This window comes from Nerophis ophidion, linkage group LG23, assembly GCF_033978795.1.
Source record: "Nerophis ophidion isolate RoL-2023_Sa linkage group LG23, RoL_Noph_v1.0, whole genome shotgun sequence".
NCBI classification, from domain to species: domain Eukaryota; kingdom Metazoa; phylum Chordata; class Actinopteri; order Syngnathiformes; family Syngnathidae; genus Nerophis; species Nerophis ophidion.
In genome coordinates, this window is record NC_084633.1 from 24,431,785 (window position 1) to 24,503,873 (window position 72,089).

Consider the following 72,089-nt stretch of genomic DNA (forward strand, 5'->3'; position numbering starts at 1 on the left):
ATATATTTTAAAATATTTGGCTTTTTGGCTCTTTCAGCCAAAAAGGTTCCCGACCCCTGACATAGACAATATAATCACATATAAAACAACCCAATCCAACCATAATATACCCCATTCCAGGTTGTTTTTGGAGAACCTGCTAAAGCTATTTTTTTTAATCAAAAGTAGTTTCAGCAATTAGTCTTACCAGTCCCGGTCATCTCCAGACAGACAACCTTTACACATTAAGCAAACTTGCTTACCTTTAGATGCGCGCGTACAAACCTCTGTCTGCCTGAGAGAGAGACCGGGAGCGGATGTCGACCTGCAGCGTTCTAGACCATCCTACCGACAACGCCAATTTTATGTGGTGGAGGGTCCGAAACTTTAACAGCAAACAAAGTGAATTTAGTACAGAAGTTTTATTTACCCATAATCAAAAAGTACAAAGTTGGATTGAATTGCCCATGCAGACAGACAACGTCCTTCGGAGGACTTTGATGATCAAGAATCATGCAAATCACACATAGTATTGGTCTACTGGCCATTTATATGTTTCCCTCATGTGTCAAGGTCCCGTTGTTTTGAACCTGTTTGTTCTGCAACATCTTTGAATCCCTTAGTCATAATAGACAATCAAAATATTTTGTAGAATGGTCAGACCGACCAAAAATTCAACTTTAACCCACATATGCTCTTCCAGTGGTTCAGCATAGAAAAAAGAGAACGAGCAGACATTCCACTACTTTTGTGTCCTTCTTAATGCTTTTCGACCTCGCTCTCCTTCCGTACTTTGACAGACACAAAATATGGTACCAAAAGGTCAGAAAATCCACTACAGAACCACCTGCTCTCCATTTGGGTGAATGTTCAAGGTCCTGGGAAACCAAAAAAACCTATGTCATTAAAACGTTAAAAACAAGCCATAAATATTTGTTACAACTATAGATCAACTTCACATCCAGCGACAATGTTTTGCGTCCTATTCATCAAAGAAAATACTTTGTTTATGACAAAAGCACCACATGCAATATTTGCAATAAATTATGCTCAAAGTGGATTTTTTGATGTGAGGTTATTAGAACCTTAAGTAGGTAAAAAAAAATTCATAGACATTGCTCTGTTCATTAGTTTTTTGACTAAAATATTTTTACTTTCAATGGTTAAATTTCTAGATCAACTTTAGAACTATCTGTCAATTAGAAGTTTTTATTTTTGGATGCTTTCTTAGGTTTTATGCCATTTTTGTTGGAAGAAAACCTTGTTTAATTGATATGAATACACAAAATATGCCACATTTTCATCATAAAAGTGGAATATTTGATGTAAAATAATTGAATATGTCAATACAGACTAACATTGATTTTGATTTATTTTGTGAACAATGAGTAGACAGTCTTCATGGCAGCTTTGTGTTATTGCCAACATTTCTTGTTACATTATACATATTTTCACTTTTATTCCACTTTGTTTTTTTTGTAATATAATTTTTTTATGTACCGCGGTGTAAACCAAATTCTGTATCCCGGAAATATGTCGGAGCTCTGTTCCTTCTTCAGACTGCCATATTATTAGCGATGTCAGTGATAAAAAATGTGGATTATTACGATCATGCTTTGATTGTCAAAAATGTTGTTGGTGTAACATGTGACATTCCAACCCGAATAAATGCTTTCGATCATCTGTACATTAGTTGTTGTATTTGTATTCACATCGCTGCACAAGCTTCTTTATTATATAGAGAAATGTGGTTGACCAGCCTGCTACTTTCTGCAAATGACATAAATAACATCCTGTAATTTGGTTTATTTATTTCATCTTCAGATAGATTATGAAATAACACCAATATAATGGGAACAAACATTATGGAGTAGACTCAATTCCAATTCCAAAAAAAAAGTGACTTTATGCCAGAAAATACACTATATTGCCAAAAGTATTTGGCAACCTGCCTTGACTCACATATGCACTTGACGTGCCATCCCATTCCTAACCCATCCATCCATCCATCCATCCATCATCTTCCGCTTATCCGAGGTCGGGTCGCGGGGGCAACAGCCTAAGCAGGGAAACCCAGACTTCCCTCTCCCCAGCCACTTCGTCTAGCTCTTCCCGGGGGATCCCGAGGCGTTCCAAGGCCAGCCGGGAGACATAGTCTTCCCAACGTGTCCTGGGTCTTCCCCGTGGCCTCCTACCGGTTGGAGGTGCCCTAAACACCTCCCTAGGGAGGCGTTCGGGTGGCATCCTGACCAGATACCCGAACCACCTCATCTGGCTCCTCTCGATGTGAAGGAGCAGGGGCTTTACTTTGAGTCCCTCCCGGATGGCAGAGCTTCTCACCCTATCTCTAAGGGAGAGCCCCACCACACGGCGGAGGAAACTCATTTCGGCCGCTTGTACCCGTGATCTTATCCTTTCGGTCATGACCCAAAGCTCATGACCATAGGTGAGGATGGGAACGTAGATCGACCGGTAAATTGAGAGCTTTGCCTTCCGGCTCAGCTCCTTCTTCACCACAACGGATCGGTACAACGTCCGCATTACTGAAGACGCCGCACCGATCCGCCTGTCGATCTCACGATCCACTCTTCCCTCACTCGTGAACAAGACTCCTAGGTACTTGAACTCCTCCACTTGGGGCAGGGTCTCCTCCCCAACCCGGAGATGGCACTCCACCCTTTTCCGGGCGAGAACCATGGACTCGGATTTGGAGGTGCTGATTCTCATTCCGGTCGCTTCACACTCGGCTGCGAACCGATCCAGCGAGAGCTGAAGATCCCGGTCAGATGAAGCCATCAGGACCACATCATCTGCAAAAAGCAGAGACCTAATCCTGCGGTTACCAAACCGGAACCCCTCAACGCCTTGACTGCGCCTAGAAATTCTGTCCATAAAAGTTATGAACAGAATCGGTGACAAAGGACAGCCTTGGCGGAGTCCAACCCTCACTGGAAATGTGTTCGACTTACTGCCGGCAATGCGAACCAAGCTCTGGCACTGATCGTACAGGGAACGGACCGCCATAATAAGACAGTCCGATACCCCATACTCTCTGAGCACTCCCCACAGGACTTCCCGAGGGACACGGTCGAATGCCTTCTCCAAGTCCACAAAGCACATGTAGACTGGTTGGGCAAACTCCCATGCACCCTCAAGAACCCTGCCGAGAGTATAGAGCTGGTCCACAGTTCCACGACCAGGACGAAAACCACACTGTTCCTCCTGAATCCGAGGTTCGACTATCCGACGTAGCCTCCTCTCCAGTACACCTGAATAAACCTTACCGGGAAGGCTGAGGAGTGTGATCCCACGATAGTTGGAACACACCCTCCGGTCCCCCTTCTTAAAGAGAGGAACCACCACCCCGGTCTGCCAATCCAGAGGTACCGCCCCCGATGTCCACGCGATGCTGCAAAGTCTTGTCAACCAAGACAGCCCCACAGCATCCAGAGCCTTAAGGAACTCCGGGCGGATCTCATCCACCCTTGGGGCCTTGCCACCGAGGAGCTTTTTAACTACCTCAGCGACCTCAGCCCCAGAAATAAGAGAGTCCACCACAGATTCCCCAGGCACTGCTTCCTCATAGGAAGACGTGTTGGTGGGATTGAGGAGGTCTTCGAAGTATTCCTTCCACCTATCCACAACATCCGCAGTCGAGGTCAGCAGAACACCATCCGCACCATACACGGTGTTGATAGTGCACTGCTTCCCCTTCCTGAGGCGGCGGACGGTGGTCCAGAATCGCTTCGAAGCCGTCTGGAAGTCTTCCCATGTCCGAGTTTTTGCCTCCGCGACCGCTGAAGCTGCACACCGCTTGGCCTGTCGGTACCTGTCCACTGCCTCCGGAGTCCTATGAGCCAAAAGGACCCGATAGGACTCCTTCTTCAGCTTGACGGCATCCCTCACCGCTGGTGTCCACCAAGGGGTTTTAGGATTGCCGCCCCGACAGGCACCAACTACCTTGCGGCCACAGCTCCGATCTGTCGCCTCGACAATAGAGGTGCAGAATATGGTCCACTCGGTCTCAATGTCCAGCACCTCCCTCGTGACATGTTCAAAGTTCTTCCGGAGGTGGGAATTGAAACTTTGTCTGACAGGAGACTCTGCCAGACGTTCCCAGCAGACCCTCACAATGCGTTTGAGCCTCCCAGGTCTGTCCGGCATCCTCCCCCACCATCGCAGCCAACTCACCACCAGGTGGTGATCGGTAGAAAGCTCTGCCCCTCTCTTCACCCGAGTGTCCAGAACATGAGGCCGCAAATCCGATGACACAACTACAAAGTCGATCATGGAACTGCGGCCTAGGGTGTCCTGGTGCCAAGTGCACATATGGACACCCTTATGTTTGAACATGGTGTTTGTTATGGACAAACTGTGACGAGCACAAAAGTCCAATAACAAAACACCACTCGGGTTCAGATCCGGGCGGCCATTCTTCCCAATCACACCTCTCCAGGTTTCACTGTCGTTGCCAACGTGAGCGTTGAAGTCTCCCAGTGGGACAAGGGAATCACCCGGGGGAGCACTTTCCAGTACTCCCTCGAGTGTTCCCAAAAAGGGTGGGTACTCTGAACTGCTGTTTGGTGCACAAGCACAAACAACAATCAGGACCCGTCCCCCCACCCGAAGGCGGAGGGAGGCTACCCTTTCGTCCACCGGGTTGAACTCCAACGTACAGGCTTTGAGCCGGGGGGAAACAAGAATTGCCACCCCAGCCCGTCGCCTCTCACTGCCGGCAACGCCAGAGTGGAAGAGGGTCCAATCCCTCTCGAGAGAAGTGGTTCCAGAGCCCTTGCTGTGCGTCGAAGTGAGTCCGACTATATCCAGCCGGAATTTCTCGACTTCGCGCACTAGCTCAGGCTCTTTCCCCCCCAGTGACGTGACGTTCCACGTCCCAAGAGCTAGCTTCTGTAGCCGAGGATCGGACCGCCAAGTGCCCTGCCATTCCTAACCCATAGAATTCAATCTGATGTCGGTCCTCCTTTTGCCGCTATTACGGCTATCAACTCTTCTGGGGAAGGCTGTCCACAAGGTCGTGGAGTGTGTTTATAGAAATTTTCCACCATTCTTCCAAAAGCGCATTGGTGAGGTGACACACTGATGTTGTTCGAGAAGGCCTGGCTCTCAGTCTCCATTCTAATTCATCCCAAAGGTGTTCTATCGGGTTCAGATCAGGACTCTGTGCAGGCCAGTCAAGTTCATCCACACCCATCCATGTCTTTATGGACCTTGCTTTGTGCACTGGTGCACAGTCATGTTAGAAGAAGAAGGGGCCCAAACTGTTCCCTTAGGGTTTGGAGCAATGAATTGTCCAAAATGTTTTGGTATCCCGGTGCAATTAAAGTTACTTTCACTGCAACTAAGGGGCCAAGCCCAACTCCTGAAAAACAACCTCACACCATAATTCCTCCCCCACCAAATTTCACACTCGGCACAATGCAGTCCGAAATGTACCGTCCTTCTAGCAACCTCCAAACCCAGACTCGTCCATCAGATTGCCAGATGGAAAAGCGTGATTCATCACTCCAAAGAACTCGTTTCCACTGCTGTAGAGTCCAGTGGTGACGTGCTTTACACCACTGCCCGACGCTATGCTTTGTGATGTATGGCTTAGATGCAGCTGCTCGGCCATGGAAACCCATTCCATGAAGCTCTCTGCAGTTACTGTACGTGGGCTAATTGGAAGGTCACATGAAGTTTTGAGCTCTGTAGCAACTGACCGTGCAGAACGTCTTTGCACTATGCGCTTAAGCATTCGCTGACCCCCTCTCTGTCAGTTTACGCAGCCTACCATTTTGTGGGTGAGTTGCTGTTCTCAAACTCTTCCATTTTCTTATAATAAAGCCGACAGTTGAATTTGGAATATTTAGGAGAAAGGAAATTTCCAAACTGGATTTGTTGCACAGGTGGCACCCTATGACAGTTCCATGCTGTAAGTCACTGAGCTCCTAAGAGCGATCCATTCTTTCACAAATGTTTGTAGAAACAGTCTCCATGTGTAAGTGCTTGATTTTATACACCTGTGATTAGGACACCTGATTCTCATCATTTGGATGGGTGATCAAATACTTTTGGCAATATATTGTATGTGTCCCACGTGCGTCCCCAGTTTGTGCAAACATCATGTGGAATATAGACTTCAGACGGACTTGGCATTGTACAAAACTTGTGAATTTAGAGTCTAAATAAACAAGTCTTGTTGATGATGATGCTAAATATGTACAGAATAAAACACATGATGTTAGTACATCCATTGAGGAAAATGGAGGGGCTGCACATTTTATGGCAGCACAGAAATATGCTGAAATATTATGTATTCCTACTAACTTTTTTTGTAATTAATAAAATGAGTCTAAATTTTAGACTCACTTTATTACTAAATTTTCGACTCATTTTATTAATTACAAAAATATTTAGCATCAATCAACAAAACTTGTGAATTTGGACTCATGTTATAAACCACAAAACAAGTTAGTAGGGGATGAATAATATTTCTAATCATTGAAATCGCAAATGACGCGGAAGTGCTGCCGCTGTCTGAACAAGGCACAGGGCACCGCACCCACACTGAAAAAAGTGACTTTTTGGTGCTGTAAACTCTATTAGAGTAACTGTCATAATTTATACCTAATATTTTTAACATTCACTAAGAACTTGAGTTTCTTACGTAAAATTAAACATTTTATTAACGTAATACATGAAATATGAGGGAAGAGTACGTTTTACTTATGTTTCCTCATACTATTTAGATGTTTAATAGTTGTACGTACATAAACCTAAAAATATTACATAAACTTTACTCTGAAAATCTAGTGTTTCTAAACGCATGCACGACAACACATGCGCACAGCACAACAGGCTCTGGCCGACTGGCTCTGCTCTGGCCGTTAGGATCATTTCACGGAGCACTGCAAGATGGCATTATGGGTAATTGTTATCTTCCGTTTATAATGTGTTACAGAGCCGATGTTCTTCAGAAATGTGTTTGGTGTGGGTTCACAGAGTGTGACGCATATTGGTAAGAATGTTAAAGTTGTTTATATTACAACCGTCAGTGTAAAAGGTATGGCTGTTGACCAAGTATGCATTGAAATCTCATTTTGAAGCAGTGAAATGCATGCGTCCTTCCGTTATGTCGACAGCATGGTATGAAAGTGGGCGCCAACCACCAGCCAGTATAATTATTTATTAAAATTTTTTGTAGCACACTCAATTTTTGAATGGCATGGAGTTGCATGCCATTGATAAGCGCAGGAGTGAGAAGAGCTTTTAAATTATTTAGTACCCTGGCGGATATTCAAGGGTGTATAAAATGTACTTAATATTTCGACTAAAATGATGTTCCTGACGATGAAAAACAAGTAGACTTTACTTAATTTGTTTTAATAAATATATCTTAAAACTTGGATGTAATTAAGTAACTGTTACTTAATATCTTCACAACTGTTATGTTATATGGTAAGTAGAATTTACTTGACATTGCAGCATTAAATTTTACTTAAATCAGTGGTGTCGAACTCAAATACAGAGTGGGCCAACATTTCAAACTGAACGAAGCCGCGGGCCAAGGTTCAACAAATTAACCTTTTAAAAGGGACCCGGACAACTTTTGCATTGAACATTGAACAAGCAGGGTTACATAACTTTATAGTGACACGCAAAATCCAGTTTCAAATAATAATAATAAAATATCAATATTTATTGCTCAGTTTGCTACACTGAATTTGCTTTAACACTGAATATGGAACAAGCAACGCTTATATAACTTAATAGTGCAAAATCAACTTTCAAAAAACAAACGGAAAAAACATTAAAGGCATATTAAATACAATTTTAATAAAAAAATTAAATGCCTCTTTTCTATTTGCAGCCTTCTGAGTTAAAAATCAACATTAACTTTTTCCACAGGCTAATAAATTTGAAAATAAATGGGTGGGGTTGTTGGTAGCGGGGGGTTTATACTGTAGCGTCCCGGAAGAGTTATTGCTGCAAAGGATTCTGGGTATTTGTTCTGTTGTGTTTATGTTGTGTTTCTCCCGAAATGTGTTTGTGATTCTTTTTTGGTGTGGGTTCACATTGTGGCGCATATTTGTAACAGTGTTAAAGTTGTTTATACAGCCACCCTCAGTGTGTCCTGTATGGCTGTTGACCAAATATGCCTTGCGTTCACATACCTGTGTGTAGAAGTCGCATATATTGTGTGACTTGGCCGGCATGCTGTTTGTATGGAGGAAAAGCGGAAGTGACGACAGGTTGTAGAGTGCGCTAAAGGCAGTGCCTTTAAGGCACGCCCCCAATATTGTTGTCCGGGTGGAAATCGGAAGAATGTTTTTCGGGAGGGACAGTGAAATTCGGGAGGGTTGGCAAGTATGAGTTTTAGCGGTGAATGCTGTATATTTCCGGCGGGCCAGCTCTAATGTTAACTTGATATTGCCCCAAGGACCAAATGAAATTACACGGCGGGCCAAATTTGACTTAAATCATTTGTGTGCAAATATTTACAATAATTTTTTCAAGTAAATCTTATGAGTTATTTTTTTCAGTGTATGCACGCTCCCGCGGTAGGGGCGCGACACCTGCATTAATCAACTTTTTCCGTGCTTTTCGTTTCACTTCCGTGTTTTGGACACCTGTGCAACAACACGCTCATTATCTCCATGGAGTCGAAGCAGCATGTCTAACGTCGAGCCATTGCATTAAATCGACATTTCTGTCGAGTGCCAACATTTCTCGCCTTATTTCTGGCGAAATTACGTACCACTGAGCATGCGTACAAAAGCACTGGAATACGGAAATGTCATTACGCATTGACGGCCTCACGTGAGTACACTCGTTACTCTCAACGACCATCTATTTTCGCCGCTGTTTTGGAAAAAAAAAACAAAAAAATGATCATAATATACAATAATATACTTATTTTAACAATTTAATGACTGAGACCCTTTTGGGTCCCGGAACCTTTAACACCAACATTGAGGGAGGCCCCTAAAGGTAATGATATACATTGTATTGGCTATGAAAATGAAAATATGAAAATGGCCCTTACCTGCTTACATTTTTCAGTGTGTTTCGGCTGGGACCACTCTGTGGAAAAAGTTTGGACACCCTGGCCCAACGATATCCAAGGTGCGTACAAAAACAGATGTACCACTTTGAATTATACACTCTAGACCAGGGGTCGGGAACCTTTTTGGCTGAGAGAACCAAGAAGCAAAGTATTTTAAAATGTATTTCCGTAAGAGCCATATAACATTTTTGGTTACACTGAACACAACTAAAAACGTGAGTTTTTAAGTAAGACCAACATTTCTAGAGTATAATAGGTCTCTTATTCTTTGTAATTACATTGTTATTCTGAAGCTAACTGTGGAGAGGGCGTGGCCTGGGGGCCTGCAGCAAAGCAGGGTGTTGCCAGGACCGTCCTCGAAATCAGCGACAGGTGCATAGATGGCCCACCTGGGCCTTGTTATCTAATCACCTGTCGCTCTGTTATAAGCAGCAGCCAGGAGGAGAGACAGGGTTGGGGCTGGAGCCAGAGCGTGAGTGAGGACGAAAGTGAAAAAGACAATTGCTAGAAAGCAACTGAGAGACTTATTGAAAAATAAAACAATATTGTAACCCTAAAACAGGCTCTTATGCCGGTGCTTGGTGGTCTGAAGAACCCCCAGGAGGACAAGCCCCACACTAACCAATAATAATTACTTTTTACCATTAAAGCAACTTCTGGAACATAAAAAAGCATAAGAATGTTTTATATTTTAAACGTTATTTTTAACACTGTGATTACAAGTGGAATTATTAATTACTTATCGTGTTAAGCAATGTCAGCTCAGATTTATCTGAGAGCCAGATGCAGTCATCAAAAGAGCCACATCTGGCTCGCGAGCCATAAACCTATTTCTAGACGCTGCAGCTAATTTACACTTAAAACACAAGCAACGACACAGAAGAGGTGTGCTATTATTTGTGCCGTGGCGCAATCTTTTGGACAAGTTCGCTCATTGCAAGTGCTGTGGGGTGAACATGTGCAGTATTTCCTTCTGTCGAGTGCTTTCAACCGGAAGTAGAAGTGCCTCTCCGTCCTTTTGGTCGTCCATAGCGTTTCTACACGTATGAATTCTTCATTCATATCTCCAGGCGAGGTTTGTAAGTTTCACAATACAACTAAAACAATTCTGACTTACAAAACCGTCCCATGTTTGACGTCTGTAGGAGTGTTTTCATGCATATTTGTACTCGCTAGAGATGCGCGGTTTGCGGTCTCATCCGCGTTGCCCGCAGGTAAACCGCCGGTCAACCGCGGGTTGGGCGGTTGACATGATGAAAAAATAGATTTTAATTAGATTCGGGCGGGTGGCGGTTATACCATCCGGAGACACTTGATATACATGATTCTGGGAACGGTATCCTTTGCCATTCAAAGAGCCATTTAAGACCCGTGTCATAAAGCGAAGAAGTCAATAGGAGGCACAATTAGGAGGCACTCTTATTCTCGTATGACTGCCGGCAGTCATCCAGTTATTATATATTAGGGCGTGCTGTGAAGCCTTGGCTTTGACACCTCCTTCATTATACACGATCTGCTGGTCAGTCCAGCATTATGTTGTGTGTAGCTTCCGCGTTGACATGCACACGACTGCAAGGCATACTGGGTGACACAGAGTACACTAATGGTTGTGATATAAAAAATTTCAACACTCTTAGTAATATGCGCCACGCTTTGAAGCCACACCAATTAAGAACGACAAACACATTTCGGGAGAACATCCTCACAGAAACACAACATAAACGACGCAACTCAACAAATACCCATAAACCTTTGTATTCATGACAATTCCTGACTATTTTATGTACCCCAACCCCCCCCCACCCCGTGCGGCGGGGTTGGGGGCGCGGGGGTGCAAAATATATTCAGGATGTGTCATGAATACAAAGGATTATGGGTATTAGTTGTGTTGCGTTTATGTTGTGTTACTGTGAGCATGTTCTCCCGAAATGTGTTTGTCAATCTTGTATTGTGTGGCTTCATAGCGTGGCGCATATTAGTAAGTGTTAAAGTTGTTTATATCACAACCATTAGTGTACTCTGTATCACCCAGTATGCCTTTCAATCTCATACGCGTGATTGTGGAAGATGTACACAACATGTTGCTGGACTAACAATTGGCTCGGACATGTTGTTGAATGTGTCAAAGACTATGTCTCCACAGCACGCCCATATTCTTGTCATCAGGATGAATGCTATTGAATACTCACAAGTACGTTAGTGGCTGTAATTGACTACATCACTTTGTGAAACAGTTTTAAATAGCTCTTTGAGTGGTAAAGGTGGTCAACCTCTGATGTAATTCAGCGGGCAAATACGGTCCCGATTAAATGCTGATTAAATGTTGGTTCGGGTGGACGGCGGGTGGATGACGACTTTGTTGATGCGGATGATATAATTGCCTGTCCGCACATCTCTAGTACGCGCTATCATGATGTAATGACGCTAGCGTTGTTAGCATTAGCTAACGACGATGACATGTTTATGAATTTCTGTGTTAGTATTATCAACTTAAAATGGCATTCTTTTTGTATTGTTTCATTTTCACAATTCCTCAGTAAATTCACCAAAATGTCACTGTGGAGATATTGAGTCTGTTTAGCTGATTAGAGAGCTAGCGTCCGCCACTAGTTGGTCCATGACCATGACTTCTGTTTTGTTTGATCGTCCGTTTTATGCTGAGTTACAGACACCGTTTGGGAACGATGAAGGTATGTAAATAAATATTTCTGTGTAAATAACTCATTTCACAACGTATATATCTGCGACTTATCAGTGCGACTAATGTATGGGGGAAAAAATGTATTTTCTTCCAAAATGTAGTGGGAGTGGCTTGTGTCCGGTGCGCTCCATAGTCCTGAAAATACTGTAATATGTTTGTGGAGCAGTGAAGGGTTCTTTGCACACAATGTTGTGTGTTTCTATGGCAGCAATAATTGTGACTTTGTGTAGAAGTCTTTAATGGAATACACAAGTCAAATCATGCTGTAATTATTATGTACACTTGCAGAATCCTTTTGAGTTTGCATATGAAGGATGAGAACATGCTCAGTGCTCAAATATACTTGACATGGACTATGTCTGTGAAAAAAGTTTTGGCACATCAACAAAAGCATGGAAGTGTTTTGCTCCCGTGGCACCAAAGCGATACGCAGCAACAGCATCTAGAAGTATAGTATTTTTCATTTCATGTCTTTTACAGTAGAAATGCTTTGGAAGTAATGGTTCAGCTTTGACCCGCTGCCCCTAAGATTGCTAAGAAGTATGACTCATGTTCTTCATGACTCAAGCTCCAACTGGAGCTGCTTGATGACAGGCCGAGCGGTTCCGCCCTGTCGTCCCAAATGAGGGGTTTACCTCAGTGCCACGGTTTTCCCTTTTTTATTTTTATAGCAGCCCTCTCCTGCCACTTCCTTTGAGTCGGGATTGTAATTTGGCGGTTGGACTTGTCGACGCCAGAATCCCCGGCTTGCGGCTAAACGCCTGGGGTTCTCGCGGAGACAAAAGCAGGGGGTGCGTCCAGCTGTGTCAACGACCTTTGACCTCCACGCACCTCTTCTTCATCATCTGTCTCCTGGATAGGGCCTCTGATTGGACCCGGGGGGGTCAAACCCCTTCAATGGCTGACAGCTCTCAGCTGTTTAGTCCCGTTGAGGCTCCAAACATGAGTGACCCCCCCACAATAAATACCCAAAGAAGGGGCCCTTTCTATGGTTGATGGTGTGTGTCAGCTATTCACAAGACGTGACATGACATGACCCCTCCCCCACCCATGTAAAAGTCTCAGTCTGGTGTCTCCATCCACAAAATGTCAGCTTCTTTTTTTTTGATCTACACTAAAGCAGAGCTGGTGAAGATGCATCTACTCCTAGATAACGGGGACACTATTCTACGACTGCAGAGTTTGTACGCAGAGGAACTAGTCCATGAACTTGTGCGTGTCTCCGTAGAGCCATCGCTGCGGCGGCATGGCCGCCTCGTTGAGGTGGTTGCACTCGTCGCTGCACTTGCACGACTGGATGAACATGACGGATCGGGTGAAGCGCTCGCCGTCCGGGCAAGCGAAGGTGACGCCGGCGGTGCGCGTGCGGCGAGGCGAGCAGCATCGGCCGTCCCGACAGACGCCGCAGTAGTTGGGGCGGTGCAGGCGAGTGCTCCTGCAGCCGGCGTAGGACAGGCGCTGCGGCTCGGGGGCCTTGTGGGTTCGGGAGCACTTCCTGCCTTTCTGTGGAGAGCGAGAAGGGGAACATTTTTAAGGCAGAGCCTATCACGCTTGACCTAGACCAGGGGTAGGGAACCTATGGCTCTAGAGCCAGATGTGGCTCTTTTGATGACTGCACCTGGCTCTCGGATACATTTTAGCTAACATTGCTTAACACGATAAGTAATGAATAAATCCGCTGGTAATCACAGTATCAAAAATAACGTTCAAAATATAAAACATTCTCATGCATTTTCATCTATCCATCCGGTTTCTACCGCACCTGTTCAAGAAGTCGCATTAATGGTAAGAAGTATTTTATTTATTTTTGGCTAGCCTAAGAATAACAATGTTATTAAAAAGAATAAGAGACTTATTATACTCTAAAAATGTTGGTCTTTCTTAAAAATGCGCGCATATAGTTGTATCCAGTGTTTAAAAAAAATAGTTATGATAAAAAAAAGTTGTATGGCTCTCACGGAAATACTTTTTAAAATATTTGGGTTGTATGGCTCTCTCAGCCAAAAAGGTTCCCAACCCCTGACCTAGACTGATCGCGAGCCAATCTGAGGACACACACAGACAATCATTGACGCACATGGGCACGTTCTTTCCGACACGCATCGACAGTTCAAAACTTTTTTTTGAAACCGGAAAAACAAACCATAAAATTTAAGATTCCCAAAAACTGCAGAAAATTCCTGACATTTTTTGACTCGCTTTTTTGAAATATACACGTCATATGGAAGATTCTTACAACAAATAGTCTCATTAAGACCAGTTTTTCTTAACCACAGAGGGCTGTGGTACTCACTTGTAATACACTTTTCCACCACTTTGGCAGTAATGACAATATCAAACAGAAGGAATCTGGAGCTTAAGGCATAGAGAAGTTTTTTAAGCACAAAAATTATAAGTAAAGTGGTAAAGCTGTATTTTCATTTGCACTTGCTTTTACTGACAGTTTGTTTAAAAAACATATTCATTTACAAACCCAAAACCAGTGAAGTTGGCGCATTGTGTAAATCGTAATTTAAAACAGAATGCAATGATTTGCTAATAATTTTCAAGATGTATTCAATTGAATAGACTGCAAAGACCAGATACTTAACGTTCGAACTGGAAAACATTATTTTCTGCAAATAATTGTCAGGCTTTCCCCTGACAGTTTGTCTACGTTTTAGTTTTTTCCTCTGCATTTGTCTTTGTTTCCTCTGTGTTTAGTATCTCCTGTCTTTAGTTCCTGTCAAGTGCTCTTATTTTGGTTCAGCTTCCTGTTTGTCTCCCTGTGTGCTGTTGTCACCTCATCTGCGGCTGATTGGCACCTGGCCACACCTGTTGTCAATCAGCCCGCTCCTATTTGTACCCACTTTGTCTTCCAGTCAGGGCTGGATCATTGTATTGTCATTTGTATTTTTGTTGCCTCATGTCACTCTTGTGTCTTTGCTACCTGTCATTTCTGGCATCATTTCAGCTATTACCTGTCGTGCTATATCTTGTCCTGGTCGTTGTAGCGGTAAGCTGTTTTTGTTAGCTATTTGTAGTTTGTTTTCTCCTAGCTTTTTGTTTTCTTGTTAGCCATTAGCTTTTTCCAGTTTTTCTGTTTTCTGCTAGATACGTGTTAGCTTCCACGCTAGGCCTTTTGTTTTTTATCCGCCCACGTGCGCGCTTTTGGTTTGAACCCTTTGTTTGGTTTTGTCTTAGTATTTATATTAAAATCATGTTCGCTCACTCCATGCCTGCCTCCATCTCTGCATCTTGAGGTTCGTCAATAAATAACTTTGACAATAATAGCTCATTTGGAATTCGATGCCTGCAAATGTTTAAAAAAAAGATGGCACAAATGGCAAAAAAGACTGAAAAAGTTGAGGAATGCTCATCAAACACTTAGTTGGAACATTCCTCAGGCGAACAGGCAAATTGGGAACAGGTGGGTGCCATTATTGGGTGTAAAAGCAGCTTCCGTGAAATGCTCAGTCATTCAAAAACAAGAATGGGGCGAGGGTCACCACTTTGTGAAGAAATCCGTGAGCAAATTGCCGAACAGTTTAAGTTTAAGAACAACATTGCTCAATGAGCTATTGCAAGGAATTTAGGGATTTCACCATCTACGGTCCGTCCGTAAGATCATCAAAAGTTTCGGACAATCTGGAGGAATCACTGCACGTAAGGGGCTAAGCCCGTGACCTTGAACCCCTCAGGCATCAAAAAGCGACATCCGTGTGTAAAGGATATCACCACACTTCAGAAAACCACTGTCAAAAATGCCGCCGGCTTTGCTGGGCCCGAGCTCATCTGAGATGGACTGATGCAAAGTGGAAAAGTGTTCTGTGGTCTGACAAGTCCACATTTCAAATTGTTTTTGGAAATGTGGACGTCGTCCTCTGGACCAAAGAGGAAAAGAACCATCCGGATTGTTGTAGGTGCAAAGTTGAAAAGCCAGCATCTGAGATGGTATGAGGGTGTATTAGTGCCCAAAGCATGAGTAATTTACACATCTGTGATGGCACCATTAATGATGAAAGGTACATACAGTTTTTGGAGCAACATATGTTGCCATCCAAGCAACGTTATGATGGACGCCCCTGCTTATTTCAGCAAGACAATGCCAAGCCACGGTTACAACAGCGTGGCTATGTAGTAAAAGAGTGCGGGTGCTAGATTGGCCTGCCTGTAGTCCAGACCTGTCTCACATTAAAAATGTGTGGCGCATTATGAAGCATCAAGCTTAATTTGTTCAACAGTTCGGAGACCCCGAACAGCTGAACAACTTAGGCGGTACATCAAGCAAGAATGGTAAAGAATTCCACATGAAAAGCTTAATAAAATGGTCTCCTCAGTTCCCAAACGTTTACTGAGTGTTGACAAAAGGAAAATCCATGTAACACAATGGTAAAAATGCCCCTGTGCCAACGTGTTGCTGCCATTAGATTGTAAGTTAATGATTAATTGCAAAAAAAAAATGTTTCTTGGTTCGAACATTAAATATCTCATCTTTGCAGTCTATTTAATTGAATTTAAGTTGAAAAGGATATGCAAATCATTCAATTCTGTTTTTATTTTAAAAAATTCCACAAAGTGCCAACTTCACTGGTTTTGGGTTGTGTAGTTAGAATGTAGTTATTTTAGCACTGTGTAATTGTATGTACATTTCTTTTTTTATTAGTTTTAATAAGTTCCTCCATTTATTTTGGTAATCAGCCTGGCCTAAGCCTTAATTATAATCTTTGTGGTAAACACATGCTTTCATATCATTTGGCAAGGTTCAGTATATATATAGTACAGGTCAAAAGTTTGAACACACCTTCTCATTTTCTTTATTTTCATTACTATTTCCATTGTATATTGTCACTGGAGGCATCAGCACTATGAATGATCACATGTGGAGTTATGTACTTAACAAAAAAAGGGGAAATAACTGAAAACATCTTTTGTATTCTTATTTCTTCACAATAGCCAGCCCTTGCTCTTATTACTGCTTTGCACACTCCTGGAATTCTGTCGATGAGCTTCAAGAACACCTGTGAAGTGAAAACCATTTCAGGTGACGACCTCTTAAAGCTGAGCAGTGCGTTCCACACAATGGTGGGCCGTGCATTTCTCACCTAGGCCTTCAGTGATGTCCTTAGTCCGACTTCACCTCTCAAAATACCGTAATTTATGTCACCACATGACCATTGCTGGAGAGACACTATACAAAAACACATTTACTGTGCATTGAATCACCTCAACAGTTGATAAAACGGTCTATTTTACGGGACATTTAGCATTCAACAAACCCGCTTCAGCAATTAAAACATCTCTTACGTGTTACGGTAATAATTAAAATAATTGCATAAAACACATGAAACGTGAATAAATAACGAAGTAGAATATTTGAACTCACAATTAGCACCCATTCGACGCCGTACTGTATAAGCTAGTGGTGGTAGTCGGTTGTTGCTCGTCGTCGGTTGATTCGTGTGTAAGTGGCAGGTAAACCATTTCACCGCCGGGACAGCTTAGCTAGCTTCCGTTGTTTGCCGACTTTGTCCCACAAGATGTGGTTTCTCTTTAAATATCCTTCTTGAAAATGGCCTTGCAAATATATATCTGCCACCTTATCAACGTTTTGTTCTGCTTTGTGGGTTAAAAAAGTGCGTACGGGTGGCATGGCGTAGTGGGTAGAGCGGCCGTGCCAGAAACCTGGGGGTTGCAGGTTCGCTTCCCACCTATTGACATCCAAATCGCTGCCGTTGTGTCCTTGGGCAGGACACTTCACCCTTGCCCCCGGTGCCGCTCACACTGGTGAATGAATGATGAATGAATGATTGGTGGTGGTCGGAGGGGCCGTAGGCGCAAACTGGCTGCCAAGCTTCCGTCAGTCTACCCCAGGGCAGCTGTGGCTACTGATGTAGCTTACCACCACCAGGTGTGAATGAATGATGGGTTCCAACTTTTCTGTGAGCGCTTTGAGTATCTAACAATAGAAAAGCGCGATATAAATCTAATCCATTATTATTATTATTATTATTATTATTATTAGTTTTTGTGTGGCTTTCTACGGCTCGTATGTCTCCAGTGCCGCTTCCTGTTTTCGCGACTTGTAATTGGATACTCACTTGGGACTCCCAAGTGAGTATCCAATCACAGGACGCGTAAATGTCACGTTCAACCTTAGGCCAGCTCGAAGGCCTTACTGACAACAACTGGTGATCTGATTGGCTATGGCAGTTATCTATCAACTGTATGTGCCCGTTCACTTACAGTGCACAGACATTGTTGATTTTGAAGGCCCCGGGGAGTTTTGGTACGGCATGGCAACATAAGCTCGCTGAATTTTGATTGGATACAAACTCTTAACCTAAAAACAACAGCACTGGAAGGAGCATAACGTTAGATGTTTAGAGACAGTTACTTTTATCTTTAATCATGATCATGATTTCTGGTTATGTTAGGCCAGCAGAGAAGGCCTTGCTGGCCCTGACGACCCACCACTGGTTCCACAGAGAGCTTCATGATATCTTGTGACCATTTGCTGAGCATTAGCAGCGTGAAACAAGTCATTAGTCCCACACAAATACTTGAAAGCAAAGTTAATGCCATAAAGTCCAGAGTGGGAGAAAACAAAGAGAGTTGAGAGCAAGCGATAGGTTAAGAGCGTACCGACAATTACCCACGGCTGCTGCGCTTTACACCCACAACAGCTCCACAAACAGTGGGAGAGCGCCGGCAAACAGGTGCACGGCGAGCCATGGGCCTCCTGAGTGGATCAACAGAACATTTTCTGTTGTGTGTGAAATGTGAGTGGGTGACTGGAGTGCTCCTTGGAATCACACAGCAAAGTACGTTTTGTTGTGTGTGAAATGTGAGTGGGTGACTGGAGTGCTCCTTGAAATCACACAGCATAGAGTCACCAAGTGCAAGTACAAAGAAAAGTGTTATGAGCCTCTCTAAAAAGTTATTCAGTGTCCGTAAAAATAGGAATATACTTTGTGAATGTGTGACATACTGCTTTTGAATTTTGTTTTTACGTGGCAATAAAGGGTTCTCCACCACGTCTTTCTGCCTAGAAGATAAGATGTGTGCGGCACAATCCAACGCCTGAAAGTCCATAGTGGGGTCCATAGTGGGGCCACTCCTGACTTCATTTGAAGCCCTTCCCCTTCCCAATTTAAAAAAATCACACTTTTTATTGATATGAAACAACTTTTAAATTAACATGTAGTTAATTTGATGTTTTACTGTAAAACAAACTCATGGGAAATAAATGAAAAAAGTCTTAAAACTGCTGAAAAAGCGTGTCATTGAAATAACTGACTAGTTTGTTTGTTTCAGATTCCTAAAAACTGCAGAATTTCATATGCCAATGACATATAGAAGATCATCGACTCACATTTTTGTAGCATATTACTACAAAGCATAAAACTGTCATAAAAGGTCTAAAAACTGCAACAAAAAAAATATATCCTGTCATACAAACAGCAGAAACCAACTACTATACACAATATTCCTGAAAACTGTATAAAAACATCAAATAATTTCGTGTTTTTGAAGCAGAGTCCCTAAAAATGCAGAAAACTCCTGTCTTATAGAAGATCTTTGACTCACGTTTTTGCAGCACATCACTAAAAAAACGCAGAAAATTCCTAAAAACTGCAAGAAAATTCTGTCATGTAAAATAACTTACAAGTGTTTTTGGAGCAGATTCCCATGAACCGTTAAAAACTCCCACTGAATAAGAGATTCATACAAACTGCCAAAATAATTCTGACGTATAAAAGATCTTTGACTTGAGTTTTTGCAGCACCTTACTACAAACAGCAGACATTTCCCGTCATGTAGATGATTCTAAAAACTGCAGAGAATTTGTGTCTTTGCAGCACGTTACTACAAACAGAGAAAGCTCTGTCATACAGAAGATCTGACTTATTTTTCCATCCATTTTCTAAATTTTGTATTTATTTTTTATTTTTTTACATCAGATTCCTAAAAACATCACAAAACTATAAAAATCTTTGACTAGCATTTTTGCAGCAGATTCCCAAAAACAGCTGACAACTACTGTCTTATAGAAGATTCTTAAATTGAAATATATTCAAATGCAGTGGTACCTTTAGATGGTGCCGTTCACATTTGATTAAATTTTGTCTGCTTTTGTGTGTTAATAAATGTAAAATTTGTTTTTAATGATAAAATCTAGATTTTATTGCAACTTCTAAACAAGAGCTGCTGTTAGGTCTTTCATTATCACATTTCGGAGTCTCATCTGCAAGTAAGACACTAAGTTACGATTGCAGTTGCAAGTCCAAGCAGCTGTCAGTTGCGCCCCAATAAGTGTTAATTACATAAGTATTGTACTTATTATGTACCAGCTGTTTGATTATATGTTAGTTGTAGATTTTGTTAAATTTGAAAGTGTTGAAATCACATGTAAAATTGCTAAAGCTAATCAGTAGGATGTCAATCCCAAAGGCAATGTATATTAGCATCAAGCTAGCGCATTTTTGAAAAAATTGGTCCTTACTTAAATTATGTTGGAGCGTTTTTTAAATTAATTTCTTTGTTGGCATTGAAAATTGCAACGTTACCTACAGATAGTTAGGCGGAGTCTGCTCTCTAGCTGCTGGAGCGATCGCCAAGTGCCCAAGTGTAAAAAAATAAAATAAAAAGGGGACCGAAACAAGGCACCGTTGCATTTGACGTAATTTTATGTCAATCGTAAACTGCCGGGATTGGGTCAGTTGTACCTGAACTTAAAGGTGCCCCAATTTAACAGTGTTTTGAGATGAGAGCTGTCTCTCGGCTAATCGGCGTAGCAGATGTCATAGTAAACATTAAGATGCGACTTACTGGCTAGCATTAGCCTGTAGCTAAATACGGACATAACTATGTGAAGGAGGAAAGTTTGTGTGAAGGACAGTGTTGAGAATAAGAAGTGGTTGATCTTATCAATGACTGAGCAGGAAGGGGCTAGGAATATGTTTGCAGTAAAATTACATATGTGGTGCCTTTAATTGACATTTTATCAGCGCTTATTCATGCAAAACGCTATTAAACAAAATAAAAAAAAATGCTAAAGTTTAAAAAATAAGTAAAAAAGCAAAATGTAAAGAGGGAAAGTTCATTAGACCGATATACTCATTGTAATAATAGGATTTGATTCTCTCATTACATATTTTTAATTCAAAAGTATTATTGATGGCATAATATGGCATAGGAATCCTGCTTATGGCAGTCTTTTCTTGTTTTTAGGGGAGTCAGTGTTCAGCTTGGAAAACAATAGAGATTTACTGGTGATGGGAAGCAACCATTATTGTCTAAATAGCACAACTAGCAAACAATAAGAGACATGTTGGAAGGTTTTAGAGTTCATGGGATACAAGGGGAATAAATTGTTCAATGGTAATATTTTAGTGCAAAATAAGACAATAAAATAAAAAACTGTCCTTTGGATTTTTCGAGTTAGGGTCGCCCCAGTGAGACAATTGCATAAAGAAGAAATAGATGTTTATGCGTAATATGAATTATTGGGAAATAAATTGTTCAATGATAACTTCTTAGTGCAAAATAACAGAATAAAATTAACAATTGTCCCTTGTCATGTTTCTGTGAGTTGCCCGAGAGAGACTATTGCATTGTGATTAGATATATGTTTTGGAGTAACAAGACTACATAGAAAATAATTGTTCAATCATATGTAGTTTTAGTGCAAAATAAAACAAATTAACAGAACAAAATAAATAACACTCTGTTGGATTTTCACATTTAGAGTTCACCGCAGCGAGACAATTGCATAATACTTACATGCATGTTTTGGAGTAATATGAGTACATAAAAAATAAATTGTTCAATCTTTTTTTAGTGCAAAATAAGAAAATTAATTGAACCAAATAAACAACTGTCTTTTGGATTTTCACAATAAAAGTTTGCCACAGCGAGACAATTGCAAGATACTTAGATGCATGTTTTGGAGTATTATGAATACATAAAAAACAAATTGTTCAACCTTTTTTGTAGTGCAAATTGCAAAATGAAATTAATAGAACAAAAATAAATAACAGACTTTCAGAGTTTTACATTTAGAGTTTGCCACAGCAAGACAATTGATAATTAGATGCATGTTTTGGAGTAATATGAATACATAAAACATTTATTGTTCAATCTTTTTAATGCTAAGTGACAATTAATAGAACCAAATAAATAACCGTCTTTTGGATTTTTACAGTTAGTTTGCCACAGCGAGACAATTGCATGATAATTAGATGCATGTATTGGATTATTATAAATACATATCAAATTAATTGTTCAACCTTTTTTTCAGCGCAAAATAACAAAATTAATAGAACCAAATAACTGTCTTTCATATTTTTACAGTTAGAGTTCGCCACAGCGAGACAATTGCATGTTAATTACATGCATGATTTGGAATAACATGAATACATAAAAAAATATGTTTTGTTTAGTGCAAAATAAGAAAATTAATAGACCCAAATAAACAACTGTCTTTCGGATTTTCACAATAACAGTTTGCCACAGCGAGACAATTGCATGATACTTAAATGCATGTTTTGGAGTAATATGAATACATCAAAAATAAATTGTTCAATCTTTTTTTTAGTGCAAATTGCAAAATGAAATTAATTGAACAAAAATAAATAACAGACTTTCAGAGTTTTACATGTAGAGTTTGCCACAGCAAGACAATTGCATGATAATTAGATGCATGTTTTGGAGTAATATGAATACATAAAACATTTATTGTTCAATCTTTTTAATGCAAAGTGACAATTAATAGAACCAAATAAATAACCGTCTTTTGGATTTTTACAGTTAGTTTGCCACAGCGAGACAATTGCATGATAATTAGATGCATGTTTTGGATTAATATAAAAACATATAAAATTAATTGTTCAACCTTTTTTTTTGCGCAAAATAACAAAATGAATAGAACTATTTGGTTGTAAAAATAATATACAAAAATATGAAAGACAGTTATTTGACTGTCTTTCATATTTTTACAGTTAGAGTTCGCCACAGCGAGACAATTGCATGTTAATTACATCCATGATTTGGAGTAATATGAATACATAAAAAAAATATGTTTTGTTTAGTGCAAAATAAGAAAATTAATAGAACCAAATAAACAACAGTCTTTCGGATTTTCACAATAACAGTTTGCCACAGCGAGACAATTGCATGATACTTAGATGCATGTTTTGGAGTATTATGAATACATCAAAAATAAATTGTTCAATATTTTTTTTTTTGTGCAAATTGCAAAATGAAATAATAGATCAAAATAAATAACTGACTTTCAGAGTTTTACATTTACAGTTTGCCACAGGAAGACAATTGCATGACAATTAGATGCATGTTTTGGAGTAATATGAATACATCATTTTTTTTTGTGCAAACTCAAAATAAAATTAATAGTACAAATTAAATAACTGACTTTTGGAGTTTTACATTTAGAGTTCACCACAGCGACACAATTGCATGATAATTAGCTGCATGTTTTGGATTAATATAAATAAATACAAAATTAATTGTTCAACCTTTTTTTAGAGCAAAATAACAAAATGAATAGAACCAAATAACTGTCTTTCGTATTTTTACAGTTAGAGTTCGCCACAGCGAGACAATTGCATGTTAATTAGATGCATGATTAGGAGTAATATGAATACATTAAAAAATATGTTTTGTTTAGTGCAAAATAGGAAAATTAATAGAACCAAATAAATAACTGGATTTTGGATTTTTACAGTTAGAGTTGGGCAGCACGGTGGGGGAGAGGTTAATGCATCTGCCTCACAATACGAAGGTCATATGCAATCCTGGGTTCAACCCTGGGCTCGGGATCTTTCTGTGTGGAGTTTGCATGTTCTCCCCGTGACTGCGTGGGTTCCCTCCGGGTACTCCGGCTTCCTCCCACCTCCAAAGACATGCAACTGGGGATAGGTTGATTGACAGAACTAAATTGGCCAGAGTGTGTGAATGTGAGTGTGAATGTTGTCCGTCTCTGTGTTTGCCCTGCGATGAGGGGGAGAATTGTCCAGGGTGTACCCCGCCTTCCGCCCGAATGCAGCTGAGATAGGCTCCAGCGACCCCCCGCAACCCCAAAAGGGACAAGCAGGCGAGAAAATTATGTGATGATTAGATGCATGTTTTGGCGTAGTATGAATGCATGGAGGTGCATTTTTAAACAATTTATTTTTGTGTGTAAAATAACATTAAAAAATGGGATAACTGTCTTTTGGACTTTTACATTTAGGGGTTGATTGTGCCAACAATACAGATTTGTAAAGAAGTAACTTTGCACAAGTTGTGTATCATGGATTTAGGACCACTGGATGTCTAACATGGCAAAGAACCTGAATCTCTTAAGATGGCTACAAGAAGATTGGAACACTCTGAAACCCATCCTAGTCGAGGTCACGCAGCGGGTCTACGTGAATTATTCAGCTGTACATCAATATTTGACATTCAAACGCGTCATATTTTAATCATTGTTGGACTCCTAGTGGTCAACTTGGGAATGAACTGACAAATTCAATGGCCCACAGCAACACAGGCGTGAATAGACGGGACGTCTCAATGTTACTCAGTAGCATAGTGCACGTATCGATACCAATCACATACCAATCCTTTCCTGAATCAATTCAGCATCTTCACAGCGCTTGGTGGCCTAGCGATTAGCACCTCGGCCTTACAGTCAGCAGATCAAGTTTTTTTTTTCTCGCATGTTCTTCTAAATGTGCAGTTTCAGTTCATTTCATTTGAATAATTGAATTGGCAGCACCGAGCAACATTTGAAATTGGGATAACTAGAAGTGGAAATAAATGTGTTGCCATTGAGAAATGTGCCTGGTAACAGGAAGAATTGGTCACAAACATAAACGTAACCCTATTTTGTAAAGCGTTCAGGTAGATGAAGTGTTTTGCACCATTGAAAGAAAAAATATTGATAACTTAGTTTTATGGCTAAATATATTTTGTGGCGTACCCCAGGGGTCAATACTTTGACCAAAATTGTTCAACTTCTAAACAAAGTTACAAAGGACCTAAAGTGAATGCATAATGTGGGTTATACAGAACATTCAGACCCTTTTTATTAAGTGAATGATTTGGTGCATGTTCCAACAGTTGCAATGATGCTATGCCAGGAATGTGCAACACTTCTCAAGAGATTACATATATTCTCCACCTGGGCCATATGGAATTTTATAAATCTTTAATCATTATTGATATTTATATGAGCTATAGAAAATAAGGACCAGGAGTAAACTGTATCAAATGTAATATTATCATTTCTAATGTAACCTTCCTCTGATTATAATCCTTTCAGCTATCAAGGCAGAAAGGAAAGGAAATGTCAACCAAATAGTAAACTCACATTGGACACTTACCAATAAGCTCTTTTAAATGAAGGTGCAACATGAAGGAGAATGTGAAAGTGTGAAAATGTAAATAAAGCAAAAACCAGAGAAGAACTACCATATTTTCCGGACCATAGGGCGCACCGGATTATAAGGCGCACTGCCGATGAGCGGGTCTAGTCAGGTTTATTTTCATAAAAAAGGCGCACCGGATGATAGGGCGCATTAAAGAGATCATATTATTATTATTTTCTAAATGTAAAACAGGTGCACCGGATTATAAGGCGCTCTATTTTTATTTTCATACAAAAGGCGCATTAAAGGGGTCATATTATGATTTTTTTCTAAATGTAAAACCCTTCCTTGTGGTTTACATAACATGTACTGGTGGTTCTTTGGTCAAAATGTTGCATTGATTATTTTTTACAGATCATCTTTAAGCCGCTTTCTTACAGTCGCTTCAGGATGCGCCATTTTGTGGGTGGTCTTATTTACGTGGCTTACCTTCGGTAGCGTCTTCTCCCCGCAATTTTGTTGTAGTGATATAGATGTACCTATATTTTCAATATAGCTTTTTTTGTCTACTTTCACAAGGACAGGAGTGGAAGAAGTGTCCAAAGATGGAGCTAACTGTTTTAATGATATTCAGACTTTACTTAAATCAACAACGGAGCAGCATGTCCTCATCCTTGGCTCACTAGTGCAACGACAACGCCGGAAATGTGTCCCGTGAAAAAACGTCCGACTGGAACTCTCTAATAACGAAAGTTCCTTGGGTGAATAATGTAAACTCACTACACTGGTAGTTTTTGGTGCTTCCATAGCGAGTTATAAGTTATAACTTTACACTACTTTATATCAGAAATGGCAACAGCGGAGGCTGAATGTCCCATCACATGAAGATAGTGAAAAAGAAGAAGATTACTGACTACGGCAGGGGTCGGGAACATTTTTGGCTGAGAGAGCCAAAAAGCCAAATATTTTAAAATATATTTCCGTAAGAGCCACATAATATATTTTTTAACACTGAACTAAACTAAACACAAGCATTTTTAAGTAAGTCCAACATTTCTAGAGTATAATAGGTATGTTATTCTTTGTAATAACATTGTTATTCTGAAGCTAACTGTGGAGGGGGCGTGGCCTGCGGGCCTGCAGCAACAGGTGCGTAGATGGCCCACCTGGGCCTTGTTATCTGTCGCTCTGTTTTAAGCAGCAGCCAGGAGGAGAGGATGGGTTGGGGCTGGAAATACTATAGCTGGAAAGCAACTGAGAGACTTATTGAAAAATAAACCAATATTGTAACCCTGAAACATGCTCTCATGTCGGTGCTTGGGGGTCTGAAGAACCCCCAGGAGGGCAAGCCCCACACTAACCGATAATAAATAAATAACTTCTTTCCATTAACGCAACTTCTTGAACTGGTGCGGTAGGAAAACGAATGGATGGATTAAAAATGCATGAGAATGTTTTATATTTTGAACATTATTTTTAACACTGTGATTACAAGTGGAATTATTCATTACTTATTGTGTTAAGCAAAGTCAGCTCAGATTTATCAGAGAGCCAGGTGCAGTCATCAAAAGAGCCACATCTGGCTCTAGAGCCATAGGTTCCTTAGCCCTGGACTACGGAGTGGGCATGGATTTCAAAGGCGGACTCGCGCACATTTTCAGGACTTATGCTGATCCCAAATACACATCAGCAGGTACCAGAAGGTAAGAAAAGTTGCTTCTGCATAATATTGCGAAACAAAAAGCCAGATAATGTCTAACCTTATACACACACCATAATCATACTCGTATGTTGAAGCACAGTACAATCCATCAGGTGGGGCGGCTTCATAGTTTACCAAAGTTGTACTAAAACATGTTGATAGATTTTTGAGCGTCGTCTGTAATGTTCTATACTTTCAATGGAACATATACAATTTTGGTGTTGTTTACTTGAGTCATATTGTAGTCTAAACGTATCTCTTATTTGTGACTACCATCATATTGCAGTCTACACACATCCCTTATATTTGACTGCCATTATGTTGCAGTCTACGTGTATCCTATGTGTGACTGCCATCCAATGTTCACTCTTATCATTTCACCATGTACCAAATAAAATAACTTCGAGGTTGGTAAACACAACCAAAATAATTCCGTACATTAGGCGCACCGGATTATAAGGCGCACTGTCGAGTTTTGAGAAAATTAAAGGATTTTCAAGTGCGCCTTACAGTCCGAAAAATACGGTATTTTCTGTAGGTTTAGTTGGTTAGGCTGTGCTCTAAAGGGTGAATACTAGAGGTGGGGTAAATATTTAATTTTTAGATGCATAGCAATTCGGACATTATAAAATCGATTAGTAAATGTCAAAAATGAATGTATTTATTGTACATAAAGAAATGCAGACAGTTGTAAAATTTGTCTGACTGCATTGAATCACCTCACCGAGATATCAGTCCAGTTTTACACACATTTTCATTAATTTAACGAATATCGGAAACTGTTTCTTATTCCAGATGCACTGTTTTTTGTCAAACAATGACAAGATACCTAATGTTAACAATATTGTAACATCCCCAGTAATGGTGGCTCGGATAGATTTCCAGGGCTCAAGTTGTGATAAACGCTTATTTAGTAAAATAAAAAACTGTATCAATAAACATCAATTAAAGATGCATCAATAATCCATTTTTAATCGAATCGTAGCTCCTGAATCACAATCAAATTGTGAGGTCCCAAAAGATTCCCGCTTGTTCTGATTACCAATTTTAGTGGAGACCTTGCATCATTTACAGACCACACTGGTCTGACTATAGTCCTTTTGAAACATCCCAAAAAATGCCATACTTTTCTTGTTTGATCCACAATTTCTTCATTTGGACTTGGGGGCATAGCAACCGGTATAGCTCGATTGGTAGAGTGGCCGTGCCAGCAACTTGAGGGTTCCAGGTTCGATCCCCGCGTCCGCCATCCTAGTCACGGCCGTAGTGCCCTAGGGCAAGACACTTTACCCATCTGCTCTCAGTGCCACCCACACTGGTTTAAATGTAACTTAGATATTGGTTTCACTGTGTAAAAGTCGCAAGAGAAAAAGCGCTATATAAATATAATTGACTTCACACTTTCTCTTCTCACTCAGAGTCGACGTTAGACAAGAAGTAGGGCTACATGCGTGATGGTATATACTGTCACCTGATTGATCACTTCCTGTCTTGTTCATACTGTCACCTGATTGGCTTTTGATCACTGATCCATTCCTGCCTTGCTGGGTTACCAGAGAGCGAGTGTACATGCAACCAGCCTTGCTTCTTATAGATGACATTTTTGTCACAGTATATATTGATAACGCCCAGCTCTAAGATTAGCTCCTTAAAAAATGTAACATAAAAACACTTCAACCTTTCATAAATCAGTGTGTGGAATTTGTTAGTGGAATGATGGAACAACAACAAAGCCAAATTGAATAACCATGATCTAATTCGAAAATAAGCTACTGTGGTACGCCAAATAATCACCTGATTAAAGTACAGTGTTTTATTTTTCTATATTCAAACAGTGTCACTGTTCAAACTGTGGCCAAAATGATCAAATATGTACTTGTTTATTACAAACCCCGTTTCCATATGAGTTGGGAAATTGTGTTAGATGTAAATATAAACGGAATACAATGATTTGCAAATCATTTTCAACCCATATTCAGTTGAATATGCTACAAAGACAACATATTTGAAGTTAAAACTGATAAACATTTTTTTTTTTCTGCAAATAATCTTTAACTTTAGAATTTGATGCCAGCAACACGTGACAAAGAAGTTGGGAAAGGTGGCAATAAATCCTCATTAAGTTGAGGAATGCTCATCAAACACTTATTTGGAACATCCCACAGGTGTGCAGGCTAATTGGGAACAGGTGGGTGCCATGATTGGGTATAAAAACAGCTTCCATGGAATGCACAAACAAGGATATGGCGAGGGTCACCAAAATGTAAGCAAATTGTCGAACAGTTTTAGAACAACATTTCTCAACGAGCTATTGCAAGGAATTTAGGGATTTTACCATCTACGGTCCGTAAAATCATCAAAAGGTTCAGAGAATCTGGAGAAATCACTGCATGTAAGCGATGATATTACGGACCTTTGAGGCGGTACTGCATCAAAAACCGACATCAGTGCGTAAAGACATCACCACATGGGCTCAGGAACACTTCATAAAACCACGGTCAGTAACTACAGTACATCTGTAAGTGCAAGTTAAAACTCTACCATGCAAAGCGAAAGCCATTTATCAACAACAGCCAGGAACGGCACCGGCTTCGCTTGGCCCAAGCTCATCTAAGATGGACTGATGCAAAGTGGTAAAGTGTTCTGTGGTCTGACGAGTCCACATTTCAAATTATATTTGGAAACTGTGGACATGGTGTCCTCCGGAACAAAGACGAAAATAACCATCCGGATTGTTGTAGGCGCAAAGTTCAAAAGCCAGCATCTGTGATGGTATGGGGGTGTATTAGTGGCCAAGGCATGGATAACTTACACATCTGTGAAGGCACCATTAATGCTGAATGGTCCATACAGGTTTTGGAGCAACATATGTTGTCATCCAAGCAACGTTATCATGGACGCCCCTGCTTATTTCAGCAAAACAATGCTAAGCCACGTGTTACAACAGTGTGGCTTCGTGGTAAAGGAGTGCGGGTACTTTCCTGGCCCGCCTGCAGTCCAGACATGTCTCCCATCGAAAATGTGTGGCGCATTATGAAGCATAAAATACGACAGCGGAGACCCAGGACTGTTGAACGACTGAAGCTCTACATAAAACAAGAAATTGGAAAGAATTCCACTTTCAAAGCTTCAACAATTAGTTTCCTCAGATCCCAAACGTTTATTGAGTGTTGTTAAAAGAAAAGGTGATGTAACACAGTGGTGAACATGCCCTTTCCCAACTACTTTGGCACGTGTTGCTGCCATGAAATTCTAAGTTAATTATTATTTGCAAAAAAAATAAAGTTTATGAGTTTGAACATCAAATATCTTGTCTTCGTAGTGCATTCAATTGAATATGGGTTGAAAAGGATTTGCAAATCATTGTATTCCATTTATATTTACATCTAACACAATTTCCCAACTCATATGGAAACGGGGTTTGTATAAACCCCTGGTCCTAGCTCCTACTACACTACTGTATTTTAATGTTGTCATTATGGTGGTACTTAATGAATTCTTAGGTCTACTACACTACTGTATTTTAATGTTGTCATTATGGTGATACTTAATGAATACTTAGGTCCATTACACTACTGTATTTTAATGTTATCGTTATGGTGGGACTTTGAGAGTGAAGTTTTTTCTGAGGTTGTACTGGGGGGGATTATGAGAACCACTGGTCTCGAACACGGGTGCCCAATTGTTTTCCACTGAGGGCCACAGGTTAACTAATCAAAAGACATGGGGGCCTTTTGGTAGATTTCCATCTTCAAAACCAGTACAATATATAGCTGTTGTTTTTTTTCAAAGAACTATAAATTGGCAATTTTGTTAGAAGTTTCGTATAAATGCTGAAGAGGCAAAGTCAAACTGAAATGCTAACGTTAGCACACTGCCCATATAGCGTCAAGTAACAAAATATGTGGAAAATTAGCTTAAAAGGCTGGCATATTAACAGTACTATACAAACAATAGCATGCTTACAGTTAGCATTAGTGAAATACCAAAATATATGACACTGAGGTGTATACCTGCTAAATTAGCTTAACAAAGGTAGCATGCTAAAATATTAGCTATAGCATGCATACCAATATATATATTACTCCTGAAAAATGTGTTGAAATGCTAGCATTAGGGTTGATAAAGTGATGCATATCTGAATGGAGAGGTTGAGCTGTGAATCCTTAAGTGATTCAATTATAAATAAAGATTTCTACACATAGAAGTAATCATCAACTTAAATTGCCCTCTTTGGGGATTGTAATAGAGATCCATCTGGATTCTTCACAAAAAAAGTGTCATGTCTATATGATCATGTTTTGTTTTAGTCATGTTCTGTTATTTTTTTGGCCACTCAGTTCCTGTTTTTGCACTTCCTGGTTTGTTTTGTCACCATGACTACCCATTAGTTTTCACCTGTCCTCATGTCTCACACCTGTTTTCACAAATCACCACATTATAATTTCACCACATTATAATTTAAGCCTGTCTGTTTCTGTTGTCCATTCTGGCAACATCACCTCCTTCACACCATTTATCACCTGCTACGCACCTTGTAAAGAACCATGCCAATGATCCATGTCCCGTTCTCGTTCCGTTCCAAGTAAGTTTTTCGTTATTTATGCCATAGTGCAAGTTTTTGTTTTATGTTCATAGTTTTGCCTTAGTGCAAGTTTTTGTTTTCACTATCAAGTTTTTTGTATTTCCTTGTGAGGGCCTTTTGTTTGTTATTTTTTTAGTAGTTATAGTGTTAAAATAAAAGATGTCTTTACCTTCATGCCATCTCCGGTCCAAGTTCACTTGCATCTCGGGAAAACAACCACCTCATAGTCCAAGTAGTGACAAAAAGAGATCTTTGACATCAATATTTATGGAACATGTCCACAAAAAATCTAGCTGTCAACACTGAATATTGCATTGTTGTATTTTTTTTTCACAATTTCTGAACTTACATTCATATTTTGTTGAAGTATTATTCAATAAATATATTTATAAAGGATTTTTGAATTGTTGCTATTTTTAGAATATTTTTTAAAAATCTCACGTACCCCTTGGCATACCTTCAAGTACCCCCATTTGATAACCACTGGTCTAGAACATCCAAGGTGGGTTTGAATCCTTTGACCAAGCAGCGCGTGTGATTGTCTGCATGTTACCAGGGTGTACAACATCACCTTGAGCGGGATGGACATGGAGCTGCAGGGCCGGATGTTGCACAGACGCCTTTCCTTGACCAGCTGACAGCCAGCGTTGTCGTTGGTCACTCGAGAGGAAACGCCCATCCCGCAGCTGCGAGAGCACTGGGACCAGGAGGTGGTCTGGACCACGCACTCATCTCCCACCTGTCTCCACGCTGTGGGCATGAAAGGGAGCAAATTGTCAGGGCACCATATGCAAAAATGGGGGTTGAAGCGGCGGGGGAGTGAGGGGAAAAGGCCAGGCAAATAACACACTGGTTTCATTCAGGGCAACGCTCTCACATGATTACACAGAGGGAAGGCTGGGTGACCGACCTGTGTGTGTGTGTGTGTGTGTGTGTGTGTGTGTGTGTGTGTGTGTGTGTGTGTGTGTGTGTGTGTGTGTGTGTGCATGTGTGTGTGTGTGTGTTGTGTGTGTGTGTGTGTGTGTGTGTGAGTGTGCGTGTGTGAGAGAGAGACCTGTGTGAGAGAGCACCTCTGGTGTGCAGGGAGCCAGTGGAAAAGAAGCCAAGGTAAATGCTGCCGCACACACACATGAAGATGGAAAGGCTCACAGTGCCACACACACATGCAAATGGAGAGGCTGACAGTGGGGCCATGTGTGCACAAACACAAACACATGCTTTACTGCGCAGGAAACAGACAGCGCTCGGACGCAAACACTTGCACCCACCCGCCAGGTGCTTGTGGCCACGCGCTTTGTCCCATCTGCGGCCCGCCTCCACCAGCTCGTTCCCCAGCGTGTCCAGATCAGTCTTGGCTTTGTAGTGATACAGCTTCTGGTAGGGTTTGGGGTAAGGGTAGGGCATGAAGGGGTACGGCGGGTACGGCGGGTACGGTGGGACCATTGTAGAGCCCTTCTGGCAGTGGATGCTGAGACAACACTGGCCCGGCACTTTGACCAGGTGTGGGGCAGGGCAGGTAGGGGAAGCCAAGGGTACATGGCTTGGGCAGAGGGGCACACAGCCCACTGCCCCATCGATGCAGGTGCACTGGTGCTTGCAGCCGGCGTGGAAGTTCTGACCATTCTGGTAGATTCGCCCATTGTACTCACAGGAGCGGCCCTCTGCCTTGGCTGAGAGAAGGAAAGACCAAAAGTTGGTTAATTAGGAGGAAAATATTCAAGCAAGGGTTTGAATCTGATTCTGATTCCCTGAGTGACAATTTGATTTAGAATCAATTCCCAAAATCAACACGATTCTTCATTCTAACCTATTCTCACAATGCTTATTGTTTATTATAATATTATATACTATAATGACACTTTTTCAAAACAGGTTAGATGATAAAAAAAGCTTCTCCTGGTTGCTTGGAGATGACCTAGAAATGTATTTCTAAAAATTGAATGTCTCAAAAAAAGTTGTTGTGACTGTATTACCAATCAGGATGTACAATAATTGCGATTCAGATGGGAATCAATTTTTTTTTGTGAACGCCTAATCTAAGTTATGTTACGGATTTCGGTCAAAACATCTCAAACATTTCCCACGCTGTGACTACACCCCACTCACACACACTAGCCATGGTACTTTTCACATTTGAATCCGTATGGTACTTTTATGTGTTCAAATAAAGTAATAATCATAATTGTTTTCATAATATATATATTTTTAACATTAAACAAGTTTTGTTCTGTCCAGTTGTTCGGTAACACTTACTGTATGAGTCTCATTTGCCAGTATTAGACTTTGCATGTGGTTCAAGACCTTAGATGGCAGTAGTGTATAGACTACTGTGTTGCCTTAACAAGGAAGGAGTCTTTGCTATTAAGTTCAATGTGCCAGTCTTGTCTTTTTTTGAGTCCTACAAAGTGTTTATAATATAAGTATTGTGTTTATGACACACCAGCTGTTTAATTGTGAGGTGCATCTTGGATTTAGTTTTCATTAGCAAAAAAAAGCAAACAAAGTGTAAATTAGCATATTTCAAACGCCTCCATTTTGCTTTGTTGGCATGGAACATTGTAACATTACCCAGTGACGAGTCTGCGACTGAACGCAACGTCACATGTGAAATATGGTAGTAAAATATCAAGTCAACTTTGTCCATTGAAATTCATTGAAATCATATTTAATTTGTGCTTCGCTCCAACAAGATGCTTTTTAAAAAAAGAAAAAACTCACTTTTATATAAGAAATATTGTATAAAAACAATAGAATAGATTGTACGACTAACAAGTGTAGTGGTTTTATAAAGTACTGTAATAATAATTGACCTTCAAAAGTGGACTTCTACAGTATCTCCTTTCAGCTACCCCTCCGTCAAACACACTATCAGCAGCGTCTCCATATTTTCATAAATAATTGGCTTCATATAAGGTATTAATTATTTTAACCTCCTTGGCTGACGCTATTGATTCATTCTGCTTCAGGATGGTTGGGTTCAAAGTCTCACTTTGTCTCTTCCCATGCTTAGACAAACTGGGTTATGTCCATCTTTCGCTATAAGCTAATGCTAGCCAGTGAGACCAAATATTTTGGTCGGCTCTTACAGGGTTCACTGTGACATTTTCAACGACAACTAATGGCGAGGGTGCTTGCAACTCAAGGTTTTGCCTGTAACTGAAAGCATATTATTTAGCCCAAACACTATTAAGTTGAGGCACCACTGCATGGTACCGATAAGTTTTACTTGAATCGGTAGTACCGACGGTTGGAACTTACAAAAGTCACCATCCCGAATACATATTAGTGGCGTTGGTACTGTACTTATATATTTTTAGGTTTGACAAAATAATACAGCAAAGTAAATCTAAAAAGAGACTTTTATTCTGAAGGCGCCAAGACACAGCGTCTCCATATTTGTGAAGCGAGCTCTATTCTTAGCCTGGAGAGGAATTTTGACTTGTTTACAGCATCCTTAGTAATGGGACTCCCCCATACAACACCCTGGACACCCCCCCTTTATATTGAAACAGCCCCAAATAAACACCCATATAAAAATACCACTGTGTGTTTCATGGGGCTGTTTGTGTACACACTGAACTACTTCTATAAATCTCCGGACTTGGCCGCTTTTCAGCGCGCAGCTCATGAAGGTGCTCTGTTTTTCAACGGTGGCTCTGGCTTCAAACCTCAAGCTCCTATCAAAGAGAAACGCAAGCCATTTGGTTTAGGGGCCAGACCCCCCCAATCCCTCCACCCTGAAGTTACACATTCCCCATCCGCTCTCCGTCGTAGCCTTCCCACCACTCCCCGGTACGTACCCCTGCAGATGCCGTGAGTACGGCCCACGTCGTTGCCGTAGTTACACTCCAGGCCTTTGTGGTGGTCGCAGGGTTGCCCCTCGTGGCAATCCTGGTTGAGCTGTGCCGCGCACACTTTGCAGCAGCCGCATCCATCTGCCACGGAACTGACTCCTGGTGGACAGGACGGGGGCCCGGCTGGGCACTCGCACACCACCGGGCACTCTCCAGACGCCTGAATGTAGGGGCAGAATCAAACCCAGTGTTTAAATCTGAATACCCAGCCTTGTCCTGACCCAGCCCCACAGCAGGGTTATTCAACAAAAGTGAAGTGAATTATATTTATGCAACGCTTTTTCTCTTGGGGCTCAAAGGGCTTTACATTAAGAAACACATGATCTACACCTTTTGGGCTACCAGTGTGGGTGGCACAGGGAGCAAGGTGGTTGACGTAACCCAGCAGGCACAAGACATTGATACAATGTTGATTATACGTATATGTCCTATAAAAACCAAGGTTGCAAAATAGTTGTATTTGTAAATTGAGACAATGTTGGTGTCTAATGTTGATCCACGTTGTTGGTTGGAATATGACCAAATTTCAATGTCAAATCAACGTCACAACCTGACATTGGATAAACGTTTAAAACTTGTATTTGTGTTGTAGAATAATGGTTGGGAGATGACTAACATTCAATGGTCGAATCAATGTCAAAACCCAACATTGTATAAACGTTGTCAGAAAGAATGTTGTTTCAAGTTGAATTTGTGTTGGAAAATATCCATCCATGCATTTCCTACCGCTTGGCCCTCTCAATTGAGAAATAACGGTCAAATAATGATCAAATCAACGTCAGAACCCAACATTAATTAAGCTTTGTCAAAAACCATGTTTCAACGTTGTATTTGTGTTGTGGAATATTGGTTGGGAAATTACCAAAATTCAATGGTCAAATCAACGTCACAACCTGACATTGATTAAATGTCGTCAAAAAGAATGTTGTTTCAACCTTGTATTTGTGTTGTAGAATATTGTTGGGAAATGACCAAAATTCAATGGTCAAATCAACGTCACAACTTTACATTGGATAAATGTTGTCAAAAAACATGTTTCAATTTGTGTTTGTGTTGTAGAATATTGGTCAGGAAATGACCAAATGTCAATGGTCGAATCAACGTCAGGACCAAACATTGATTAAACGTAATCAAAAAGCCTTTTGTTTCAACGTATTTGTGTTGTAGAATATCCATCCATGCATTTTCTACTGCTTAGCCCTTTCGGATGGGAAATAAGCAAATTTTAATGGTCAAATCAACATTGGAACCCGACTGATTGATTAAACGTTTTCAAAAAGAATCTTTCAACGTTGAATTTGTGTTGTAGAATATTGGCTGGGAAATGACCAAATTTCAATGATTAAATCAACGTCACCACCTGACATTGAATGAACGTCATCAATAAGCAAGTTGTTTCAATGTTGTATTTCTGTTGTAGAATATTGGTTGGGAAATGACCAAAATTCAATGATTAAATCAACGTCACTACCCGACATTGAATAAACGTCATCAATATGCATATTGTTTCAATGTTGTATTTGTGTTGTAGAATATTGGTTGGAAATGACCAAAATTCAATGGTCAAATCAATGTCACAACCTGACCTTAAATAAACGCCAGCAATAATCATGTTGTTTCAACGTTGTATTTGTGTTGTCGAATATTGGTTTGGAAGTTACCAAAAATCAATGATCAAGTCAACTTCAGCGCCCTACATTGATTAAACGTTGTCACAAATCATGTTGTTCTGACGTTATGTTTGAGGACCAAATTCAACAAGTTCTCAACGTTGTTTCAATATCTTGTGTCAGCTGGGAACTAGGATGGCACAAAGCTGGATTGGAAACGGGAACCCCCAAGTTTCTGGCTGCCTTGTTATGTTATGTTATTATTACATAACCGGCCTTTAGAAAGTTAACATTTCAATGAAAAGAAGTGCCATTGTGTTTCCGCTTGTCCAAGCTCTATACGACAGAAACACTAGTGTTTTTAGGAATTTGCTGCAAAAAAATAGGCTCTCCCACGTTTTGAACTGAACTCTAGGGCCAGTCTTGTGTCAGTGGTGTCACCGGTGCCGCCTGTTGAATAAACCCATCTCTAAAGGGATATCTGGAAGCTAAAAGTGATGTTCTCTGACCTCTCAAGCCCCTGCCTTCCTGCCGATATAACTTAAGTTTGTCTAACACACACCAACAGTCACTCAGTTTGCTGCACAAACCTTATATTATTTTGTATACACATGCCATTGCTAAGACTCACAAATAGAGACCCACCTAACATATTGATTAAAACCAACAACCACCATACACTTTCATAGTGACATTTGAAATGTTGACATATAATCTTGTTTTGCCAACATTGTGGGAAGCAGTAACACCTCAATATGAAGGTTAATATCACATTCCTTGATACAAATGTACTTAAGCCAGAGAGAAGGAGAAAAGTCCCCCACTCACCAATGTGACTGTCACCGCTTGTATGACAGCAAGGACCAGCAGTACCCCCATACTGTCAGCTGATTCACATCAGACTTAAAACAGGAGAATATATCCTCTTCCGCTGTGAAAAACAATAGATTGTGTCCACAAAGATTACATCCAATCACGAAATGTCCTCCATCACTTCTTATGTTTCATCGATCAAAAGGCAAGGCTTGTTTTATATGAGCGTGGGGCTTTTTATAGTAGCCACGCCCACTGACCCTCCCCTGACCAATCGAGACACATACACAACCCAACAAGGCGTGCGGGGGCGTGGCCCAGAGATGAGCCTTGGAGGGGGGCGTGGCCGTGCATGAATGCAGTCATTCATTAAATTCAGAATGACTACATTCCAAAGGTGTTTGTTTATTTGTGATCAAGTAATAATAATATTTTGACTGCTTTAATGTTCTTTTCACACGCATGCCTCCTGTGTCATTTGCTTGTTGTACATTCCTTCTTGTCTTTTTTCACAACTCTAAATACATTGGACCACTCCAAGTGTGTATTTTTGCATCTTAAACAAAATTATTTTATTTTTGTAGAATATTACTCATTTGCGTAACAAGACTGAAAGTATTAGAAGTGAGATTTTAGATATAAGATATTAAAGGAAAATAAGTAACAGGACTGGGCTGTCATAATTGAAAAAAATAAACATAAAATATACAGAAAAATGAATGAGGTAAATGACTTTACTTTATGTGAGAGGATGAATGTGTTGGGTAACAGGACTGGGTCAAAAATTAGGGATGCGACTAAAATGTAGAGTTGAACTTTTTATTTTAGAAAATAAATGTAAAGAATATTTGTATTAAGGAGTGGCACAAATGTGTAAATAAAATAACAATTTTGAAGGATTAAAATGATATTATTACATACTAAAGTAAAATTTTAGGATGTGGTGAAAGGCAAACTATATTTTTCTTAGTGTTTAAGATAGTACCATCTTTTATTTATTAAATACACAACCAAATAATTTTAAAAGGGAAGAAATAACAAAATGGGAAACAGACTTAAATGCCCAGTTTTAGTGGGAAAAAAAAATCTTTTAAAAAATAAATCATACAATGTATAGAAAAATAAATAAGTGAACCCACTTTTGACAGTCACTATGCCTGACCAGAATTGGAATGATGCAACTTACTTGTGGAATATTTTAAATTTTATTAGGGTCACAGAACTGAGTGGAAACCCGGGGACACGACTATATGGGTTTCAAATTGTTAAACATTTGTTTAAGAAAATTAACTTAAAGTACAGTTTGAACAAGAAAGAACATAAATATGTAAAAAAAAATTCTTAAGAATTAAAATTAATATATTTCAATGTAAAGTTAAACTTTAGGAAGATGGTACAGGCAACAAATGCTATTTTTGTCGTGCTTCAGTCTTTTAAATTATGTTTAGGAAATCTGCAACCACATTGATGTTTTAAAAACAAAAAAATGAAAAATGAATGAGGTAACAGGACTATATGCGGTCCTCTCCAAGGTTTCTCATTGTCATCATTGTCACCGACGTCCCACTGGGTGTGAGTTTTCCTTGTCCTTATGTGGGCCCTACCGAGGATGTCGTAGTGGTTTGTGTTGTGGTTTGTGCAGCCCTTTGAGACACTAGTGATTTAGGGCTATATAAATAATAATTGATTGATTGATCGATATTTCAGAATAAAGTATGGGATCATCGACACATTCTATTTTTGTCGTGTGTAAGGTTGTTAAAATTATAAGTGCAGGACACTTTTACCTAATAATATTTCACAGTTGATTTTATTAGGCATTCGTACATTTGATGTGGTGGAATGGACCATAAACGGTGTCCTTTGGTCAGGGAATAACATGTGATCGTCAAATGTCAGATCCATGTTTAACATATAAGTGAGTACAGTCTTCATTGGCGTTCATAAGGATGGAAACATGTTGTTACTTTTGACTCTCTTTCCCGTCATAAGCATGTCCACATCCCAAATACTTATTCACAGGCCACCTCCTTCACAAACACGCACGTATTGAGTTGGTTCTATCCTGGATCATCTCCCGGTCATCTTGTGTGTCCAACATTGGAACTCAACTTTTCACCAATCTTGTGGCTTTCCTTTTAAGGATTGTGTCCACTTTGCTGCCAACAGGAAGTATATGCACCCTCTTCCTGCTGACAGCATCAACATGACATGTACATACCCACCATAGGCCAACAGGAAGTATATGCACCCTCTTCCTGCAGAAAGCATCAACATGACATATACATACCCACCATAGGCCAACAGGAAGTATATGCACCCTCTTCCTGCTAAACATAGACATGTATCCACCTTAGGTGCACACCCGCTGCAAACAAACCGTCACCTCCAAATTAAAACCAATGAATGTGAATGTGGTACTTTGAGAGGTACTACTTTGAGAGGTACTATTTTTTATAGGTACTACTTTAAGTGGTACTACTTTTATCGGTACTACCGACCATGGGCCCCACTGTTGATCTGCAGTGCCCCAGTAAAAATTTCACCAATAAAAAAAAAAAACGCTTGAGTTTTAAGTCTACATAACATAGACAACAGCGCACATACTACTTAGTATGGTAATTGATTGCTACTGTATTCACTCCACTAACAATGAGCACATGGCTAATTAATATGGTAATTTATTCACGTGTGGATGAGACTTCGGTTGAGAGAGAGAGAGAGAGAGAGGGGCTGCGAATCAATGCGTGAGGTAGGTAACGTTAGCCAACAACAATTTGTTAATTACATTATTTTGATTTTATTTGACTCAAACTGTAACTCCTAGATGGATTTAACAAGGTTATTCGCCCGCAGCAAAGAAGAAGCGGCAGGAATGAGAGATGTAAGTGAAGTCCTAGCTAGCTAGGCAACATCATTGTCTTAAGTTGATGCTAAGTTAGCTAACGTTATTCCTTGTATCAAGACAAACATATTAATTTGCTGTACGAGCTGTCGGGGGAATTTCCAATGAACATGAAACTTAATGTTGGTTATTGTCTGCTGGTTCTGCATCAATGATGATTTGGAGTAAGCATGTGTGAGTTGAGTGCTTCTCAAATTGTTTATCTTCAGGAAGAAACATTTTTTTCCATATCATCAAGTCGTGAGTCAAATTTTTAAATCAAGTTTATTTCACAGAAAAATAGCACAGTAGACTTGTCTTGTTAATCGGTGTGACTTTGACTAAAATAATCTTGTTTTTTTCACCAGAAAAATGGCTACAGCTAAAGCATCTGCTTTTGTTTCCAGAAAAAATAGTAACATTTCTGTATTTGTTTTCAGAAAGATGGCTGAAAATATCGGGTTTTGTTGCCCCATTTAGATTTTTTTAAATATAGTTCCATGTCTGTCCTGAGTCCTCCTCCAACTTGTTAGTCGGTTTGCCTTTTGCTAAAATACTCACTAATAGTCACTAGAAAAAACGCTAAAATAATCTGGTTTTGTTGCCACAATTTGATTTTTTTCTCCCTAAACTTTTTTTTTTCATGCACACAATTCTGACTGTGACTCACTGAAAATGACACACAATCCACTTTTATGTCACGACCCAGCAGTTGGGAACCACTGGTCAACTATATAACAGTTACTGTAATATTTCCATGTCTGTCCAGAGTGATTGACCACTTTGCAAAAATGAAAACGAGACATTACAGTTTACTTCTCAGAAAATGATTCCCTGAACAGACACACAACAGTTGTTCATTTATTCTAGTACTGTGGCTTTATTGTTTTGTGTATACTTTATAGTTTTGTGTATTTGAAATAGGTATAGCTCAGTTGGTAGAGTGGCCGTGCCAGCAACTTGAGGGTTGCAGGTTCGATTCCCGCTTCAGCCATCCTATTCACTGCCGTTGTGTCCTTGGGCAAGACACTTTACCCACCTGCTCCCAGTGCCACCCACACTGGTTTAAATGTCACTTAGATATTGGGTTTCACTATGTAAAGCGCTTTGAGTCACTAGAGAAAAGCGCTATATAAATATAATTAACTAAATTAACTAACTAGGATTAGCCACCTTGCCATAAATGGAAATTAAATAATATAAAAGAACCCAGAGATGTAGGGCTGCTTTATTTTTTGTTTTACTTTTGTAGATGTTAAATTTGCAGATGATTACTGCAATATATGTATATTTCAAAAAGATTCATTGCTCTTCCTTTTTGTTTTTACCAGTAGCAGTTTAGAAGTCTGGAGTAAAAAAGTGCACAAGTAGGTCAAATGCATCATTAGTTAATTTCAGGTGGTTAATCAAAGATCCATACAACATAATCTGATATGATTTCATAGTTTAAAGCACTATTTATGTATTTTTTATGACAAATAAGTGCTAAAAATGTATTTGCTCGTGCGCTTTGCACGCTCACATAAATTATTTGTGCCCCAGGTGTGCCCCAGTACAGTATTAGGTCTAGTGACGCCCCTGCTACCGACCAAGTTCCGCTAGTACTGCCAGGTGCCATATTTGGTATACCTTTGTTGCTTGTGACATCACATGGCGGGAAACAAGCACTCAGTGCAGACTGTCTCTAAATAGTAGGGCTGTCAAAATAATAGTTATAAGAATCTTTTATTTTTTTAATCTGTCCTGTCCGTCCACTCAGACAAATCATATTAGTTGATGTAGATCAGGGGTCGTCAACCTTTACCACTCAAAGAGCCATTTTGACCCGTTTCACAAAATAAACAAAACTATGGGAGCCACAAGACTCTTTTGAAATTTAAAATGAAATAACACAACTTACAAAGTTTTTTTTTCTCTGTGCTATGTATTAACCAAAGTTCTCAGACACGCGGCCCACACCATAATATGAAAAATTAATATTAGTGCGGCCCGCAAGATTTATTTGAATGCCGCTTGACAACAGCACATTTGCCAACCATCTCAATTTTTTCGGGAGACTACCGAGTTTAAGAGCAACTATTCTCTCCACTGTCTGCTGGTTCTCACCCAAGCAACATCAATAAGGGCGTGTTACGACGGAAATGCGTTTAACGCCCTCTACAACCATAACAAACAGCTTACCAGCCCATTCACATGTTGTATGAGGCTTCTGCTGATACACATAAGCGACTGCAAGGCATACTTAGTCAACAGCCATACACGTTACACTGAGGGTTGTGATATAAACAACTTTAGCACTCTGTGAAACCACGCCAAACAAGAATGACAAACACATTTCGTTAGAACATCCGCACTGTAACACAACATAAACACAACAACAAAAAATACCCAGAATCCCATGCATCCCTAACTCTTCCGGGCTACATTATACACCCCCGCTACCACCAACCCCCGCCGACCCCCCCCCCAACCACGCCTACCTCAACCGATGCACGGATGGGGGATGGTGGTAGTGGGGGTGTATAATGTAGCCCGGAGAGTTAGGGATACATTGGATTCTGGGTATTTGTTCTGTTGTTTTTATGTTGTGTTACAGTGCGGATGTTCTCCCGAAATGGGTTTGTCATTCTTGTTAGGTGTGGGTTCACAGTGTGGCGCATATTAGTAAGAGTTTTAAAGTTGTTTATATCACAACCCTCAGTGTAACCTGTATGGCTGTTGAACAAGTATGCCTTGCAGTCGCTCGGGCGTTGCGTTAGCAGCCGCATACCAAATGTTGCCAGCCAGCACTCAGATAGCATAGCATTAAAGCGGACGTGACGACATGGTCGAGAGGACGTTTAAGGCATTGCCATCACGGCACGCCCTCAATATTTTTGTCCATATTTACAATACAAACACTTTGTAGGGTGCAACAAAAGGTTAGACTGGCACGTTCAACAGAATGGCAAAGACTACTGACCTACTCAGTGGCCAAGTGGTTAGAGTGTCCGCCCTGAGATCGGTAGGTTGGGAATTCAAACCCCGGCCGAGTCATACCAAAGACTATAAAAATAATGGGACCCATTGCCTCCCTGCTTGGCATTCAGCATCATAGGTTGGAATTGGGGGTTAAATCACCATAAATGATTCCCGGGCGCGGCACCGCTGCTGCCCACTGCTCCCCTCACTTCCCAGGGGGTGATCAAGGGGATGGGTCAAATGCAGAGGACAAATTTCACTACACCTAGTGTGTGTGTGACAATCATTGGTACTTTAACTTTAACTACTTTCTGACTAGCGTATACATTACTGCCATCTAATGTCTTGGAATTGCAACTGCATGCAAAGTCTACTATATCAGGGGTTCTTAAAATGTTTGACCCTGGGGCACAACTTTTCCCAGGGCCCATTTAAACATGAAACTGAATTAGTCAATCGTATTTAAAATTCATATCTCACCTACTTACAGGTTGAAAATCTTGTCGAAAGATATGAAAGCATGTGTTCATCACAAAGATTATCATTTATTAACACATAAACCTTAGGCTTAGGTCAGGCTGATTAGACAAATAAGTACTAATCAACAGAAGGGACTCATAAATAGCTGACGAAAAATAAATGTGTATAAAATGTTGTTGTTCTAAAATAAATTGATAACGAATATGTTTTTTTTAAATAAAGGAAATTAACTGGAAATGAAAATACAGCGTGACCACTTTAGTCATAATTTTTGCACTTAAGAAAATTCTCTATGACTTTAGCTCCAGACTTCTTCTGTTTGTTGGGTGTTGACATTACTGCCACAAGTAGTGGAAAAGTGTATTACAACTGAGTACCGCTGCGGCCCATGCGGACCACAGCTGAGACACATATGTTTTGGTTGCCCTCTTTGAGAGGTGCTCGTGAGCTAACAATGGCTCTGTAATATATAATACTTCTGCAATGAGGTGGCGACTTGTCCAGGGTGTACTCCGCCTTTCGCCCGATTATAGTTGAGATCGGCGCCAGCAACCTCCGCGACCTAAAGGAAATAAGCGGTAGGAAATGGATGGATTTTTTTTTTTTAACCAACACAACATCCCAGTACAATTCAAACCAGGCAACACCCTGAGACAGAGAATGGTACATCCTCAAAGACCGGGATATATAATACTTGCAAATGAGACTCAGAAATGTAATGAGAAAACAACTGGACAGCACAGTTATTCTTTTCAGCACAGTGTTGAATGTTACATTAAAAAAACATTATTTTTAAACAATTTACATTTATTAACACATGAACACACAAATATCGATTTCGTTTCCTAGGTAGCGGCATTTGATACCGTATCAGTTCAAATGCGAAAGGTACACAGCCATATTAATATGATATATTTTCATAGTTTTAATCTGATGCAAGTATTGTACAATTGAAAAAGAATACAAAAACATATTGTTGATAGGTACAATATATAAATATAGTAAACATAAGCTACATTGGATGAGGGTTATTTTTTAATATTCATCGGTGTGATTCTATATATATCTAATGATAAATTGTTATGTAAGATGTTGATATATAAACTGTAGAATCATAATACTGTATTTGACGTTATAAGCTTTTGTTAAAACATGAATGAATAAATCTTCCTACAGCAATACAAATCCAAGTACATCTGCCTTTTAAGATGTGAGATTATATGAGCAAATGAGCCATATTTTTATCAGTGACAGAGCAGGGTTGTTGTTGTTTTTTTCATACAAAGCTCTACATAGATTGTTCTTTTTTCTAAGTTTTTCTTACAAAGTGCCATGTGGCGTATGAATTCATTAACTTAAATGGTTATGCAAAACCAACTTCTCTTACCTTTTGCTGCCTGCTGAAAATTTGACATTTTAACTGCAGAGGCACTGCAGACATGTTCATGAAATAATTTTGCCTTTCTTTGTACTTCCACCTAACGAGCGGTTTGGAATTTGCTCATTCTGCGATCTTTTTTGCAGTGATGATGTCACCGTATTATCCATATATGGTATGAATTTGCCCTAAATGTTTTGCGCGAGTCCGCCATTGTAGTCCGACACTGTAGTCAATAAGCTCCTTTTTTTAATCTCTCCTCTTTTTGTGGGGCAGACTGGCTTGTACATGCACATGCATCCTCTGCTGTTGCCATTTCTGATACAAAGTAGCGTATAGTTCGAACTTAGAGCCGTCGGTAGTCTCGCTATGGAAGTGTTAAAAACTAAGTGGAGCTACGCAAATAAGACTGCTCACAAAATGGCGAATAAATGCTAGTGCCAATACCAGAAATGGATGCTCTAATATCAATTCTCAAATCAAATTATTGATACTTTAGTTCAGGGGTGTCCAAACATTTCCACCAAGCGCATACTGCACTGAAAAATCAAAGTCTATTTTAAAAAATGCTAAAAATAGATACCGTTAGCTTTGTATTACAAGTGACTAAGTATATTATTGATTATTAGTTACATTTCAGCTTTTTCTCATTACATACTGTTTTTTTGCTCTTTTACTTACATTTTTGACAATTGTTTTTTTAGGTTAAAAATAATCATAATACAATGGCGGAGCTGCATAATCCAGTGTAACAAAAATTCTGCCTGTAAAAAAATATTATATTTCAAATACACATAGTTGTTGTCATTTTTTAAAATAATTATTAGGCTATTTTTTTTAATTATCTGAACTTTGTTAATATTTACAGTATTTTTATTTTTTATTTTGAAGAGCTTCTAAAATTTTAGATTAGGGTTTTCCATCAAAGTACATGGGGGCCATATTGATATTTTTTTATTGAAATAAAAAATGCTAAAATCAGATATTGTGTCAGCTTGGTATTAAAGTTGACTAAGTATATTTAGCAGAGGTGTGGACTCGAGTCACATGACTTGGACTCGAGTCAGACTCGAGTCATGAATTTGATGACTTTAGACTCGACTTGACAAAATGTAAAAAGACTTGCAACTCGACTTAGACTTCAACATCAATGACTTGTGACTTGACTTGGACTTGAGCCTTTTGACTTGACATTACTTGCTACTTTCCCCAAAACCCAACAATTAAAAAGTTATTCAGGAGCGCTCCGTGTCTGTCCATGTCTGTCAGCGTGTGTGCGCTACCTGTCAGAACAACAGCCAATCAAATTAAAAACCACGTTATTTTCGTCACACAGTATTCAGCCAATCCAATTGCATAAAAACCAACGAAGAAGAGCTCTCATACAGCACGCCAATAAGGAAAAATGATGCCAAAAATTGTTTGGTTTGGGTATTAAATCTACGACTTGGTCAACAAAAAACGAATTCCAGAATGCAAAGCATGCGGTTCGTTCGAAGATTACAGACAGAGACGCAACAACTTCCAACTTCGTTCGACATTTGAAGAAGCACAAAGAAGGGTAAGTTTTGAATGTAAGTTAACATTTATTGGCTGAGTAACGTAACTTTTATTTGCTGTTTAGTTAAATCAGTGAGGCTGTAAACTGACTGCTAACGTTATGAAAAGAAACATCTTATAAGGGTACGCAGCATCGAACGCTACTGGCGCTGACGTGACGCGGGGCCGCCATCTTGGAGTGGTGATCCCCTGCACTCAGTGCAATTCATTTGGCAGGAGCAATGAACTGTCAGCGCATTTAATTCATTTTACCTCACTGAATACCACTGATATTCACGGGCTTTTTTTTCATACGTGTAACTATGATAAAAGACACATATTTTGTTCATTGTTTCCTTAACAGTAGTGGAATATTCTTATATGCTATAAATGAGCAGACGTCCAAGATCAAAACTGGGAATAATAATCCCAAAAAGGGGGAAAAAACGGTCAGCTAGTTTTAAGGTGAAGAAACAATATGATTAGGTTGTATATACATGCATATATCCTACATAAACAATGTATAAATACACAAGATATCTATATATATCTTATGGACTGTATCTCTGTTGCTGCAACAGCAGAGAGTTTATTCTGTCTTGACACTTTGTATTAATATTTTGTATTACATTCTTCCCTTAAATGATCATGTTTACAGTGATTGTTTTATATGTATTTTTCATGTATGTTGCTTCGGATAAAAGCGTCTGCAAAATACTTAAACATAAACATATGTAAACACCTGAAAGTCTTTATATCAGCTAAAACCACAAATCTGTTTCACTGGATTCAGAATAAAAGCAAATTCTGTCTTACCCAACAATGTTAGTATTTGAATATTGTTACTTGAAGACTTATTCCTGGTTACAATTATACTGTTAAGAAAGTATTGTCTTATATTTTGCCTAAAATGAGAATGCATCATAATCAGTGGCGGCTGGTGAATTTTGTTTTAGGTGGGGCTGAAAGTTTGTAAACCAAATACCTGCAGGGGCGTCATCTTCCCCCAGAAGATTTCTTTGTGATTTTCACATACAAATTGAAGATCTTTGTTCTTTCTCAACTCTGTGGTAATATTCTTTTCACAAAATACAACCATGTTAATGTTCAATCTTACTTGTGAAAAGTAATCCCCCGATTCCTATTTTCAACAGTCCGCTCATTAAAGCAGGAAAACGCTAAACACCAGCCCAGCATCTTTGTTTGCTACTTGTCAACTGTCAGTTTAGGCTGCTTACCGGCTCCTCATCACCACTTTAAGATGGCGGCCAAATTGCTCACGTCACAGCAGCCAATGGTGCGTCTACTTATAATATGTCTATGGTTATAACGTCATTGCAAACACGACAATCTGTTGCCTCCACTGCAGTTCGCTACCTTATTCATACTTTTTGTCAAGTGATTTTTTTTTAAGCAGGGTTGCATGAGGTACCTACACATAATGTTACGTTAGTCAATGTATCACACACGGTAACGTAACGTTATACGGTGGTCAGCAGCACCGCATATTTTAGCCACCTACAAAAAGACAAACATAGTCAAATAAAGGTCATTTAAAATGTATACTATATTAAGAATATGTGTACATATTCCATAGGGCCGTGAAATCTAAAAACTACAACTCTGTTCCTTGTTATTTTCATGTAGTTATGTTTTTCATGTGTACGCACACATCAACACACATACAGTATGAAATGAGATCAATGAGATAAGGTAAGAACAGGATAGAAACTGCTATGGAACTAGTTACAATGCAATATGCCATGGAAATACAATGTTAACACCTTTTGGGGGGCGGGGGGGGCTTATTTTTTCTTCTTTGTCATGAAAAAGGGACGTTTTTGTCATGAAAAAGGGAATTTTTTGTGGTTGGTGCACTAATTGTAAGTGTATATTGTTTTTTTTTATGTTGATTTAATTTAAAAAAAAATTCTTCTGCGGCCCGGTGGTTGGGGACCACTGCTGTACATGACTAAGAATGTTATTATTATAAAAATGTCGACTTTTTCTCATTAGATTACAAATTTTCGCTCATTTTTTTCTTTTTTTTAAAAGTTTTTTTCAGATAAATATGGTATTATTTGAAAATACACAACTTTTTAAATGTTAGCAGACATATTTGCACAAAGTATCAGATTGGAATCGCTGATACTAGCCTGACTTTTACTCGGTATTGGAGGGCAAAGAAAACGAGTGGTATCGCACACCACTAATAGGCTATAAAACATAATCTACTGTATGCAACATTTTGACCAAAGAACCTCCATGACATGTTATTTAGACCACCAGGAAGTCTTAAATGTAGAAAACAAATAATCAGTCGTGCATGTTCCTTCAAAAAAAAGTCACATGTACTGCTGACATAAGCACAAAGAGGCTTACAGAGTGCAAACCTCCATCCTCTTCTCACACAGTCCATGTCTCTCTGTCAGCGAGGTGATGTAACACCGCCGTGTAAACAAGCGTCAGGAGAAAATGCAGCTTGCAAAACTAACGGCGCGCACACAAACACATGGCCGTGTTTTTTTCCCACATTTTCCCCGTTGGAGTCATTCAATACTTTTTACCTCGGTGGCTTCTATCCCAGACACGGTAAACAAGCTACAGAACTTTCCAACACGCTCCAAAGAAGAGGCCCGTTTGTGGGTGGTTATGGGTAGTTATCGTCGCCACGGCGAAGGACTCGCCCCTCGCGCTGACCTTTGGCATTCTGAGCTGACAGCGCTCGTCAAAAGTCGTAATGGTCAAAGTGACACGGGTCTGCTGGAAAAATTAACTGTGGAAAAGTTGGGCGACAGAAAGACCTTCAAAAACATGTCGGTGGAACCGTCAAGTACAAACCCCAAAACCAGTGAAGTTGGCACGTTCTGTTAATAGTAAATAAAAACAGTATACACTGATTTGCAAATACTTTTCAACCTATATTTAATTGAATTGACTGCAAAGACAACATATTTAATGTTCAAACAGGAAAACTTTATTTTGTGCAAATATTAGCTCATTTGGAATTTGATGCCTGCAACATGTTTCAAAAAATCTGGCACAAGTGGCAAAAAAGACTGAGAAAGTTGAGGAAAGCTCATCAAACACTTATTTAGAACATACCACAGGTGAACAGGTGGGTGCCATGAGTGGGTATAAGAGCAGCTTCCATGAAATGATCAGTCATTCACAATCAAGGATGGGGCGAGGGTCACCATTTTGTCAAAAAATGCGTGAGCAATTTCTCCATCAGTTGGGAAATTGTGTTGGATGTAAATATAAACTGAATACAATGAATTTGCCAATCATTTTCAACCCATATTTAGTTGAATATGCTATACCATATTTGATGTTAAAACTCAAAAACATTTTTTGGGGGGGCAAATAATCATTAACTTTAGAATTTGATGCCAGCAACACGTGACAAAGAAGTTGGGAAAGGTGGCAAAAAATACTGATAAAGTTGAGGAATGCTCATCAAACACTTATTTGGAACATCCTACCGGTGAGCAGGCAAATTGAGAACAGGTGGGTGCCATGATTGGGTATAAAAACAGCTTCCCAAAAAATACTCACAAGAAAGGATGGGGCGAGGTACACCCCTTTGTCCACAACTGCATGAGCAAATAGTCAAACAGTTTAAGAACAATGTTTCTCAAAGTGCAATTGCAAGAAATTTAGGGATTTCAACATCTACGGTCCATAATATCATGAAAAGGTTCAGAGAATCTGGAGAAATCACTCCACGTCAGCGGCATGGCCGTAAACCAACATTGAATGACCGCGACCTTCGAACCCTCAGACGGCACTGAATTAAATACCGACATCAATCTCTAAAGGATATCACCACGTGGGCTCAGGAAAACTTCAGAAAACCACTGTCACTAAATACAGTTTGTCGCTACATCTGTAAGTGCAAGTTAAAGCTCTACTATGCAAAGCGAAAGCCATTTATCAACAACATCCAGAAACGCCGTCGGCTTCTCTGAACCCGAGATCATCTATGATGGACTGATGCAAAGTGGAAAAGTGTTCTGTGGTCTGCTGAGTCCACATTTCAAATTGTTTTTGGAAATATTCGACATTGTGTCATCCGGACCAAAGGGGAAGCGAACCATCCAGACTGTTATCGACGCAAAGTTCAAAAGCCAGCATCTGTGATAATATGGGGGTGCATTAGTACCCAAGGCATGGGTAACTTACACATCTGTGAAGGCACCAATAATGCTGAAAGGTACATACAGTTTTTGGAACAACATATGCTGCCATCCAAGCGCCGTCTTTTTCATGGACGCCCCTGCTTATTTCAGTAAGACAATGCCAAGCCACATTCAACGCGTGTTACAACAGCGTGGCTTTGTAAAAAAAAGAGTGCTGGTACTTTCGTGGCCCGTCTGCAGTCCAGACCTGTCTCCCAGCGAAAATGTATGGCGCATTATGGAGCGTAAAATATGACAGCGAAGACCCCGGACTGCTGAACGACTGAAAGGCTTACCTCGACTGCAGATGTTGTGGATCGGTGGAGGGAATACTTCGAAGACCTCCTCAATCCCACCAACATGTCTTCCTGTGAGGAAGCAATGCCTGGGGATTCTGTGGTGGGCTCTCCTATTTCTGGGGCTGAGGTTGCTGAGGTAGTTAAAAAGCTCCTCGGTGGCAAGACCCCAGGAGTGGATGAGAGCCGCCCGGAGTTCCTTAAGGCTCTGGATGCTGTGGGGCTGTTTTGGTTGACAAGACTCTGCAGCATCGCGTGGACATCGGGGGCGGTACCTCTGGATTGGCAGACCAGGGTGGTGGTCCCTCTCTTTAAGAAGGGGGACCGGAGGGTGTGTTCCAACTATTGTGGGATCACACTCCTCAGCCTTCCCGGTAAGGTTTATTAAGGTGTACTGGAGAAGAGGCTACGCCGGATAGTCGAACCTCGGATTCAGAAGGAACAGTGTGGTTTTCGTCCTGGTCGTGGACCTGTGGACCAGCTCTATACTCTCAGCAGGGTCCTTGAGGGTGCATGGGAGTTTGCCCAACCAGTCTACATGTGCTTTGTGGACTTGGAGAAGGCATTTGACCGTCCTGTGGGGAGTGCTCAGAGAGTATGGGGTATCAGACTGTCTGATTGTTGCGGTTCGCTCCCTGTATGATCAGTGTCAGAGCTTGGTCCGCATTGCCGGCAGTAAGTCGGACACGTTTCCAGTGAGGTTTGGACTCCGCCAAGGCTGCCCATTGTCACCGATTCTGTTCATAACTTTTATGGACAGAATTTCTAGGCGCATTTAGGGTGTTGAGGGTTTCTGGTTTGGTGGCTGCAGGATTAGGTCTCTGCAGGATTAGGTCTCTGCTTTTTGCAGATGATGTGGTCTTGATTGCCTCATCTAGCCAAGATCTTCATCTCTCACTGGATCGGTTAGCAGCCGAATGTGAAGCAACTGGCATGAGAACCAGCACCTCCAAGTCGGAGTGCATGGTTCTCACCCGGAAAAGGGTGGAGACCCTTCCCCAAGTGGAGGAGTTCAAGTACCTTGGAGTCTTGTTCACGAGTGAGGGAAGAGTGGATTGTGAGATTGACAGGCGGACCGGTGCAGCGTCTTCAGTAATGCGGATGCTGCATCGATCAGTTGGGGTGAAGAAGGAGCTGAGCCGGAAGGCAAAGCTCTCAATTTACCGGTCGATCTATGTTCCCACCCTCACCTATGGTCATGAGCTTTGGGTCATGACCAAAAGGACAAGATCACGGGTACAAGCGGCCGAAATGAGTTTCCTCCCCCGGGTGGCGAGGCTCTCCCTTAGAGATAGGGTGAGGAGCTCTGTCATCCGGAAGGAGCTCAAAGTAAAGCCGCTGCTCCTCCACATGAGCCAGATGAGGTGATTCGGGCATCTGGTCATGATGCCACCCGAACGCCTCCCAATGGAGGTGTTTCGGGCACGTCCGACCGGGAGGAGGCCACGGGGAAGACCCAGGACACGTTGGGAAGACTATCTCTCCCGGCTGGCCGGGAACGCCTCGGGATCCCCCGTGAGGTGATGGACAAAGTGGCAGGGGAGAGGGAAGTCTGCTTTGGCTGCTGCCACCGCAACCCGACCTCGGATAAGCGGTAGAAGATGGATGGATGGATTGATGTTCGGGAGTAAATAAACAGAAGCTAATAAAAAATAACAGAAGAAAAAAAAAATTTACAAAGTGGTGACTCTCGTCCCATCCTAGTTTGTGAATGACTGAGCATTTCATGGAAGCTGCTTTTACAGGTGGGTTGCCACATGGCACTCCCCTGTTCCCAATTAGCCTGTTCACCAGTGGGATGTTCCAAATAAGTGTTTGATGAGCATTCCTCAACTTTCTCAGTCTTTTTTGCCACTTGTGCCCGCTTTTTTGGAAACATGTTGCAGGCATCTATTTACAAATGAGCTGATATTTGCAAAAAATAACATAGTTTTCCAGTTCGAACGTTAAGTATTTTGTCTTTGCAGTCTATTCAATTGAATATAGGTTGAAAAGGATTTGCAAATCATTGTATTCTGTTTTTATTTACTATTTACACAATGTGCCAACTTCACTGGTTTTGTAACTCACTTCATATTATCTATTACTCACTAGTGTTACCATATCTGAGTTATTGTGTAGCAGTAACTACAAAAGTATGCTTCATTCACTAACCGCGTTACAAAAAATAATACTTTTATATATCCCATTTAGAACTTTAATGATTATTTATCCATCCATCCATCCATTTTCTACCGCTTGTCCCTTTTGGGGATATGATGGCTCGCTGGAGCCTATTCTAGCTGCATTCGGGCGGTAGGCGGAGTACACCCTGGACAAGTCGCCACCTCATCACAGGGATAACACAGATAGACAGACAACATTCACACTCACATTCACACACTAGGGCCAATTTAGTGTTGCCAATCAACCTATCCCCAGGTGCATGTCTTTGGAGGTGGGAGGAAGCCGGAGTACCCGGAGGGAACCCACGCAGTTACGGGTAAGACGTGCAAACTCCACACAGAAAGATCCCAAGCCGGGGATTGAACTGAGGACTACTCAGGACCTTCATATTGTGAGGCAGATAAAGTAACCCTTCTTCCTCCGTGCTGCCCTAATGATTATTTATTCAATATTTATTCATTATTTAGTTATTTGTGTTTTTGTCCTTTATTTGTTTGTGTTCCAGATTTAGCACAGGAAGTGAACTCACAAATGTCTTAGCAAGGATTAAATAAGGTCTGCTTTTTCCGACTCCTTTTCGGACATGTTCCATTGAGACCGTGTGAGGCATCATATTCTAACTGTGTGCACGATAGAGATGCGTGGATAGGCAATTATATCATCCGTAACCGCATCACTAAAGTCGTCATCCACCCTCCACCCACCCGAACCAACATTTCATGAAAGCCACACCAACCCGCCACCTGCCCGTTGTTATATATCTAATATAGACGATGCAAGGCAGTAGTGAGGTTAGAAAGTGTAACTCCCTCCAAATAGCACAGACACAATGGCTTTCTTGAACTGATTTATTTGAAGGTTTCCTTTCCCTTCAAATTCACCGCGAAAACTGTAATAAATAAAGCACGTTACAAACGTAAAAATAATACCATGCACAGCATGTGGATCAAACATTTTAACAAGTAAAATACCAACAAATGACAGATACCTCTTTGGCCATACCCGGAAGTAGCTTCCTTACATCCGTCGACAGACCAAACGAGACACTTCAAAATAAAAGTATGCCCACGTACGGTTTCAAAGAGTGCTGCTCGTTTTTCGTATGTGGGTAACAACATTTAACTACTTATAAATGGTTGATTTCTATAGGTTAGTAAGGTAAAGTGTTGTACCTGACAAGTTTGGGCCACCTTGCTTCTGCAGCCTTCATCAGAGGTGTCACGTGATGTTAGTGTGACGTTGTCTGAGACGTGTTATATCGATTGTACCATCAAGTGTTGTCAGGTACAACACTTTACCTACTAGCCTGTATAAATCAACCATTTATAAATACACGTCAGTAGGCTAAATGAACCTCTTCAACATTACATTTAACTATGTATAATGTAGCGGCTTGCTACGGGGTGTTAGCCAATGACTTTGGCTGGGGGGCGGGACTTCCGGGAGAGATAGGGAAGTGACGTGATCGACAGGACGTGAGAGTTCGAGTTGTCCCGGGATATGCGTTAGAGACATGAGAGCTGTTGTGTGGTTGTTTTAAATTTTGTGCAATAAAGACAAGACAAGCGAATAAGTTTTATGAGCCTACATTCCTGGGATTATTACAATATATATTTCCGAATTGTTTCAACCGCCACCCGCCCAAATCTATTTAAAATCTATTTTTTTGTCATGTCACCCGCCCGACCCGCGGTTTATCCGCGGACTCCGCGGTTGTGACTGCAAACCGCGCATCTCTAGTGCACATTGAAAATAAACTTGTATCATAATAACCCTATTGACCAACTCTTCTGTTCTGTTTTCTGGTCTTACCTAATAGAACATCTGAATTATACTATTATCAATCAATCAAAGTTCACTTATATAGCCCTAAATCACTAGTGTCTCAAAGGGCTGCACAAGCCACAACGACATACTCTGCTCAGATCCCGCATCAGGGCAAGAAAAAACTCAACCCAATGGGATGACAATGAGAAACCTTGGAGGGGACCGCGGATGTGGAGACACCCCCACTGGGCGACCGGTGCAATGGACGTCAAGTGGATCTAGCATAATATTGTGAGAGTCTAGTCCATAGAGGATCTAACATACTAGAAAAGCCCTGACCAGGACCGGAGGGCGGTAGCACATTACAGCAGTTTTAAAGTCCCTCCCTGTCTGCTTCAGGGTGGATTTAAAAGTTGTACTATTCCATTTTAAATATCTTAATGGCCTTGTCTACAGTGTCTGGCCTGTTCTTTCGGGTCCTGAGGTCCTCTGGCACTGGCCCTTTGGTCTTTACCACGGTGAGAACATTTAGCCACTATGGCCTCACCTTACTCGAGATCCTCAGGACTGCGGAGAGCGCTGACATTTGTTTTAAAAGAAGGTCAAAGACACACCTTTTTAATGAGGCTTTTTACAGATCAACTTTTTTATTATTTGTGTTGTTTTCAATCTTAGTTATTTACATTACTACGAATAGTCTTTCAATGTTATCTTTTTAATAAATCATTGATGTAATATTTATATTTTGTTTTTACATAAATGTTATACTATTTTTTTGGATGGTGTTAATTTGAGTTCTTCTCCAGTGTGGATGCCTCATAGGTGGCCCTTTTCTTCAAATCCACAGTATATATATATATATATATATATATATATATATTAGGGGGGTGGGAAAAAATCGATTCGAATCGAATCGTTTACGTTGTGCGATTCAGAATCAATTCTCATTTTTAAAAAATCGATTTTTTTTTTTTTTAAATCAATCCAACAAACCACTACACAGCAATACCATAACAATGCAATCCAATTCCAAAACCAAACCTGAGCCAGCAACACTCAGAACTGCAATAAACAGAGCAATTGAGAGGAGACAAACACGACACAGAACAAACCAAATGTAATGAAACTAAAATTAATATTATCAACAACAGTATCAATATTAGTTATAATTTCAGCATAGCAGTGATTAGAAATCCCTCATTGACATTAACATTAGACATTTATAAAAATAAAAAATAAACAGAATAATAGTGCCACAGTGGCTTACACTTGCATCGCATCTCATAAGCTTGACAACACACTATGTCCAATGTTTTCACAAAGATAAAATAAGTCATATTTTTGGTTTGTTTAATAGTTAAAACAAATTTACATTATTGCAATCAGTTGATAAAACATTGTCCTTTACAATTATAAAAGCTTTTTTTTTTTTTTAAATCTACTACTCTGCTAGCATGTCAGCGGACTGGGGTAGATCCTGCTGAAATCCTATGTATTGAATGAATACAGAATCGTTTTGAATCTGAAAAATATCGTTTTTGAATCGATAATCAAATCGAATCGAAAAAATCGATATATTATCGAATCGTGACCCAAGAATCGATATTGAATCGAATCGTGGGACACCCAAAGATTCACAGCCCTAATATATATATATATATATATATATATATATATATATATATATATATATATATATATATATATATATAATTACAGTATCGTAAATAAAAAATATATTATATATATATATATATATATATATATATATATATATATATATATATATATATATATATATATATATATATATATATATATATATATATATATATACATACATACATACAGTACTGGCCAAAAGTTTGGACACACCTTCTCATTTCAATGCGTTTTCTTTATTTTCATGACCTTGTAGATTTTCACTGAAGGCATCAAAACTATGACATTCAAGGTGACTACATCTTGAAGCTCATCGAGAGAATGCCATGAGTGTGCAAAACAGTAATCAGAGCAAAGGGTGGCTATTTTGAAGAAATTAGAATACAAAACATGTTTTCAGTTATTTCACCTTTTTTTGTTAAGTACATAACTCCACATGTTCATAGTTGTGTTGCCTTCAGTGACAATTTACAATGTAAATTAGTCATGAAAATAAAGAAAACACATTGAATGAGGTGTATCCAAACTTTTGCCCCCACTGTATGTGTTTGTATGAATGCATGTATGTTTTTTTCTCTTCTTGTATTTGTTTTTGTACAGAATTTTGTGTTTGCCCTTTGCCTGTGCTCGAAAAGTGCTAAGTTTGATTTGATTTGATGTATGAAGTGGAATTTGACATCCAGTTGTATTGACTGATAGCGGAACCTAAACTAGGTCACAAAACTAGATACATTCGTATCCATTCAGAACCTCATATGAATGTTCAAGAACCTTCGGTTGGTTGATACGCGTCATTAATGATAATGTTGTTGAACATTCTACCACAATAAACGGAATTTGAGACCCAAAGTGTAATTTCCAAGAACATGTTTGTGTCGAAATGTGTTGTGTGTAGTAGATTTTAATAACTTGCACTTAAATTAAATTCTGATTCATGGTTGACAATTCCATTCAGAGACGATTCTTGTTTCAAACTAAAGTATTATTGGGCACAGGACGCCCCTGCCTTCACGCATATCACGCGCTATGCGTAGGGCGCGTGTAAAATGTCATTGACAGGGCATTTCATATGACATTTTTAAATATTCCTAGCCCCCTCTGCTCTGTCACTGATAAAAATATAATGGCAAATTGTGAATACCATGAAGTCCCCCTTATTGTGCAGAGTTTTAGTGCTAAGCTTGAAAACTGTTGTATTGGAATCAAATCCCCCACTTTGTGTTAAATGTGTTATGTTTTAAGGTTGTCAAAAAATATCTATTTTTTCAGATTAATCTCGAATCTTAATCGATTAATTTTTTTTTAGCCACTCAGGCAAATCATATTGTTGATGTAGATGTCATATTTTCTGTACAGATACTTAGATACTTCTCTTATTTGTATTCATTAAATATTTGGCTAGAATTCTATTCAACTAAAATATTTGAAGTAATATGGAAATTTATCAGAACTGTTCATCTACTTCATGGAGGACTGTAGTTCATCATAGAACTGGCTATTAAAAAGTATTAATTTTGAATCGAGACTCAATTGTGAATTGAATTGGTGCCCCCAACTTAGCCAGAGGTGGCCATGATTTGGTTTGTAAATTATAATAAAAACGTTTTTAAAACAGGTCACAAAAGCCCCTGATGTATGACATATACACGCAGCAAGAGATGGCCTTAAAAGTTATTTTTAAATTTACATTTTTGATTATTTTATAGTCTTTATTTATTATCAATCCAGAATCGGAAAAAATAAAAAATAAAAATGGATCGAAATTAGGATGTGACTTGTTCTTTTCTGGATATAAGGTGCAGTGTCGCAAAACGACAACATTCTGTGTACGCAGCATGGAAATGTGCATATACAGCAGGCACAAGACATTGATACAATGTTGATTACGGTAACGTATTATTTTCGGGTCTCCCCATGTCTAGCATTAAAAGATTACAGATGGTACAAAATGCGGCTGCTAGAATTTTGACAAGAACAAAAACGTTTGATCATATAACGCCTATTCTGGCTCACCTGCACTGGCTTCCTGTGCACTTAAGATGTGACTTTAAGGTTTTACTACTTACGTACAAAATACTACACGGTCTAGCGCCAGCCTGTCTTGCCGATTGTATTGTACCATATGTCCCGGCAAGAAATCTGCGTTCAAAGGACTCTGGCTTATTAGTGATTCCCAGAGCCCAAAAAAAGTCTGCGGGCTATAGAGCGTTTTCCGTTCGGGCTCCGGTAGTCTGGAATGCCCTCCCGGTAACAGCTCGAGATGCTACCTCAGTAGAAGCATTTAAGTCTTACCTTAAAACTCATTTGTATACTCTAGCCTTTAAATAGACTCCCTTTTTAGACCAGTTGGTCTGTCGTTTCTTATTATTTTCTCCTATGTCCCACTCTCCCTAGTGGAGGGGGTCTGGTCCGGTGGCCATGGATGAAGTACTGGCTGTCCAGAGTCGGGACCCAGGATGGACCGCTCGTCCAGAGTAGGGACCCAGGATGGACTGCTCGCCTGTGTATCGGCTGGGGACATCTCTGCGCTGCTGATCCGCCTCCGCTTGGGATGGTTTCCTGTTGGCTCCACTATGGACGGGACTCTCGCTGCTGTGTTGGATCCACTATGGTTGAACTTTCACAGTATCATGTTAGACCCGCTCGACATCCATTGCTTTCGGTTCCCATAGGGGGGGTGCCCACATATGCGGTCCTCTCCAAGGTTTCTCATAGTCATTATTGTCACTGACGTCCCACTGGGTGTGAGTTTTCCTTGCACTTATGTGGGCTCTACCGAGGATGTTGTGGTTTGTGTTGTGGTTTGTGCAGCACTTTGAGACACTAGTGATTTAGGGCTATATAAACAATCATTGATTGATTGATTGATTATACGTACATGTCCTTTAAAACAGACTTTGAAACAACCTTGCAAAATAGTTGTTTTTGTAAATTGAGACAGCAATGATGTCTAACGTTGGATCCATGTTTGGGAAATAATCAAATTTCAATGGTCAAATCAATGTCACAACCTGACATTGATTAAATGTTGTAGAAAAGCATGATGTTTCTACATTGTATTTGTGTTGTACTTTGTAGAATATTGGTTGGGAAATGACCAAATTTCTAAGTCAAATCAACAACACAACTTGACATTGAATAAACGTCAAAAAGCATGTTGTTTCAATGTTGAATTTGTGTTGTAGAATATTGGTTGGGAAATGACCAAATTTCAATGGTCGAATCAACATCACAATTTGACATTAATTAAACGTTGTCAAAAAGTTTCACTGTTGTATTTATCCATCCATGCATTTTTCTAGCGCTTTGTTGTAGAATATTGGTTGAGAAATGACCAAATTTCAATGGTTGAATCAACGTCACAACCCAACATTGATTTAACTTCATCAAAAAGCATGTTGTTTCAGCGTTGTATTTGTGTTGTAGAATTTCTGACATTTCCTGAAAATGTCTTTAAAAAACTGCCCATAACTTTTTTCAACTATGCTGCCAGAGGTAATTACTCCCAGGATAATGTCCGTGTTTGGACTTGTGATCCAAACAGGCTGCACCAGGGTTCACTCTTTGCATCTGGACGCTTTTTTTTTTCGATAGCAGAAGGTAACAACTGTCTTTGTCACTGTGGGTGGAGGTGGGGTGGCAGCTAAATACATAGTGAACGTTGTGTACAAATATAAATCCTTTATGTCTCTCTAAATGTGCGTTTCAGTTTGGTTATATCAACAACCGCTTATTTTGATCTAAATCAGCCAGTCCAAAATTTTAACATTTTAACATTTAACATTTTCACGGTAGTTTTTGTCCTATTTCCTTGTTCAACTGTATGACTAGGATGTGAATGCTGCACTTTGGACAACCCACTGCAAGTGATGTTTATCTCTCCGCACGCTCAAACCTTCAATGAATGAAAATAAAAAAGTAGCTCATTTGAACTTCTTTCAGTACATTCTCGTGTTACCGCACAAACAGTCCAGCATCATGTTGCATGTGGCTTCCGCGTCCACACGCACACGACTGCAAGGCATACTGGGTGACACAGAGTACACTATCCATCCTTTTTGTACCGCTCATTCCCTTTTGGGGTCACGGGGGGCGCTGGCGCCTATCTCAGCTACACTAATGGTTGTGATATAAACAATTTTAACACTCTTAGTAATATGCGCCACGCTTTGAAGCCACACCAATCAAGAACGACAAACACATTTCGGGAGAACATCCTCACTGTAACACAACATAAAGGCAACACAGCAAATACCCATAATCCTTTGTATTCATGACACAACCTGACTATTTTATACACCCCGCTAGCAGCAACCCCCCCACCCCCACCGTTTCCCAAATCTTGTTTGAGAATGACAGAGCATTTCACGGAAGCTGCTTTTATAGCCAATCATGGCACCCACCTGTTCCCAATTAGCCTGCACACCTGTGGGATGTTCCAAATAAGTGTTTGATGAGAATTCCTCAACTTTATCAGTATTTATTGCCACCTTTCCCAACTTTTTTGGCATGTGTTGCTGGCATCAAATTCTTAAGTTAATGATTACTTGCACAAAAAAAATGTTTATCAGTTTGAACATCAATTATGTTGTCTTTGTAGCATATTCAACTGAATATGGGTTGAAAATTATTTGCAAATCATTGTATTCCGTTTATATTTATATTTATATTTATATATAGGGACGGCGTGGCGCAGTGGGAGAGTGGCCGTGCGCAACCCGAGGGGCCCTGGTTCAATCCCCATCTAGTACCAACCTCGTCACGTCCGTTGTGTCCTGAGCAAGACACTTCACCCTTGCTCCTGATGGGTGCTGGTTAGCGCCTTGCATGGCAGCTCCCTCCATCAGTTTGTGAATGTGTGTGTGAATGGGTAAATGTGGAAGTAGTGTCAAAGAGCTTTGAGTACCTTGAAGGTAAAAAAGCGCTATACAAGTACAACCCATTTATCTTTTTTTTATTTACAAATTTCAACATTTATAAACAGTTGAAAATAATAATCAAAGTAAGTACAAAAACAGTATAAAAACTGTACAAAACAGCGCCAAATTGTAAATTCAAAGTAACTAAAATAGAATGCCAAAAAATATCTATATATAAAATAAACAAAGTGCAAAGCCATACGCTCACTCAATCTCAGTAAATAACTTAAATTTGGAACACAGCATCATCGTTTTTACAGCGTTTTGGTTGTTAGAGGTAGAGTGTTTTAATTTAGAGTTCTAAATCTTTTTTAAAGGCACAAAAAGAGGTCGGGTATTGAGAAACTTACATTTATGAATATAAAACTTAGCCAATAGTATCATGAGGTTGCAAAGGTAAAATTTTAGAGGCGTAATAGTACCGAATATGATTCATTAGTATTGCGGTACTATACCAATACCGGTATACCATATATATATATATATATATACATATATATATATGTGTGTGTGTGTGTATATATATATGTGTGTGTGTGTATATGTATATATATATATGTGTGTGTGTGTATATATATATATATATATATATATATATATATATGGGGACGGCGTGGCGCAGTGGGAGAGTGGCCGTGCGCAACCCGAGGGTCCCTGGTTCAAATCCCACCTAGTACCAACCTCATCACGTCCGTTGTGTCCTGAGCAAGACACTTCACCCTTGCTCCTGATGGGTGCTGGTTGGCGCCTTGCATGGCAGCTCCCTCCATCAGTGTGTGAATGTGTGTGTGAATGGGTAAATGTGGAAGTAGTGTCAAAGCGCTTAGAGTACCTTGAAGGTAGAAAAGCGCTATACAAGTACAACCCATTTATCATTTATCATTTATATATATATATATATATATGTGTGTATATTTATACATTATATACACATACGGTATATGTCATTTTTAAAATTTGATTTTACTTATAGGGGAAAAAATAGCATTAGATGTATTTGTGTTTACTTTTGTCAGTTGTATGTCTTAAAAAAAAAAGAAAAAAGAAAAAGCTTTAGTTTTAAAAACGTTTGTCCATGATGAAATCCGAGTCCATCCACAGGCACAGGAAACAAAACACAAATCCGTACATGCAGGCTTCATGTCTTTTTTGATACTTTTTTAAAACAATCTTGTCATGTAACCCAATAAATGATATTTAGCTATGTGGGTCTATTTTGTTGTGTGTTTTGGTGGGTACCCCTGCTGGGTGGCCGCCCACATTGCTTATAGCAAAGCTCAACCGGCCGACGGGGGCCCAATGTGGTCCAGGAAAAACTCTGCCCCCGAGTTCAGTTGAAAACTCGGGAGACAAACATTTTTGCAGGGAATTCCTACAAACACAAGAGAGCTCTTGTACAGAAGAACTTGGACCAGTCCAAGCACATTGGCAGATCTTTACATTGACATTTGAACATTACTAGCAAACAAACATACAACACTGGGGGCCAAATCTGTTATTTACCTAACTGAGACACTCCTCAAGGCACCCCTTTAAGTCCTCTCCTTTTTGGCAGTTACACATTTTTTTCATCATTTGTTTTAGCTTGTCTACTTTAGATCAGTGGTCTTCAATGTTTTCCAGGCCAGGGGTCCCCAAACTGAAGGAGAGAGAGAGTATTAGTAGGGAACTCCCTACAAATATATCCTGTTTTCATTTAAAATTGTCCTAAAGGGACTTTGTTATAGTGCAATGATGAGATATTTAAATATGGTAACGATCATGCTAATTGCTTGGTTGGTTACTAGGTCCGTTAATCACTAGCTGGTAGGTTGTGAGTTCAAACCCCAGCCGAGTCATACCAAAGACTATAGAAATGCTTGCCACTCATCATCAAGGGTTGGAATTGGGGGTTAAATCACCAAAACTGATTACCGAGCGTGGCCACTGCTGCTGCCCACTGCTCCCCTCACCTCCCAGGGGATGAACAAGGGTATGGGTCAAATGCAGAGGACAAATTTCACCACACAAACTTTAATTTGAACTTTACCGTTAATACACTTTCCCACTACTTGTGGCAGTAATGACAACATCAAACGAAGAGAAGCCTAGAAAAATGTTTAAGCCCAAAAATTATGACCAACGTCAACTGTTGTCCGTATGGGCCGCAGCAGTACTCAGTTGTAGTACACTTTTCCACCACTTGTGGCAGTAATGACAATATCAATCAAGTTGTAATACACTTACCCACCACTTGTGGCAGTAATAACAATATCAATCAATTTGTACTGCCTTTTTTCCACTACTTGTGGCAGTAATGACAATATCAATCAAGTTGTAATACACTTACCCACCACTTGTGGCAGTAATGACAACATTGAACGAAGAGAAGTCTGGAAAAATGTTAAAGCCCAAAGATCATGAATAAAGTCAACTGTGGTCCATATGGGCAACAACGGTACTCAGTTGTAGTACACTTTTTCACCACTTGTGGCAGTAATGACAATATCAAACAAACAAGAAGTCTGGGGAAATGATTAAGCCCCAAAATGATGACTAAACTGGAGAAGCTGTATTTTCATTTGCTCTTAAATTTTAGTTTAAGGAACATACATATCATTATCATCATTATTATTATTATTATTATTATTATTTATTGTTAATCTAGTTAGGATTTATATCTTTTATCACTGCATAATTTAATGTCAATTTATTTTTTTATTCGATTTTCAAGTCCCTTCTTTTGCATTATTAATTAATACTAATCTTTGCAATCAGCATGACCTATAGCTTGATAATTGTAATTAGCACATGCTTCCAAATCTTTTGACAAGGTGTTAAACCAGGGGTCGGCAACCCGAAACGTTGAAAGAGCCATATTGGACCAAAAATAAAAATGTGTCTGGAGCCGCAAAAAATTAAAAGCCGTATATAAGTGTTAAAATGAAGACAACACATGATGTAAGTGGTTGTATTAGTTCTATTAGCCTACTCTGAAAATTACTTTAAAAGCATTATATAAGTGTTATATTAAGGGCAACACATGATGTATGTGTCTATATTAGCAATATTAGCCTACTATCAAAATGACTTTAAAAGTCTTACATAAATATTGTAATGGAGACAACATGTTAGCTATATTATTTAAAAATTACTTTAAAAGTCTTATATAAGTGTTGTAATGAAGACAACATGATGTAAGTGTCTATATTAGCCTACTATCAAAATGATTTTAAAACTCTTATATAAGTGTTATAATGAAGACAACCCATGATGTAGTGTCTATATTAGCCTACTATCAAAATTACTTTAAAAGTCTTATATAAGTGTTGTAATGAAGACAACGTGATGTAGCTGTCTATATTAGCCTACTATAAAAATGACTTTAAATGTCTTATAAAAGTGTTATAATGAAGACAACACATGATGTAAGTGTCTTTATTAGCTATATTAGCCTGCTATAAAAATGACTTTAAAAGTCTTATATAAGAGTTATAATGAAGACTACACATGATGTAAGTGGCTATATAAGCCTACTATCAAAAAATACTATGTGTCGCAGGCTGAAGGAAATCTTCGTTGACAGAAATGTTGAATTTTAATATTTATTCTACACATTTTTACAACATTAGAAGCTACTCAGGTGTGATAACTCCTGGATATTACTGGCTTTTAAGGGCCAGAGGTATATATGTGTGTGTCCAAGTTAAAGGAAACAGCAGGCTGTCTTCTTTTAATAGATTTATTACAATCATTGGCAAGCTAGGTAATGTTTACTGTGGTCTGAAACAACATGGCGCACAAACAACTATCAGAAATGTAGCCAGTATTACATACGGATAATGTGTCATGAGACATGCAAAACTAAATTATATACAAAGAGGATAAATGTAAAGGACAATAAATGAGCCAAAATATATCTACAAACGAGGCATAATGATGCAATATATACATACAGCTAGCCTAAATAGCATGTTAGCATTGATTAGCTTGCAGTCATGCACTGACCAAATATACTAGATTAACACTCCACCCAAGTCAATAACGTCAACAAAGCTCACCTTTGTGCATTCACGCACGGCATAAACAGTTTGGTGGACAAAATGAGACAAAGAAGGACTGGAAGATTTTACAAGTAAGGAAACTGTTGCGTAACAGTCCACACTATGGTGAGTTCAAGAACCACCGAAAATAGTAGGACAAAATGATGTTCACCAAATACTCTCATCAATGAAGCATACACACAAACATATTAATCAGTGGGTTTTCTAACAATAGGGAAGGGTTGTGTCATGTTTGTCCTCAAACAAAAAACACACTAACCCAAAATATTATTTTTACCCCATCTTTTTTCATTTTCAATCCTTTTTTAACAAATGCTCCGGGGAGCCACTAGAGTGGCGCTAAAGAGCCGTGGGTTGCTGACCCCCGTGTTAAACTGTGTGTAGGTTAGATATGGTAATATAAAAACATTTCAAATCGAGACCATTTCTGAGTCAATATTTGCGTAGGCCCTTCCGGACTGGCAAAGTTGGGCGTACGTCGCATGCAGAGGAATCCTAAGGTGTGCAAAAGAGAAGTAGAAGGTTCTTACTCAGTACAAGTGGTACTTTTCATCAACGCTGCAGCACTAGAGGTACATTTCCTCGTGACCTTTGACCTGGGTGAGGAAAGTGGGTCACCTGTACCTGTCACTGAGCCAATATGCCCGCCTAGTCGCCAGGTCACGCCCTCCTACCTCCCCTCACCTGTCACAGAGAGCAGCCTTGTTCCAGCCCGCTCCTGCTTTCCACTGGGACCCCTCAAAAATCCCAGATATCCCTGCAATTTCCGCTGCAGTGTTTATTTGGCCGGGGGGGGGGAGAGATACCTTGGAGAAGGAGCCTCACTCACAAACACTTGGAGGGTAAACATGTGCAGGACAGCTATGTGGGACTGAGGCTTGTGTGTTCTGGTCCTGACACGCCCATCCCACCTTGGCCTGGACATACAGCGCCGCTCTGTTCAGGCCCCAACCGCCACAGTCCAACAAACACCAGCGCTGGGCAAACCCATCCAAGTATCGATAGCACTGATGCCCTATAAGGCAATATGGAACCCATATTAGCCTGATCAGGTTAATATTGCATGCTTATTTCCTGTGCTGTTGATACGCTTACAACTGTGTTGAACTGGACTCCTATTTGGTTGGGTTTGCTGTCATTAGGGCCCGGGCAGCGGAACAAGCACCTCAAGGGTCCCATTGAAATTGCTGTTTTTTATTATAAGGGCCCGACCGGGTTGCCATGTTTACTATTATTATTAGGGCCCGAACAGGCAAAGTGCCTGCGAAGGCCCTATTGGGGCACACCGTGACCACCACTTCCCGAAGACAGCTGGCACTTCCTGCGCTTCGTGCACCTTACTCATGGATAGGTTGGCCCTGCTAGAGAGCCATGTCCGCCAGTTAGAGCAGTGTAAGTTCGTAACTGTAGATGTTGCGGACACATCTGCTAGCGTTAGCTGTAGCGAGTTAACTAGCCCAGCTTGTAGCAGCCCTAAGCGGCCTACAAGCTACGGTGTACCGGTTGAGACGCATAACAGATTTAGCCCTTTAGCTAGTGCTGCAACTCAGTCCACCGAGCACCCCACTTTAGTCATAGGGAACTCGATCACCCGAAACATAAAGCTTAGCAAACCAGCCACAATTAAGTGTATTACCGGGGCCAGAGCACCTGACATTGAAGCTAATCTTAGGGAGCTAACTCGCAACAGGCCTAGTAAACTCGTACGGAAGGCTAACCGCACCACTAGTTATGCAAACATAGTTGTATACGTTGGCTCCAATGACACTAGGATAAGACAGTCAGAAATTACAAAGAGAAACATAGCCAGGACTTGTGATCTCGCTAGAAAGATGTCCAGGCATTGAGTAATTGTCTCTGGCCCCCTGCCTGCGAGAGGCAATGATGAGAGATATAGCAGATTAGTTCCACTTAATAAGTGGCTGGCTAGTTTCTGTAGACAACAGGGACTAACTTATATTGATAATTGGCCCTCCTTCTGGGGCAAACCTGGCTTGCAGATGTGAGACGGCCTTCACCCTAACCGGGAATGCGCTATCATCTTGCCTAGGAACATAGATTTCTCGTTGAGTCACATTTGATTAACTGCACTAGAGCAAGCCCGGTCACAAGCAATTACAGAGCCTGCTAGTCTTGGTGAAGAGTCAGTTAAGTTAGAACTAGCCAGCGCCGGGCTGGATAATCCCGGCACTCATAGCAATTTTTTCTTAGAATAATACACAGCTCACATAATGTTTTTTCTGCTATGGCTGTGCCAGAGTTGGACATGCGTTCTGCTGAGGTGGCAAATTATGATGCTTTCAGTTTATCAAAGCACCAAGCAAACATTCTGAAAATACCCGTCATATCAATTCCTAGATATGGTCGTAATTATTTTAAGTGCACTACGCATAATAAACGCAACATTATTAATATTGATACTACGGATAATTTGATCAAAAACTCATTAAAACAGCCCACTACCTATAATATGGGCTTTTTAAACATAAGATAATTTTCTCCCAAAACTTTATTAGTTAATGAGGTCATTAGAGACAACAATCTTAGCGTCATTGGTCTTAGCGAAACCTGGCTTAAATCAGACGACTTTTTTGCGCTAAATGAGGCTTCTCCTCCTAACTATACGAATGCGCATATTACCCGTCCCCTCAAAAGGGGTGGGGGGGTCGCACTAATATACAACGAAAACTTTAACCTTAGCCCTAACCTAAATATAAGATGGACTGATGCAAAGTGGAAAAGTGTTCTGTGGTCTGACGAGTGGAAATATTCGACATTGTGTCATCCGGACCAAAGGGGAAGAGAACCTTCCAGACTGTTATCGACGCAAAGTTCAAAAGCCAGCATCTGTGATGGTATGAGGGTGCATTAGTGCCCAAGGCAAGGGTAACTTACAAATCTGTGAAGGCACCATTAATGCTGAAAGGTACATACAGGTTTTGGAACAACATATGCCGCCATCCAAACACCTTCTTTTTAATGGACGCCCCTGCTTATTTCAGCAAGACAATGCCAAGCCACATTCAGCACGTGTTACAACAGCGTGGCTATGTAAAAATAGAGTGCGGGTACTTTCCTTGCCCGCCTGCAGTCCAGACATGTCTGCCATCGAAAATGTGTGGCGCATTATGAAGCGTAAAATACGACACCAGAGACCCCGGACTGTTAAACGACTGAAGCTCTACATAAAACAAGAATGGGAAAGAATTCCACTTTCAAAGGTTCAACAATTAGTTTCCTCAGTTCCCAAACGTTTATTGAGTGTTGTTAAAAGAAAAGGTGGTGTAACACAGTGGTGAACAAGCCCAACTACTTTGGGACGTGTTGCAGCCATTACATTTTAAGTTAATTATTATTTACAAAAAGAAATAAAGTTTATGAGCTCGAACATCAAATATGTTGTATTTGTAGTGCATTCAATTGAATATGGGTTGAAAAGGATTTGCAAATCATTGTATTCGTTTATATTTATATCTAACACAATTTCCTAACTCATATGGAAACGGGGTTTCTATATATATATCATTCTTGTGCTGCTCACTGGCTTAATGTGGGACCTCAGGTAGAAAATTGTGTGACACCTCCTGTGTGTTGGTATGACAATCAGGTGACTTGAATATATTGTTTACAAACTCACTGCATAAGTTCTTACAGGTAGGGGGACTTTGGGGACAAAAGACTAAAGGATTTGAATGGGAACCAACACAATGTATTTAATAAGTGTGCACTATTGACGTGTCATGGTGACCCCAGGATGTAGAGACAGCAGGCGGCGTGCTGGCAAAAATATGTTCATGTTTTAGTCTGATATAGTATTTAAATCTGCTTTGAGTATGATTGTAGATACATTCATGTTTTGTTATTCTAAGCGATCTATTACCTGTCTGCTGTGCGGCCATTGCCACTATGCCCCCCCACTATTTGTTTTGCGGCCACTAGAATCTTATTTCGCCATTAATTGAAAATTGATCTAATCTAACATATTCCAATAATACTGTTCATTACATGTACAAAGATCATGAACATTTCTGCCTCGCTGTCTTTACTGCAGGAGCCTAAACCGTACTTCCACCAGCTCTTTGGACAGCACCCTCTGCCGGATAAAGGATGTCACAACATGAGTAGTCAAGGCATCAACTAATGCAGTGGTTCTCAACCTTTTTTCAGTGATGTACCCCCTGTGAACATTCGTCTAGCTACTACCACTGGTAAAGTTACTAAACATGTCAGACCTTAGTCAATATAAAAGTTACCATTCTCGACTTATTCATGACAAAAACAGGAACAAAAATAAGATTTGTATCAGGGATACAAATTTTCGTCTTTGTCTAGCTACTACCACTGGTAAAGTTACTAAACATGCCAGACCTTAGTCAATCTAAAAGTTACCATTCTCAACTTATTCATGACAAAACCAGGAACGAAACTAAGATTTGTATCAGGGATGCTTTTAAACGATGGAGACCAATGAAGATTTTTTTCATCTGACACCAAATTTGCTAATTTCCTCCTTGATAGGTGAGTCGGGCATTATTTGTAATAAATGGAAATGGACATTTGGTATGTAAACTATATTGTACAATACAGTCTATTATCTTTTCTACCTAAGATAGCATGTTCCTGCAATCAATGCTTAATGTGATGGTGTCAGCCCCTAGTGCAGTGGTTCTCAACCTTTTTTCAGTGATGTACCCCCTGTGGATTTTTTTTTGATTCAAGTACCCCCTAATCAGAACAAAGCATTTTTGGTTGAAAAAAAGAGGTAAAGAAGTAAAATACAGCACTATGCCATCAGTTTCGGATTTATTAAATTGTATAACAGTGCAAGATATTGCTCATTTGTAGTGGTCTTTCCTGAACTATTTGGAAAAAAAGATATAAAAATAACTAAAAACTTGTTGAAAAATAAACAAGTGATTCAATTATAAATAAAGATTTCTACATGTTGTGGAACATGCGCAGTCTGCGTCTTCTTACGTTGCGGGTCCACCCAGAGGACCCGCTGACAGCGCACTCCAGACACGCCCCCCGCGCACATCAAGCGGACCACGCCTACTCTCCGCCGCAGCCGGTGGCAGTCCACGCCTGACACACCTGGGATTGATGACGTGCAGCTGCTTAAGAGACCAGTGGACCCAGAACTTGGTTCTCATATGGTGAAACTACTCCTCGTAAGCTGCGTGTCTCTAACTTCCTCCTTGCTCGTTGCCTATTTCCTTGTGCCCTTGTGTTTTCCCTGATCCCTGTTTCTCCTGCTCTTCCCACAGTGTCGTGTCACCGCCGCTGCTTCCCTCCTGGCCCCCGTTTTGCCTTCCTGGATCCCCGACCTCGTTTTTGGACTTTGGACTCGCTCTCCTGCTTTTGACCCCGCTTCCGCCTTGGACTTCCCTGCCTGCCTCGCCCTTGTCTGACAGCACCGCGTCTCCAACACGTTGGTAACACACACTCCAATTAAATACTTCACATAGTCGTACACCATACATACTCCTGGGTTTTTAACACACACCATTCTATAGTTTATTAGTATTGTTTATTATTAGTAGTAGTAGTATTATATAGATATATTTACTATATATATTAAATCTCTGTACACAACTGCCATCTGGTGTCCGTTTGCCGTCCCCTCCACTTGTAAAACATAACACTACACATAGAATTAATTATCAACTTAAAGTGCCCTCTTTGGGGATTGTAATAGAGATCCACCTGGATTCCTGAACTTAATTCTAAACATTTCTTCACAAAAAAAGAAATCTTTAACATCAGTATTTATGGAACATGTCCACAAAAAATCTAGTTGTCAACACTGAATATTGCATTGTTGCATTTCTTTTCACAGCTTATGAATTTACATTCATATTTTGTTGAAGTATTATTCAATAAATATATTCACAAATGATTTTTGTATTGTTGCTATTTTTAGAATATTTAAAAAAAAATCTCACTTACCCCTTGCCATACCTTCAAGTACCTCCAGGGGTATGCGTACTCCCATTTGAGAACCACTGTTCTAGTGTAATGCTTAGAATCCTAGCCAGGTCAATGACACGTCTGCTTCAGCGTCTCACTCTTCCTTCATGCTGGCTTCTATAAGCAGCAATTCATCCTCAGTATTTTCAGCTTCAAAAAGACAAGGTTGCGAATCCTCAT

At 40.0% G+C, this 72,089-nt stretch overlaps 1 protein-coding gene and 1 long non-coding RNA gene across 2 annotated transcripts; one reads left to right on the plus strand and one right to left on the minus strand.

Annotated features, from left to right (window-relative positions):
* The first annotated feature begins 8,267 nt into the window (after positions 1-8,267).
* On the plus strand, positions 8,268-38,147 carry LOC133541751 (uncharacterized). Its single transcript, XR_009803972.1, has 3 exons — positions 8,268-8,970; positions 9,043-9,105; positions 31,943-38,147. It is a non-coding gene; the product is annotated as an uncharacterized LOC133541751 (long non-coding RNA).
* On the minus strand, positions 11,969-37,881 carry LOC133541750 (CCN family member 1-like). The gene is made up of 5 exons (XM_061885318.1): positions 37,679-37,881; positions 35,187-35,400; positions 32,655-33,056; positions 31,958-32,136; positions 11,969-13,250 (listed from the first exon to the last, which is right to left on the minus strand). Exons 1-5 carry the CDS (start codon positions 37,727-37,729, stop codon positions 12,945-12,947), a joined length of 1,152 nt encoding a protein of 383 aa, XP_061741302.1. The 5' UTR covers positions 37,730-37,881; the 3' UTR covers positions 11,969-12,944.
* Positions 38,148-72,089: the final 33,942 nt, after the last annotated feature.

Excerpts from the sequence above, each read along its gene's own strand:
- LOC133541750 (XM_061885318.1), bottom strand. The coding sequence starts at position 37,729 with ATGGGGGTACTGCTGGTCCTTGCTGTCATACAAGCGGTGACAGTCACA. Across the intron at positions 35,401-37,678 it reads AAGCGGTGACAGTCACATTG|GCGTCTGGAGAGTGCCCGGT; the intron begins GTGAGTGGGGGA and ends CCCTACATTCAG. Across the intron at positions 33,057-35,186 it reads TACTCACGGCATCTGCAGGG|CCAAGGCAGAGGGCCGCTCC; the intron begins GTACGTACCGGG and ends TCCTTCTCTCAG.